General features: G+C 37.7%; 1 protein-coding gene across 1 annotated transcript; it reads left to right on the top strand.

The window, feature by feature from the left end:
• The first annotated feature begins 41,098 nt into the window (after positions 1-41,098).
• Positions 41,099-61,402, top strand: atp6v0b.S (ATPase, H+ transporting, lysosomal 21kDa, V0 subunit b S homeolog). Its single transcript, XM_018260859.2, has 8 exons — positions 41,099-41,386; positions 45,721-45,769; positions 51,813-51,896; positions 52,414-52,491; positions 56,048-56,117; positions 57,005-57,056; positions 58,641-58,831; positions 60,550-61,402. The coding sequence occupies exons 1-8, from the start codon at positions 41,320-41,322 to the stop codon at positions 60,574-60,576; spliced, it is 618 nt and encodes a 205-aa protein (XP_018116348.1). The 5' UTR covers positions 41,099-41,319; the 3' UTR covers positions 60,577-61,402.
• The last annotated feature ends 10,687 nt before the right edge of the window (positions 61,403-72,089 follow it).

Here is a 72,089-nt window from a genome sequence, read left to right as displayed (position 1 = left end):
ATTTAATCACACATAGAGTAAGGGGCAGATTCACTAAGGGTCGAATTTCGAAGTTAAAAATACTTCGAAATTCGACCCTCGAATTGAAATCCTTCGACTTCGAATATCGAAGTCGAAGGATTTAGCGCTAATCCTGCGATCGATCGATCGAAGGATTTTTCGTTCGATCGAACGATTAAATCCTTCGAATCGAACGATTCGAACGATTTTAATCCAACGATCGAAGGAAAATCCTTCGATCAAAAAAAGGTTAGCAAGCCTATGGGGACCTTCCCCATAGGCTAACATTGACTTCGGTAGGTTTTATCTGCCGAAGTAGGGGGTCGAAGTTTTTTTTAAAGGGAAAGTACTTCGACTATCGAATGGTCGAATAGTCGAACGATTTTTACTTCGAATCGTTCGATTTCGTTCGAATTCGAACGAATTTAACCAATTCGATGGTCGAAGTACCAAAAAAATACTTCGAAATTCGAATTTTTTTCATTCGAATCCTTCACTCGAAGTTAGTGAATCTGCCCCTTAGTGTCTCCTCAGGCAGCTTGTACCATTATGGTGCTTTACTACCATTAAAGAAATCTAATTAACTCAACATTGAGTTTTCATCTGTAAATAAAGAGCAGCCCAATAAATAAATAAAGAATGAGACCAACATGTTTAATGCTGTAATTGTCATATTGTGTGCTAATCTTGTATTAGGTTAGAGAACACAAGAGTCCACATTCAGGAGAAATTAGCTACTGCGTAATTGTCTGGCTAATTGCCTGGCTATAAACTCCCTGCTTTGTCTGATTAGTGACACTGGGGTTTGGCCAAATATCAACATAGATATCTGACTCATGGAGTCAACAAGTCAGATGTCCACAACATTGGCCCTTGTATACCCATATTTATGTGAAGTATGACTTTTATGAGTGAGTTTTTCAGCATAGATTTATATATGCTTTATTAGGCTTTAGACAATGTTTACATGGTAATCAACTATAGAGCCAGAGCGGAAGGGTCCCTGGCAACGCAGCAGTGCTGTTCCACCATCTCAGAGGGAAACAGAAAATTAGAAATGTCAATCCTTAAGACCCTACAGCTCTTGTTGAACTACCTCTGCTAACTGGAATTTGACTACTGAGGGCTGCAATGAACTTAGCTGATATATATACTTAAAATATATAAAAATTGTATGCAATATAATATGTAATGTGTACCTATTTAACTGTTCCCCAGTAAGGGGACCCTCTGATGCCAGGGCCAAGGCAAATCATATTTACATTGGACTCAGCACAGACACACTACAGTGTATTGCAAGCTTATTTAAAATGTTTTCTGTTCTGTTCTCATTTTATTTTTACATTCAACCAAAGGCCCCAGATGGTGGTCTCTGAATAAATCATTATCTGCCACCAGTCTCTGGATAAATGACTCCCCACCCCTTGCCAATGCACACGTACTTGCTTACTAGCACAAGAAAAGATAACCTTTACCAAGCTAAGTGGGAAAGGCCAAGGCCACTGACACAACTGAATACCTTTACATGGGCTTTTCAAAGCAGATATTCTCTGACGGAGAAGAACGAAATGAATGAAATGTGCAATAAATGGTGTAAGGGCATAATCTGAATTATTTTTGATACAAAGCACAATGTGCAAGTTACCAAATACACAGCCTTATGGAACAGTTAGGAGAGATGCTGCCTTAGGCAACACATGCATGTAGGACAAAGATCAAGGGCTGGACTCGCAGGCATGCTGGAAAATGATATTCACTTTGCAGGCACATTTGTGAATACAGAGTGAACACAGCTGTATGACAGTTAGGGTCAGATTTATCAAAATGTGACATTAGAGCTCACGACACAAAAACTCACATACCTTCTTTTCATTCCTATGGGATTTTTCGAATTGTATTTTACATTTTTGATAAATATTCCCCCACAATATCTGACAAAGTACTAAATGCAGCCTGAAGTTATTAAATTAAATAGAATAATTTTCTTTGACAAAAAGGTTCAAAAAAGCTTTTTAATGTTTCAGAGCTATATTTTGTTGACTATTAAAAGGGTATTTTTATCCTTAGTGGGGAAAAAAGTATTATTGCTAAAATAAAGCAGCTTTCTCAGTTAAAATAGATATAATAATACTGCATACCAGGATTTGTGGACTACATATTAGATTTGAACAAAAACAGCATCTAATTGTTTAATGGGTTAAGGTGATACCACAACGCTGTGAATCTGGCAGGATAATGGCAGCTTCTGGCAAAGTAATAATGTGAGTTCAAGTGTGCATGCTATACTCCCCGTAGAGGGACTCAAGTTTCCCTATGCTACTCCTACTGTGGGACTGGAAAGCTATAAATATTGTCAAGTGTAGCCAACAGCACATGGGTAAGATAAACAAGTGTAGTGTTGCGTTCACGTTCCAGTCATGCAAGTAATAATTCCCTAGTGACCTGTAATTCATGATACTCAGGAAAAAAAGTCACTCAGCCAAGTTTCTGATCTCCAACAGAAAACAGATGAACCTCAGGATGTTCTTGACTTCTCCCAGTGCTTTCTGTATTTAGCACGTGTTACTGGGACAATACTGTCTTCCTGATTTTGCCGTGAGTTAAATTATTTTTCTCCTTTATCTATAAAGAGCCAATATGAGATTGTTCATCTTTCACATAAATCCATTGATGCACACTGGGACCAATTTCATCAGTAGCCAATAAACTTGCATGTATGTTTGTGGAGAGTGGGAAACTCACAAATACAGTACATGAAGTCCCAATGTAACTTATATATATTCCAAAACATTCTATTTTAAGTTAAAAAATCAATCTTTATTTAACATAGATTATCTAATATTCAAATATTTAAAGGGATCGCAGCCAATTACTGATGTAGGTCTATTCCTGATAGTTCCTAGGTGTACTTCTTGTCTGTTCTACTGTTCCTTGACCCTTTCCTGTTCTTGACCACCACTGTATCACTGCCTGAACTACCCTTTGCCTGTTATTGACCACTATTCCGGATCCTGATTCTGTACTGTGCTGTCTGTTTGGTTTTGACACCAGCCTGTTTCTCCTGACTAATCTCCTGGTTCCTGATCTTGTACTGCTCTGAACGATTGGTTTTGACCTGGCATGTTTCACAACTACCCTTACTCTTGTACCCCTGTTCCACCAGCCACAAGTTCCAGTTCCCTTGCCTGCCCAGAATGCTCACCTTGATTATCTTACTTTAAGTCCTGGTGGCATCTGAGTAGCAAAGGGCTCCTCCCGATGTGAAAGGTGGCTGTTATAGGAGAAAACATGAGCCGTGATCAGGACTTTGGTTCTGGGTTTTGGGATACCGGTAGTGACAGTAACATGTTTGGGGCCCCAGAGACTATACTACTCACATTTCCTCATTAAGACCCCAACTCACATATGGGACAACACCTTCATAGTGCAGAGAGGGAATATGCCAGGGTCTGACAAATTCAGTAATGACCAAATTGGGGACCTATATGCCATTGTATTTGCTTCACCTTTTTGTAATTCTAATGTTGCTATCATTCATACAAGAATGCCATCAGCAGTGAGTGGTGCCTCAGATCTTACAGGTGTGAAGATTATATGAAGAAAATAGAATGTTTCCATAAATGCTCTCCACTGGCCAGTCACTGGATACACCCTAACTATTCAGAAGCAATCCAACATTTGCCTGTGTGCCAGTTTTTCTGTTACAACTGGTAAGTAGAACATCAATCTTCTAATTCCCAAATATTCCTACTGCTTCTGTAATGTTTTGAAAGCTTCACCTTTAAGTTAAAGTGATACTGACATTAAAAATGTAATATACATGAAAAGTTACCTGTAGGTCATGTTGATCGTTTTTCGCTGATAGTTCTGCTTTTGTAAGTAACTGTTACTTAAAATTCCTAAATCGGACTGTTTTATCAACCTTGTCTCTTCTTAACCTGTCAGAGTTTCTAATGCTAACGGACTACTGCTGCACAAATATGGCAGCCCCCTCAAAGGAAAAAAGGGGGTAAGAAAGGTAATGTAAAAGCATCAGGCAGATACTTTTATGGCAAAATTATAAATAGCATTCAAAGATAATGTTATGATAGATATTAAAAAAGTTTATTTTTTAGTGTCAGTATCTCTTTAACTTTTAGCATGTTATTTTTAGTAACTTTTCAACTGTTTTTTATTATTTCGTTTGTATTTTTTTAATTATTTGCCTTGCTTTTCTTCCTTTTCAGACAGCAGCAAATAACTATTGCTCTTGAGATTTAAAGGACTAGTAACATCAACATGTTTAAAAATTCGTTAGTGCACAATGAAAAATAAACACAAGACAAATAAAACTTTTAAATAGCAAAGCCTTTATTAAGAAATAACTTACAGAAAGTCCACTTCCTGTCCTCTTCAGAAACGTTGAAAAGGCGAATATCCATCCTGCAGCGATCGTTTCCTCTTCCCTGGCTATTCACTGACAGGCATCGCTTTCATCCTCCTCCCGGTCTCCCGACGCACACTTGTTCCTACTACTGTTGTGGGGAAGTGAGTTCGGCCGGAAGGGCCTCCAGTTGGTGGGAAGTTGGAGCCAGCTGGATCGATGTGCAAAGTCCAGGGGCCGGTGCAGCTCTCCATCCAGGATCTCTGCAGGGCTCCCTGCACTCCCCTCTGGGGGGATATGGTACGGACTACAGGGCAGCCGGCAGGGCAGCGACACCGACAGTGAACACAGTCCCTCCACCAGCACTACCGCCGCCTCCAGTTCTCAGACTGGCCCCGGTGGGACCCAACCTCTCGGCTTCATGGCAGTTGGGGCTGTCACAGGTGGCTCTGCCCGAGTAGCGCCGAGCTGAGGAGCGCAGGGACTCCCCCCAAGGGCCCGGTAGGTGCCAACATGGAGCCTGCAGATAAAGGGGAGGAGGATGGGTCAGGGAACGAACAAGGTCCAATGACAGGTTTAAATCCGTCCATCAGGTGCTGCCCTCCAGGGCTCAGTAAGTGACTGCCCGGGCCTCCTCCACCGCTCCCTGCCCCAGCCGCTCCCCCTCTGCTTCCTGCTCTACCGCCGCCACCAGTACTGAATTGTCCCAGGCCGCTCCTACTTACCGCTGTGCAAGCAGAGTGGGAGCATGCAGGCAAGCAGACAGGCTTAGGTTTAGTAGTAGTGGGGATCCTTTGAGCCCCTCTGATGATATTTTTGTGGGGGAGGTAGTTATGCTACTGGTCTGGACATACATGTGAACTCCCATGCCCTTCCACTGTATACAATCAACTTATACAACATCAAGCAACTTCTACAGTATAGATCAGGGGTGTCCAAACTTTTTGCAACAAGGTCCAAATATGGTGAGGTGAAAATGTGTGGGGTCCGACCATTCAGCCTGACATTCTTTGAACCATTAACATCATTTAACTAATTTAAACAAGGAATCGCATAGCAGTAGCAGTAATATTTGGGCACATTAGTGAAATGATCTGGTACTTGGTCTATACTGCTGCCTGTGGGCTGAAGGTGTTAGTAATGGACACTACTGGCACGTAATGTCGCGTCACTGTCAAATACTTTTTTAGTTTATCGTACTGGCACTTTAGTACGTCTATTGCACCTTCAGACCTAAAGAAATATGTGAGAGCGGTGAATCACTACGTGCCAGTACGTATAGCTCTTTATGCACGTAATTTTTACTCCAGTAAATGAGTGGATGAGTACAAGAACATCACGTGTTTACATGTGGGCTGCTTTGATTTTTTTGCCCAGGCCCTGCCAACTGTGATCAATTGGTTTGTAGGTTAAAATCTTGTGATGTTGGAATTTATGCTTGCAATTTGGGATTATAATGAGCATATTGTATCTGTAAGCACTAGTAATGTTGATGGTACAATCCAAAGAGACAACTACACACACACATAAATAGCCTTGTGCATAGAGAGTAATTCTAGTAGAGTTCTCTGATAAGTCCTGCTGTGTGCGACTCACCAGGAAAAGAACACATACTATTCCCCCCCAAACTTTGTTGGTCTGTTTCTGTTTTATTTTCCAGCAACTGTGTGATTCACCCACTAGGGACTGACCATAGCTACTAGTTGTGGGTAAAAATTCTTGCTAATATACATTGCAAATCCAAATTAAACAAGTAGTGACAAGTGACATTTCTCCGCCTATGTGAATGATATCACAAGACTGTGAGGATTATGTGGCTTTCTATTCAGGTCAGCAGTAAGATGATTCAATTAAATGCTAGGTTTATCATACATGGACTCTGATGACTTATGGATGATAACCAGTGTAAGATTTCCTTTAATCCTCCACTTTTGTTACTTTACGTCAAGGCCATTCCCACAGTGCATTATATTAATAAGCTCAGAACAGGCTGAAATGACTAACAACATTGTTGTGGATTATTCAAGTGCCAGTGCTTACATTTCTTTCCCTTGTGTCAGTACTTTCCCCTGCTCCACACCCACAATGATTTGACATTCCTAATTTGCTGGGTCTCAGAAAACTTGTATTTCCTCTCAGATTATTTTATTCCCTGACCCTATTGCCATAAGGCTATTAAGTATTACAGATATAAATGGCTTATTTATTGCAGTCCAAAAATAAATGCATCATTGCAAGTACACTTGATAAAGGGGAAAACCCCAAAACGTGTAGTGTGAATACATTTAAATGTAAGCCTAGCTTTAGGGATAGGGCACATAGAATAGCTTCTTTGGTGTTTACATCATGGAAGTCCAGACTGCAGCCGTCAAGCAGTGGTTGAATTAAAACACTAGGGGGCCCATTTACTAACAATCAAATTGCATTTTTTTCCACAAATCTCGAAAAAATTTGTGGTTTTCCTATATTTCTTAAAGGAAAACTATACCCCCAAAATGAACACTTAAGCAACAGATAGTTCATATCATATTAAGTGGCATATTAAAGAATCTTACCAAACTGGAATATATATTTAAGTAAATCTTGCCCTTTTACATCTCTCACCTTGAGCCACCATTTCGTGATGGTTTCTGTGCTGTCTCAGAGATCACCTGACCAGAAATACTTCAACTCTAACTGTAACAGGAAGAAGTGTGGAAGCAAAAGACACAACTCTGTCTGTTAATTGGCTCATGTGACCTAACATGTATGGTTTGTTGGTATGTTTGTGAGTACAGTGAATCCTACGATCCCAGGGGGCGGCCCTTATTTTTTAAAATGGCAATTTTCTATTTATGATTACCCAATGGCACATACTACTAGAAAAGTATATTATTATGAAAATGGTTTATTTACATGAAGCAGGATTTTACATATGAGCTGTTTTATGCAATATCTTTTTATAGAGACCTACATTGTTTGGGGGGTATAGTTTTCCTTTAAAAGCTCTAAAAAAAAAAGTAAAAAAAACACAAAAACCTTTAATGGAAAACTTTGCCAAGTAAATTTTGTCAAGAAGCTAGAGGACTTCGTATTTTTAGTGCATTGCTCTGTGCTTTTGTTTGTTCACACTTTTTATATTCGGATCTTTTAATAAATTGCATTTGTGGTTATAGAATTTGTGAGTTTAGTTGTGGTTTCAAAAACCCTCTAAAACCACTAAAATTTGACCTTTAAAAATAAAGCCTCCCAGCATTTGACATGAGGATGGAATGCTGGAGGTTGTACTTCAGAAAGAGATGCAAAGCTGGAGATGGTACTTCAGACCTCACTTTAATTACCGTGGGGACTTCTAAATGCTGATAATAAAGGTATAAATTTACAAAGTAGTATAAAGCTAAAGATTAAAAACATACACATAAAATAGGCCAAGGCACGCATGCCTTTTGAATTCAAAACCAGCCAATACTGACAAGTTCAAATCCAAAAAGGAAAACATGTAGATGTATTTGACATTATAACAAGGTAGGATTAAGTTGTAACTGATACAGACTTTTCAGGGGCCCATTTTTCCTACTCCCAAAATGATGAGGTTTTTATTGTCCCTCAGCCGCCAGTCCAGCAACCCACCACACACCCCACAGTTTCTCAAATTTATTTGGGAAGGCTTCTGGTCATTAAAGAAGTAACATATGGTTAATGACTAATAGCAAACCAGTAAGCACTGGAGGGATGGGTTCAACCATGCCCTTGCAATGATCACTTCCCAGCATAAAATAGTAATGTATTGTACTGAGTAATGTATTAAATTTGGGACTGGTACATTGGTATTAAATTATCAATTACCCCAAGGGTACAAACCTGGGGTATTAAGATATTAGCTAGTGCAAGCTTATCAGACATTAGATTACTGTAGACCAAAATTGTCCCACTGGGGAAAGGTCAATGACAAGCTGAATGCAAGAAGTGCAGCTTTATGGCACCAAATCTGCAACTAGACTCTGAATTGTGCCTCATAGACCTCAATAGTGTGGGTGTAATATACTGTAACTGTATGTCTGATGCATTCATTTAAAGTGTTTGAATGAGTTTGAACTTCATGGAACTTATCTCATCTCAGTCAGCTCAGGTAGGACCATTTTTTATTTATTGAGTGAGTTTGATCAGGAGAGAGGGCTAGAAAACTGTTTTGAATTAGGCTGTGCTATATTGATACTATTGGAACCAAACTGGGATAAAGACCTGTCTAAGCTAAAAGTATCTAAAATAAGGGAGGGATGGTTTTTTTAATTTTAAAGAATTTATACTTGTCTGAATCATTAACATTTGCCAGTTTCTTAATTCCTTTGTGAGGCCAGTAAAAGAAGTCAGTAAATTGGAGGAAGTGTGAGAGCAAATAATTTACCCATCGGGCAAAGTTAGGTTTTAGAGGATGGCACCTTTACAATTGCTAGTCCCTTTAAAATATCTGGAAGAGACTAACATTTACTTGTCTCCAGCAGGTTTATCATGTGGGCCATGCTGTGTAATATTTATTAATTAGGAACCACGCTATTCAAGATCTTTCAGTGGACAAATTATATATTATTCCAACGTCTAAAAATATTGTTATTTTTAACAGTGAAAATGAATGATACTGCTCTCCATTTCCATTGTTGTTTTAGTTACCACTCCAAACTGACAAGTAGTTTATACATACAGTAATTGTGAATGTTTATGGGATAAATTCTGAAACTCAAACCAGACTGGCAGTATAAAAATTAATAATATGACACAGACATGGAATGAAGACGAGCAGCAAACCTTTTCAATCTGGTATTACTGATGTATTTAATGCCCTTTGCAGAAGTCCCCTGGCAATAGCACCCCAGTGGAGGTGAAAAAAGCAAATAGTTAAAAATAAGTTCCCAAATATTTGCAGAGTTTCCTTAAATTGCCAGGGTTGCAGAGGGTTGCTTTTGTGAGAGATAAACAGTACTGATTTGTTGTATCAGAAACCCCTTGCTTAGTTCACTTTATTTCAGGAATAAATTCCTGAAATAAAAAGTACATTTCACTTCAAGAAAAAATTAAGATTTATACATTTTTAATTTGCCCCTTAGAATATCCCCTCCTGTTTGTTTAATACACACAGGAATTATTTGTCAGCTAATTCTAAGCACGCAAAGCTACAGCTTGGCTGTCTCTCTTATTTTAATAATGTACAGATTTTTTGTTCTTTCACTGCTTTCACTGCGACTGATCCCAAGAAGCATAAATTGCCCCATGAATTAAGGTCTTTTGCTCTAGAAGGTGGTTTTGTGTGTTGCTAATGATAAATGAGAATAATCAGGGAAAGCTGGAGTGAGGAACTGAATTGGTTTCTTACCTGTATTAGCTCAGGTTAGCACAGTCTGTTAATTAAGAGTACAGTAATAACAGGACAATGAAAGCTGGAAATCTAGCCATTTTTATTTGACATGCTTTGGGGTGTGGTCCTTGGCTGAAAGAGTAAAAACAAAATACCATAAGGATTTTTATGCATTTAAATACAATGGACTGTTAGTGTAGTGATGTAGTGATGTGTAAGCCACCCTAAGCCCACAGGTCAAGAGGGTTCAGGTACACTGCCGCAGTTTGCAGGCCACCTAGTGGCCACCCACTTCTGCCAAACGCACTGCACCTTATAAACTCAAATACCAGCATGCCCTGTCCTGCCCCCTTCCATGACATCAAAGCTGGGCAGGAGCGGGTATATAAATAGGAGACTACACATCACTAGTAAAATGTATGTATTTGCTTTTGAATCACTAATACAGTCCCTTAATGCTGTTCACCTTATCCAGTGGTGCACCTGCTGTTCCAAATGATTGCCATTAAATTCAGTAGGGAGTGATTTTGAGAAATTTATTAAATATTCAAAAAAAATATTTAAATAGAGGTTGCAATAACAGGCCTTTAAGTATGGCATCTGTTGTGGGCAAGCTATTTGAAGGATTGTTAAGGGATAACATTTAAAATTATGCTCTGGAGAATGGCATTATAACTAGTAATCAGCTTGGGGTTTTGAAGGACAAATCTTGCCTGCCAAATTTAATAACTTTTTGTGATGAAGTAGGTAGGAACCTAGACAGTGGGGTTGCAGTAGATATGGATTTTTTTATTTTGCCAAAGCAAAGTACAGTATCATATAGATGATTACGTTAAAGGCTGTTTGTATTAGTAATGCTGCCTTTATGTGGATGGAAAACTGGTTTAAGGATTGGGTACTTGTGGACAATAAACATGGTGATGGCAAGTCAAGCAATGCCAGGTATCAGCAAAGACTATCAAGAAATTGCCCTGTATTAAGATATTTATAAATTCAATGGAGAGGATCATTCTCCCTTTTTATAATAGGGTAACCAAATCAATGGAAAAAGTAGGATATAATAAATGCATGTTGCAGGGCTGTACTGATTGCATTTAATTTAAATTTCAATCAGGGCAGCCCTAGCTGGATTTTCTAGATGTGTCCCTGAATTCTCAAATGATCTGATACGCCTAGTGGTAAGGGCAGGGCAAAGAAAGCATGTTTGGGAAAAAATGGTAAGACTCTATGGACTTTGTTTAGGAGCCCTATCTGCTCTGGAAAGTTTATTGTAGGGGTCATTTATGTCCATAATCCAAAGTACAATTTTGAGCACAATTAATATATTTACTCCCACAATGCAGACTTTTCCCACAGAATTCCAGCATCATTGAGGTTGCAAGCAGGCATTGTGCCTGTAGCAAATGTGTCTGATTCTGCAAAAATAAAACAACTGTGGATGTCTGGAAGTAGTTTTTGTATAATTCCAGTGTGACAGCTGCACCTGATTATTTAGGCACAAGTGCACTGCACCTGTTGACGCTGGGCATGAATGGAACCCTGGAGCTACCACGTGTTTGGTGGAGCGGTAGCACCATGGTTCACCTGTGTCAAAAGACCGAGTTGTGGCACCAAGCACAACTTTACGGACATGCAAAGATCACATTTTGATGCAAATCATGAATGAGGTTTAATGTGCTTACGCCGTAAATTACCCTTATTTTGTTCTTCCTTGTCCCTTGACATTTCTTTCTAGAGCAGTCTACAGTAATTACCTGACATGCAATTCTTAGTCCAAGAGCTGATATTTACATTCATCTGGGTCTCTTGGGAAAATAGAAACCATGGTTCAGACAATGGTTACTTTTATAATTTTGAAACTGCTGACATTATATTCAGCTTCTACTCCCTTTCATTAAATCTGGTTACTTAGATAACAACTTGTTAGTTATTACAATTACTGCTGCTTATATCATATTTACTTATGTAGAATTTGTTTATAATAGGTTCAATGATAGTATGTACTTGCCGCAGGGATTAGGAAATTACAAAACAAACAAAACCAAACTTTGACTCACCATATTGTACTGCAAAATCAAGTCAGGTGAGGTTGTTAACTATAAATTACATTTTAATTCTCAAGGTAATAATGTGTTCTGTCCTATGTAATCAGTGTGTAATTGGTTTGCTTTAATGTTCACTTAAAACAAATTCTTTCTCTAGGCAATTTGACCAAAGTAAAATTATTTCACAAACCGATTCATTGTACATTCTTTAGAAGGGTGGGCATGTAAAAAAACAGGTAACTGTTTTCTAGCCAAATAACACATTTCTATTATTTGCCTGCCATTCATTGGCCACCTACACAGTCCCTACCTCCCAACTTTATAGATAGGCATGCATGGCATTGGGCAAAATCGTGCTGTGTTTATTAACCATTGACATTCATCTTCATCTTGAATCTAATGTTGCAAGAATTCTACCTGTAAGCACTGCAGTTTGGGACATTCTCCATATCTAGTGGAAACTACACATAAATGCTACAACAATAATAAATAATTAAATATTGAGAAAAGCATAGTCAAAATAATAGCCAGTGGTAATTGGAGAGGTCAATGTAATTAGGCCATAGGTTGCAACAGAAACAGGGACCACAGCGACAAAGCACTGATAAAGGCATACAGCTCTCTAGCATAGTTGTTTATCAGAGCACGGCTGGAACCATAAAGAACAGACCTGTTGGTAGCCAAAGATTTGACTAAATATAGCTAGTTATACAAACTTGAAGGAGACCATTCTGGTTCAGACATCATCAGGAGAAGAAGGGCAATTTTCTGCATCACTTTTCTGTTGACTTAAAGCAGACCTGTCACCCACACATAAAAAGCTGAAAATATTTTGCAAATTAAACAAGGAACCCAAATTACTTTTTTCATTAAAACATCCATACCTGTTATAAAGGTGTTTACATATCTGAGTTGTCAATCATATATTAATTGCCTGAGGCATAGAGGTGGGGCAGGCATTTACTTTGACTTTCCATTCAGCATTTCCTAGATGTCACTGCTCTCCTCACATTCCCTCTGCCTCCTAATACTCTATATTTGTATAGGGAACTGCTCATGGGCATTAGGCCCCCATTCTGGTGCATACACTAGATTTTGTGGTGATACACAACTAACCTTAAATAAGTGTCCACAAAATAGCCCTGTCTGCTTGCTGTGATTGTGTAATTTCAAGACTGAAGGAAACAAAATTTAAATAATATTCATAGTGTAAGTAAAGTTTATTTTGCTCAACTAAGGATTTGGAATTACTTCTTAAGGTGACAGTTTTCGTTTAAGGAAGCAAATCCTGTACTATATTTAGTTTTCCATGTATACTGGAGAAAGGGGCTTAATAACCCCAAAAGCAAGTATGTGCTCCAGTTCAGTGAGCCCTAAAGCTATAATTTTATTTTATACTACAATTTGCTGTCTACTGTTGTCCTGAAAGTTATAACACAGGGCATCTCCTTTTATTATAGATGTATGCAAATGGCACTGACCTTTGTCAAAACGCCTGGGGAGTATCATTTGTAGCCAGCTCTTCTCCATGCAGATGCTTGGATTTTACTGAGACAGACACAAAGGTGATAAAATACATCTTCAAGGGAGATAACTCAGAGGAGAGTGGTGTGGAGGAGGCCTGCAAACTAAGACTACACAAGCCTGAGGACAAGAAAGCTGTAGACCCAGAAGAGCATGACTGACACCTGGTAAGTACAACAGAAATTTATTTTCATGGGATACTAGTAAGCAAATAGCCGTTCAGTGAAAATAGAAACATGGTTACATTTCCAAGGGTTTTACTTGAAAGTTTATCAGTAGAATACAAAGGTAATTTTGGAAACCATTCCCTGCCATAATCAGCATAATGAGTGCATTTGGTATCTTTACATACTTTACATAGTCTGAGATGAAAACAACACACACCCATCACATCTGATATACACCCCGGTATAATTCTCACTGTAAAATGCCTTTTCAGTGAGTTGGAACCTCTTTTCTTCTTATCTCAATGGATGCCCTTACTTATACATTATTATTGTTTTATCTTATCGCCAATCCCAAATTGACCAGACTTAACCGAGACTTTCCAACCCCTTTAATGCTTATCTTTCATTAATAACCTTTTTAAGGACCAAAACTGCAATGCATAAGAAGGAGCATTACCATTCTTTATAAAGAGGAAGGAGGAAGGCTGGCTATCATGACAATACTTTGCTGGTCGTTTCTGCTATTGACTGGCATTGCTTGATGCTGTTGAGTTTTTTATCCACAAGTATCCTCAGGTCCTTCTCCTTGCAGGCTTTGTCCAACTTTGTTGTTTTAAAGGTATAAATGTCTTGTTTTAAATCCCTTTACTATTGGTACTATTTACAAATACTTATTTTATGCAGTAACAGTACAAGCAAAGTAGTTTAGGATCTTATGTTCTGAAAAGAATCAAAAACATCTCATTTTAAATCCCGCAGGACAAAGTGGAAGCTGGTGGGTGTCTGTGTGTACAAAGCAAAGGGCAATATGTTCATTGACATCATTTTTTTTATTATAAAGGGCTGGTTAAGTTTTCTGTGAAATTAGATTAGTTAATTTAGAGAACAAGGAAATCCCTAAGTACTGAAGAGTGGCAAAATTTTAAGCACCCTACAGTGAATGGAATAGCTAGGTTTATTCCCAAACCAGTAAAAATTTGCCAGAATGCAATGAAGTCTATGGCCGTTAAATTTTCCTTTGCCGTGTGACATTTTTTTTACCCATTGGAGTCTATGGACATCATTTTTGCTGCGTAACTCTGCAAAAAAATTTTGCTCATCACTAATAGAAATGAAAGTACAAAACATTTGTTATGTTCGAACATCAGTAGTGCTAATGAAGAAATCATTGTCTATTCATACCCAAAATGGGCATCAAGGCACACAGTTCTCATTATGCTTATGCCTGTACAATCTGTTTACATGCTGTATAATATGAATTTGTATGGTAGCTTTATTAAATAGCCAGGGCATTTTCTGTTGAATAGAAACAGACATGCAGCCTCCACTTCTTTGCTCTCACTATTAATAAGCTTATTTAATGAATCAATTTGGGGTGGATTTAATATGATAATATAATATTTAATTTATACTTCCTGTATGTCTTGATTCTAACTTAAATTATATAAGACCATTACATGTTTCTATCTGCCATCCAGCAATCTGACAGGAGTATTAGAATCCATGGCCTTGTCCTTGCTTTGGATAATTTGTGAATGTAACTAAAACTGAAATTAGTAATTTTTTCCTTTTGCAGTGCTGGTACTGAAGCCAGCTCTCTTCCAGCCAAGACTCCAGTTCACACAATTCCTTGCATGCTTCTTCACAGGTCTTTTAATCAGCTAGCTTCTGCTGAATTTTAGTGTCTGAACTAGCAGTGTAGAAAATTACAAATGGTCAAATAGATACAAGGGATCATACTTTTGTCCCTGGGCACACCATTTACTGCTCACTTACAGCCTGGTAAATGTTGCACTCCTCCCCTAGCACCAGATTGAAATGAATATGAAACAGCAACTTCAGGGAGTACAGGGAATCCCTGTCCTTACTATTTTTGCACTCTGCACCCTCCACCACTCTTTAAATTGTATGTCTGAATGATGCTCAAGTTGGGGGTTAGGAAGCAGGTGGGGGTATGCCTGCATGGTTCCCTCCTCCAACACCATAAATACAGTACTGACTAATAAAGTGCATTTTGCACACTGTGTTCTCTAACATAGCAACGATTACTTTATATAGCAATTACATTAACTAACAATGCTAAAACCACAAAGTTGAAATAGATGTATGTTGGAAATTGCTTAGAATTACAGTTTCTTTATTTAAAAAAGTGTGGTGTTTTCCTTTAAGAAAAAAAAACTAAAAATGATACTCCACCCTTGTGAAGAAATACCATATGTTTTTTTGTTCAGAGACAGAAGTTGATTTTAGCCAAGGACATGTATTAGGCAAAAATACAAGTATTGTGCAATGCTGTAAAGCAACTGTTACTTTTCTGGGAATCGGAAAAACCAAATATACTGCCTTTTATACTAACAGGACTAGCTTCTTTTATATGATAAATAAACCAGCACAGAACATAGGCAAAATACTAGAGAATGCATTAAAAGTAATGATTCAAAAGCTAGGAAGTTAATATGTTGATCTAAGTGAAGAATTTGTCATCCATCTGTAAAAAGAAAAACAAGCCACAATCTGGCATTAACCTTCTAATATACAGTGTCAGAATTATAGCTTTATATGGCCTTTAAAATTTAACCTATAGACACCTCTTACCAGAAAGCAAAAGAATGGAGGCACTACTGACTCCATCTACAGTGCCAGAGACAGCAAATATAATGCACACTGGGTGCATTTAAAAGAAAAGGAAAGGTCCAATCGATGGGGGGTGCCAAATGTTATGCACCCCCCCCCCCTAGACAATGCTTTTCTTTTCTTTGTGCAGGTGCATATGCGTTAAAGAGTTAAAAGCTGACTTTTGCTCTACTGCACATTTATCAGTCATGGGACTTTGAAGAAAGAAGAAGGCAAGCACCAATGCAATCCTTGAGGGGGTACCTACGTTTGGCACCCCCCCCCCCACTGATTGAACCTTTCATTCTCCTTTAAAGGACAAGGAAAGGGAATTTAATAGGGGTGCCAATTTGTTAGGGACCCCCTAGTAAATTTGATCAGAGATGCCAACCCAGATCCGAAGTGATTCAGGTGCATTTTACCCTTTGCCTCCATCCTCCGATCATGTTGTCTGGTCCACTGCATCTAAAGATTTTGGGTTATAATTCTGTGTGTTTCAATAGTGTGGAGAAGCCAGTTTTTACATGCAGATTGCTGTCAGGTGAGGGGGCTTAATTCAGGCTGAAAGGGCTGAACAATTGTTTACTTTTTACTTTCCCTTTAAGCACTGTATTACCTTCTTAAGTGGTTTAGCTGTCCAGAACCATCCCATGTGCAATATAGTACACTTTGTTTTTTACTATACTGTGAATGGGCCTAATTTTGATTTTACTATACAGGTATGGCACCTGTTATCCAGAATGCTCGGGATCCCAGATATCGGATCTTTCCATAATTTGGATCTTCATACATCAAGGGGCCCATTTACTTAGTTCGAGTGAAGGAATAGAGGAAAAATAGTTTGAATTTCGAATGGTCGAATATGGCTACTTCGACCATAGAATGGGCTACTTTGACCTTCGACTTCGAATCGAACGATTCAAACTAAAAATCGTTCGACTATTCGATAGTCAAAGTACTGTCTCTTTAAAAATTACTTCGACCCCCTAGTTCGCCACCTAAAACCTACCGAGGCCAATGTTAGCCTATGGGGAAGGTCCCCATAGGCTTCCTAACAATTTTCTGATCGAAGGAATATCCTTCGATCAATGGATTAAAATCCTTCGAATCGTTCAATCGTAGAAACCCAATAGGCTGGTTTTGCTTCCTATAGGGATTAATGATATCTTAGTTTGGATCAAGTACAAGGTACTGTTTTATTATTACAGAGAAAAAGGAAATCATTTAAAAAATATGAATTATTTGATTATAATGGAGTCTATGGGAGATGGCCTTTCCCTAATTAGGATCTTTCTGGATAATGGGTTTCCGGATAATGGATCCCGGAAATGTATTCAGCAACCTCTACCAACACAGGTAAGAACAAGCCACATAAAAAACATTAAATACGGATCTTGTCGTAGGCCTCTGCAATAGGTGGCAGATTGACTGGGACCACGTTTTAGAGTTAAACACACCTGCTTTTGCTAGAGTGAATAAATGACAGTTAAGGTGAGAGGTCCAAAATGTACAAAGACAACCTGTATGTGCAGAACTACTAGGAAAGAGGCTTTGTAATCCTGGAATTTTAGGTAAATTGTAATTAGGTTCGGTTATCATCTACTACGAAATAAAATGTAATTATATATTGTTCACTTGGACAAACCCCTTGTAATTATGTAATATTTATATATGTTTCTCTTTCCAGATGTACTTTCTGGGCTAACCAGTATTTGATGAGAGAAGTTACTTAATTAAACTTTTGTGGAAAGTATTTTTGTCTGCAAAGACAGAAATCTGTCTGATGGGGACAAATAAAATAAGCTACAATAAAATAAGCTGTTTGAACATGTCTCTGCTTTCTCTGATAACCACAGAATAACCTAAAGATCATGCTTGATACAGTACGTCAATGTCTTGTATTTAATTATAATGGTAATTCATCTTTATAATAATGCTGACACTGGTAAATAATTACTTTGAGTACTGCGTAACTACAAACTGTAAAGATGGATAAACTAAAATGGTATTATGATATTATTGGGCATATTTATAACATAGTTAACTATAATAAAGTACAGTTCATTACAGTTTAACAAATGTAAATGCCTCAGCAATCTGTTCTCTTATAGGACTTTCATGGGGCAAATCAAATGAAGAGAGAGTTGGGAAATATCCTTTTGATAATGGATCTGAAACCTCTACTTCAGAAACAGCCATAGGGTCATATATTGAAGCTGCATTTTTAAGGCATTTTGTACAAAATACTATATGTGAGCATTGTGTTTATTTAGTAAAGTGACGGAAAATTAATCTTTAGGGTGCTTTTACCTTTCCATCACAAAGTTCTTAAACATCGACATTGTTGGGCCATCTTTCTCATCTCAATGATGAACCCTCTTGAAGATTCATATAGACAGCTGCATAAGAGCCTAAAATACAAGTGTCCTGCCAAAGTCAAATCTGGAACTGTATAAGTTACTATATTTGAATCTCCAGAAGAGACCAAGGAGCATTCTAGTTCAAGACAACAGAATGTAAATATCTGACAGCAACAAATGTGGAAGTTGCTAAATGTTTATAACAGGACACAGCAGAGAATAGTTAGAGGTTTATATTCCCTGCACAAAAGTCAAAAGAACTTGTTATGTAAATTCAGACTCCAGATGGCCATCTGGGTCATAAAACGTTGTATTTTGCCTTAAGGCTGCAAAAACAAGAGAAAGACAGACAGCGAAAAGGCCATGTACAAGTATATTTGCATAGTTGGGATGCACTGAAACAAGAATTCTATTAAGGATTCAATCCAGTTTGGATTTTTCCTCCTACAATGTATTTTCAAAAAATCAAGAAAAATCTAAATTACACTGAAAAAAAAGTGATGCGATACCATAGAAGTCAATAAGGACTATACAGTATGTTTAGCATTCAAGCAAACTAAAAACGTGTCAGGAAGTCATAGAAGTCAAAGAAAAGTATATATTCAGCATTCAATTAAGTTAAAAATGAAACCCTTTCATGTGATTTTGTACCATTAGAGATTTACTAACTTACTTAAAGTAGAACTAAAGCCTAACTAAAGAAGTAGCTAGAAATATTGTACATTATGTTTTAGGCTTCTGTACCAGCCCAAGGCAACCACAGCCCTTTAGTAGTAAAGATCTGTGTCTCTGGAGATGCCCCAGTAGCTCCCCATCTTCTCTGCTGATTCACTGCACATGCTCTGTGCTGCTGTCACTTACTGAGCTTAGGGACCGACTCACAATATACTGTATATACAGAATAGAAATGTCACAATATAAGTCTAATTATTACTTAATACAGATAATTTTCGAAAAATGTAAGATTTATTTAGTAAAAAAAAACAAGAAAGCCTCTAAAGCAAAACTTTGCGACTAAAAGTTGCTATAGAATTCAATGGGAGCTGCGCTGATCCTATTGGACCGCTTTAAATCAATTCAGACTTAGAGGTTTTCTTATTTTTTCTCCACTAGAAACTATCCAAAGAACTCAAATTTTTCAAGGTACAGCACCTGTTATCCATAATGTTCATGACCTGGGGCTTTCCGGATAATGGATCTTTCCATAGTTTGGATCTTTATACCTTAAGACTACTAAAAAATCATGTAAAAATTGAATAAATCCAATAGGCTGGTTTTGCTTTCAGTAAGGATTAATTATATCTTAGTACAAGATAATGTTTTATTTTTACAGAGAAAAATAAATCTTTTTTTTTAATTCTTAATCCATTTGTAAAAAAATTGGATTATTTCATTATAATGGCGTCTATGGGAGATATCCTTTCCATAATTCAGTTATTTTTTTCGTTCTTACTTTTTTTATTTGGATTTTTAAATAAATCTCACAACATTCGAAGGTAAAACTCCATAAGTGATTTTCATCAGATTTTGTTGGTCAGATTTTATCTGATCCTTCATACAATGCCACTAAACAGCAAAAGATCTGATCCCACTAGGCTAAAGTGTAAAGTTGGATCAGATAAAGTTGAATGGAATCTTTTCTCCATGCTTTTATATCCAATATTCAATATATTTCAATGAGCCCGATATCGCCCACCTCAATGTGGGCATATCAGGGAGAGATCCGCTCGTTTGGAGACATCGCCAAACGAGCGGATCTCCCTTTGTATGGCCACCTTTAGTCCCCAAGAAGCAGGGCCGGAACTAGGGGTAGGCAGATAGGCGGCTGCCTAGGGTGCCACCATCGAGGGGCGCACTTTTAAGAGAAAAGGTTTTTTTTTTTTAAATTTCTTGTCTTTTAACATAGCCACACCCCTCGCGTTATTCGCATACTGTGGGCGGAACCTCCCCGCAACCTCCCTCATCTCCCTCTTGCGGGTGAGTAGTTATCACCTTAGGCGCCTCTCATTAACATACTCCTGTGCGGTGGTGCGCGCGCACGGCGATGACGTCACTGACACTACTGAGCGGCAGAGAGCTGTAGAGAGCTGGCGTGCTGGTGTGGCTCGCTGCTCACACTGAACACATTCGAACAAAAATAAAGAAAAACCCACCTGGGCTTGTATTCTGACATTTCCTGCTGGCACAGGTACATTGATACTTGGGGGCAATATAATCTGATTTTTGATCAGGTAAAGATTGGCAATATTATGGCTGCTGGCACAGGTACAGGGGGAATTGTGGCTGCTGGCACAGGGGGTAGTATGGATGCTGGCACAGGTAGAGGGGGAAGTATGATGGCTGCTGGCACAGGTACAGGGGGTAGTATGGCTGCTGGTACAGGGGGTAGTATGGCTGCTGGCACAGAGGGTAGTATGGCTGCTGGCACAAGTACAGGGGTAGTATGATGGCTGCTGGCACAGGTACAGGGGGTAGTATGGCTGCTGGTACAGGGGCTAGTATGGCTGCTGGCACAGGCACAGGGGTCAGTGTGATGGATGTCTGCTGGCACAGGTACAGGGGGGCAATATGATGGCTTCTGACATAAGTACATTGGGGCAATATGATGACTGCTGGTACAGGTACGGTGTGGCAATGTGATAAAATGATCCTACTGAAAAACCTAACCGTAATGGTAAGGTGGGAAATGGTAAGGCTTAACGGGTTGGGGGGGCGCTGATTGAAGCCCTTGCCTAGGGTGCCAAAATACCTTGGCCCGGCCCTGCCAAGAAGCAATACATGTTGCGCAACATTTTATCACATTTGTTCCTGGCAACCATCCTGCATATTGATGTGTCAAAAAGTTTGTAATTATGTCCAACTAAGCACCTACAAAAGTCAGTTGCCAGAGCAGATAACACCCTTCGGATTATAGCCACCTCCTCCTAATGGCGGCCAGGGATTCCACAACTCTTTTACCATACCCTTTAGAACATGTTATCGCTAGTAGTGGGATTGAGTAACTCCATTCAATAGCTTTCCTCAGGATAATTGAAACAAAGGTACAACTGTCAGTCTGGATTTTATCTTTCAGTGCAACTCTTAAGGTGGCCACAGACGCACAGATATCGTATGAAACTAATTTTCATATGATATTCCGTGCGTGTATGGTGGTTCAAGAGGCAAGATCAGCCCCTTGTTCAGCAAGTAGGTAAGGGATCTTTTATACATAAACCTGTTTTAGGAAAGCTCAGAATTAAGGAAAGGCCATTTCCCATAGACTTCATTTTATCCATATAATCCAAATTTTAAAAAACAATTTCCTTTTCCTCTGTAATAATAAAACAGTAGCTTGTACTTGATCCCAACTAAGATATAATTAATCCTTATTGGAAGCAAAACCGGCTCATTGGGTTTATTTAATGTTTACATGATTTTCTAGTAGACTTAAGGTATGAAGATCCAAATTGTGGAAACATCCCTTATCTGGAATACCCCAGGTCCCAGGCATTCTGAATAACAGGTCCCATACATGTACTTGATACAGTTGGGCAGTCCACTGCAGTCTTTTGGCCGATTTAGCCACTGTCAGATTTACCCTATTGAATTTAGATATGCTGGCTAAAGCAGCACTAACTAGTAGAAGAGGTGCTGCCGCTAAAAGCCTATTATCCTGTGACTACGCCAAATGTAAAAGTTCACTTATCTGCAGATTTTTCTCTTCACAGCAATAAAAAAGAATTTTCAAATTCCCACAGGGAGAGCAATTTCCTATGGCGACAAAACCCATCATGTGCAATCACCCTTACACATTTTGTCTTCACTGTGATTCACTGCCTGCATTAAGATTATTTGGGAAGATTTCTTCTGTGGATTTAAATTCAACTGGAATAAAAGCAAAGTACATACCAGGTTATGGCAATACTACTATCTTGGTGTTAGCTTAGAAATTTGTGGAGTATGTACGTATATAAAACTTGATGGTTTTAGCAAGGGTTGTAGTGAGGAGCTCCTGCAAGAGATGGTCAGGTGCCGTTTACAAGGTACAAGGTCAGCTAAATAATCTGCTGAATTAGGCTGATTAACATTCAATATAAATTAAAATGTAAAATTAAATTGACAAAATTCTGGGTTGATTAATAAAGAACTGCTACTTCTCCACCACTTCAATTGTGTATAGTCTCTTTATTGATGTATGTGCTTGAGTGTGAATGTGGGCTACTACTCCCTTATGCCTTTTGTTACTTCTGGGAGAAGAAAGAATGTTAAGAGATATGAGGTAAATAGTGTATTTGAGGTTTTACAGCTGGGAGTGCAGCAAAGAATAGGTCTGTTGAGAGGAAAATCTGTATGTGTGCGTCAGCACAGGCATTTAGCAGAGTGTATAGAATGTAACATATGAGTGTATGGAAATTTGGCAAGGCTGCAGGACAGCATGGAATAAATACTTTTGATTAGTACTTTTGTGTCAGGCCTAGTAGAAAGGTTAATTGTAGAAATGTTTGTGTGAAGAAGATTCTTTAAAAAGGGAAACTGAAGAAAACTCAACACAGTATAAAATATTGAAAAAAAGCAAGACACATAGTGATCAAACAACATATGCAGGTATGGGATCCATTATCTAGAAACCTGTTATCCAGAAAGCTCTGAATTATGGAACGGCCATCTCCCATAGACTCCATTTTATCCAAATCTAAATTAAAAAAAAAATCCTTTTTCTCTGTAATAATAAAACAGTACCATGTACTTGATCCAAACTAAGATATAATTAATCCTTATTGGAAGCAAAACCGGCCAATTGGGTTTATTTAATGTTTACATGATTTTCTAGTAGAATTAAGGTGTGAAGATCAAAATAACAGAACTGTCTGTTATCTGGAAAACCCGAGGTCCCAAGCATTCTGGATAACAGGTCCCATACCTGTATATAGTGTAAGTCTCTGTTATTTGTTTTATCTTGAGATCTAGTACTAGGATATAGTTACAGTATTCAGGCTTCATGAGCAGCTAAAAGACTACGGGGCAAATTTACTTAAGGTCAAATATCTTGGGTTAATTAACCCTCGATATTCGACTGTCTAAGCTAAATCCTTTGACTTCGAATATCGAAGTCGAAGGATTTAGCGCTATTCATTCGATCGAACGATTTTTGTTCGACCAAAAAAAGCTTCGAAAGCCTATGGGGACCTTCCCCATAGGCTAACATTGACTTCGGTAGCTTTTAGGTGGCGAACTAGGGGGTCCAAGTTTTTTCTTAAAGAGACAGTACTTCGACTATCGAATGGTCGAATAGTCAAACGATTTTTAGTTCGAATTGTTCGATTCAAAGTCGTAGTCGAAGGTCGAAGTAGCCCAGAAGAAGAAGTTTTTTTTCCTCTATTCCTTCACTCAAGCTAATTAAATGGGCCCCTACATGTTAATTATTTATGTTGATATGCCAGGAAGCATATTTTTGTTAGAAGTTATGTGGTCTGTTTTTATTTTTGGGGACAACTTTGCCACAATTACTCTGATGTACATGTGCAAGTCTAAGGGGCATATTTAAAATGCTGTGTAAAATGTGATTTGCAGAAAAAACAATGTAAAAGGTTGTGGAAAATATTGCATGGTGCATGTAATTTTATGCTATGTGAATGGCAAATTTGCAGCCTTTATTTTACATTGCTTCTGGTGGAAGTCACTAAAAAAAGACAGGTAAAGAAACTTTTTACACATTTTTTTTTACATGGCAAAGCCTCTACCAGTGGGACAACTAGGAGTGTAAGGTAAGATGGTGGCACAGCAAAATAAACGTTTAAAGGAACAGTAACATAAAAAAATGAAATTGTTTTAAAGTAATACAAATATAATGCAGTGTTGCCCTGCACTTGTAAAACTGGTGTGTTTGCTTCAGAAACACTACTATTGTTTATATAAATAAGCTGCTGTGTAGCCAAGGAGGCAGCCATTCAAAGGAGAAAAGTATCAGGTTACACAGCAGATAACAGATAAGCTCTGTAAAACATAATGGTGTTATCTGTTATCCACTATTTAACCTGTGCCATATAGCCTTTTTTCAGTGTCTGCCATTTCTATTCAGCAGCTTATTTATATAAACAATAGTAGTGTTTCTGAAGCAAACACATCAGTTTTACCAGTGCAGGGCAACAGTACATGATATTTTCATTACTTTAAAACACTTACATTTTTTGGTGTTACTGTTTCTTTAAAGGAGCACCAGCCCAGGGAACAAACTTAGTGACTGAATTCACTGCTAAGAAGATCACTTTGTTACAAAGGAAACAGGCTAATACTAAAGTTAGATCTAACTCAATGTTATAAAGAGTTAGATTGATGTATGTTACACACAGTATAATGTAGTGTTTCCCTGCGCTGGTACATCTGGTATATTTGCTTCAGAAACACTACTATAGTTTATATAAACAAGCTGCTGTGTACTGTAGCCATGGGGGCAGCCATTCAAGCACAGGATACACAATAGATAACAGGTAAGTTATGAAGAGTCCCATTGTATACTACAGAACGTATCTGTTATCTGCTGTGTAACCTGTGCCTTTTCTCATTTTTCAGCTTTGAATGGCTGCCCCATGGCTACACAGCAGCTTGTTAATATAAACTATAGTAGAGTTTCTGAAACCTGTTTTACCAGTGAAGGACAACAGTACATTATATTTTAATTCCTTCAAAACACTTTCATTTTTTGGCATTACTGAACTAAACCCTAAAAAATCAATATGGCTAAAACTGCCATATTTTATATACCGAACTTATTGCACTAGCCTAAAGTTTCACCCTTTCAGTAGCAGTAATGATCCAGGCCTTCAAACTTGTCACAGGGGGTCACCACATGCTCAGTGGGCTCTGAGAAGCTGTTGAGAAGCTAAGATTAGGGGTCGTCGTAAATTACTGAACTAAACCCTAAAAAATCAATATGGTGACCCCCTGTGACAAGTTTGAAGTCCTGGATCATTGCTGCTATTGTAAAGCTGACTTTAGGCTGGTGCAATAAATTAAGAATATAAAACATGGCATTTTTAGCCCTATTCATTTTTAGGGTTTAGTTCTCCTTTAAAATGTACAATAAGTATAGATCTTGGTATAGATAATTTATAGGTCTGTATAAATATAGGAATATTTTTACTTTTTCATAATAATATATAACTTTTTTAGATATATTTTTATTAAAGTCTACTATAAAAACAATTTAGCTGCATTACTTCCATCCTGTCAAAAGGGATGCAGTCTGATTGGTTCTCTGGCTGCTGGGGGGCCCTTCATAGTTTGTCAAGTATAGAAGTATTAGTATAGTGTCATGTATAGAACAAGTATTCCTATGGATATGTGTGCATTTTAAACATTGGGCCAAATCTCTGTGACTTGTTTTTAGGATGACTGGAGAGTGACTGAATGACACCATCTAGTGGTCACTAAAAGTCACAATTTGCTCTTAAAGGGCCTGCACCACATGTAAAATGTATGGGGCTGCTATTTACCCCTTTCTGTTTTCTGTACTAGCTCTTAAAACAATGTATATAATTCATTTTTTTTCATTATGCAAAAAAACAAAACAAAAAGTAAATGGTTTCTAGGTAAATATCCCCATTAAAGTTCACTATTAGTACAGTTATGCTGAGTTCACTAATACTATGATTTTTCTGTTGTTTCCCCAACATAACAGGGACAAATTTTCACTTTGTGTACTTAAAGGGAAAAAGGTATAATATATTAATATATTTTTCTGGTAACCCACAATATAAGGCAGGCTCTCATTAAGCAAAGTGTTAGCTCTTGCTCATGGGGAAGAGGCTGTATTTATTTGAACTGCAAGTCTCTGATTTGTTAAAGGGATCCTGTCATCAGAAAACATGTTTTTTTTTCAAAACGCATCCGTTAATAGTGCTACTCCAGCAGACTTCTGCACTGAAATCCATTTCTCAAAAGAGCAAACAGATTTTTTTATATTCAATTTTGAAATCGGACATGGAGCTAGACATATTGTCAATTTCCCAGCTGCCCCAAGTCATGTGACTTGTGCTCTGATAAACTTCAACCACTCTTTACTGCTGTACTGCAAGTTGGAGTGATATCACCCCCTCCCTTCCCCCCCCCCCCAGCAGCCAAACAAAAGAACAATGGGAAGGTAACCAGATAGCAGCTCCCTAACACAAGATAACAGCTGCCTGGTAGATCTAAGAACAGCACTCAATAGTAAAAACCCATGTCCCACTGAGACACATTCAGTTACATTGAGAAGGAAAAACAGCAGCCTGCCAGAAAGCATTTTTCTCCTAAAGTGCAGGCACAAGTCACGTGACCAGGGGCAGCTGGGAAATTGACAATATGTCTAGCCCCATGTCAGATTTCAAAATTGAATATAAAAAAATCTGTTTGCTCTTTTGAGAAATGAATTTCAGTGCAGAATTCTGCTGGAGTAGCACTAGTAACTGATTCGTTTTGAAACATGTTTTCTGATGACAGAAAATAAAAATTTTTATGTTTCAGTTGGTGTAGGGTTTTTCTGAATACTATCTAAAAGTGTTACCTTTTACTGAAAAAAGGTGATCTCAAACAGAGAACAAGAAAATACACTGAGCTTCTAGTTGCACTGGGTTGCCAAATCATGTAAAACATAGCTTCAAGGGTTGTATTGATATCTATGCAATCCTGGTATAATTTTACAAGCTCTGGCATGCATCAATACATGTTTTTTTTATCAAGATCAGAGATGAAACTGGTTACAAATTTTATTTCTGTTCTGCACAGATAATGCACTAGCACCATCTAATGTATGATGGACCAATTGCACAGACACTTTGGCAGATAGTTTTGCTTTGTGCGAGTACAAAACCGGAACAGCTTTTTGCATGGGGCATTTTTAGATCTTGCAGATATATTTCTGACTCGTATATTGTGGCAAAATTATAACATAGGATTGTACATTTCTTTCTCAAATTTTAGACAGGTAAGTGTTATTTTCATTTCAAGAACAGACTGCTGTTTATAAGTCAGCACTGCGGCATTACAAATTGTGCATATTTATACTTAACTCAGTGAAGACAGGGCATTACACCTTATCCAGGGAACCAGCATTTTTTTTTTTACTTTAGTCAAGATGCTGCACACTTTTATGGAGGCCCCCATGTTGCTCTGGATTAAAAGTAAACATATCAAAAGTCATCATTTTGAGATTTAGGGGGCAGATTTATCATAATGTAAGATTAGAGCTCACCACAGAAAACTTTCTATTCATTCCTATGAAATTCATTAGAAGTGTATTTATTTATCAATAGGTGAACCTTAACTTTCACCCACTGAATGCCATAGGAATAATTAAAAAGTGGGTACATTTTTCTATGTTGAGCTCTAATGCTCTTTGCCTTAATAGAAAGAGAAATCTTAAAGGGATCCTGTCATTGGAAAACATGTTTTTTTTCAAAACGCATCCGTTAATAGTGCTACTCCAGCAGAATTCTGCACTGAAATCCATTTCTCAAAAGAGCAAACAGATTTTTTTATATTCAATTTTGAAATCTGACATGGGGCTAGACATTTTGTCAATTTCCCAGCTGCCCCTGGTCATGTGCCTGCACTTTAGCTGATGTTTTTCCTTCTCAATGTAACTGAATGTTTTTCAGTGAGACATGGGTTTTTACTATTGAGTGTTGTTCTTAGATCTACCAGGCAGCTGTTATCTTGTGTTAGGGAGCTGTTATCTGTTTACCTTCCCATTGTTCTTTTGTTTGGCTGCTGGGGGGGAATAGGGAGGGGGTGATATCACTCCAACTTGCAGTACAGCAGTAAAGAGTGATTGAAGTTTATCAGAGCCCCATGTCAGATTTCAAAATTGAATATAAAAAAATCTGTTTGCTCTTTTGAGAAATGGATTTCAGTGCAGAATTCTGCTGGAGCAGCACTATTAACTGATTCATTTTGAATTTTTTTTTCCCATGACAGTATCCCTTTAAAGGAAAACTATACCCACAAAATGAATACTTAAGCAACAGATTTCGAGGGAATTTTTGAATTTACTTAGATTCGAAGTAAAAATCGCTCAAATATTCGACCATTAGATAATCGAAGTACTGTCTCTTTAAAAAAACTTTGACTTCAATACTTCGCCAAATTAAACCTGCCGAAGTGCTATGTTAGCCTGTTCTATTCTACAACCTTTTTCTAAGTCTTTAGAGGTCGAAGGAAAATCCTTCAAACGATTTTTATTTGACCGCAGGATTGCCAAATTTGTTGAAAAAACTTTGAATTCGAAGTTTTTTAATTCGATGGTCGAATTTTGAAGTTTTTTGTACTTTGAAATTCGACCCTTGATAAATCTGCTCTTAACTGTAACAGGAAGAAGTGTTGAAGCAAAAGACACACACAACTCTGTCTGTTAATTGGCTCATGTGACCTAACAAGTATAGTTTGTTTGGTATGTTAGTGTGCACAGTGAATCGTACAATCCCAGGGGGCGGCCCTTATTTTTTAAAATGGCAATTTTCTATTTATGATTACCCAATGACACATACTACTAGAAAAGTATATTATTATGAAAATGGTTTGTTCACATGAAGCAGGGTTTTACATATGAGCTGTTTTATGCAATATCTTTTTATAGAGACCTACATTGTTTAGGGGATATAGTTTTCCTTTAAGGAAAAATCATGTTTCTCCCACAGATTGAGATTTATGTAAGATCTTTTCTCACAATTTCTCTCTTGCTTTTTATTCAATTTAAATTTGTAAACTCAAAAGTGCAAATATCCATTCAAACCAATGGATACATCAGTATGTTTAAATGGAAAAGTTTTAGAATATTTCGAGCAGCCAAGCAAAAGTTACATACACATATGGTTTGAGAATCCACCAATATGGCAGGAGGGTTAATCCCTTTTCCAAAGTGAAAAAGCGGTCAACCAGGATAACTTTAAGCATGTAATTCCCTGTGTTTGGTACAGTTTTTATCTTTACAAAATAAAGTTAAATTGCACATAACAAATGCAACAAGTTAATGGAAGTTCATTTCTCTGAAATCAGATTTTGGTTTTACTGGTAGTCTGCATATAAGGACAATGATGCATTGCATTAAGTTGACTGCATTTTATCGCAGCTACGAAACGCCAGAAAATATCTTGCCATAGAAGATACTGAGAATTGCCTCTGCTTAAATTAATAATTAAATATTTATTCTGTGATTTGAGTGTTATAGCAGAGGTGATTATCAGTATTCTGCACTGAAATCCATTTCTAAAAAGAGCAAACAGATTTTTTTTATATTCAATTTTGAAATCTGAAATGGGGCTAGATATTTTGTCAATTTCCCAGCTGCCCCTAGTCATGTGACTTGTGCCTGCACTTTAGAAGAGAAATGCTTTCTGGCAAGCTGCTGTTTTTCCTTCTCAATGTAACTGAATGTGTCTCAGTGGGACATGGGATTATACTATTGAGTGTTGTTCTTAGATCTACCAGGCAGCTGTTATCTTGTGTTAGGGAGCTGCTATCTGGTTACCTTCCCATTGTTCTTTTGTTTGGCTGCTGGGATGAAAAAGGGAGGGGGGGTGATATCACTCTAACTTGCAGTACAGCAGTAAAGAGTGATTGAAGTTTATCAGAGCACAAGTCACATGACTTGGGGCAGCTGAGAAATTGACAATATGTCTAGACCCATGTCAGATTTCAAAATTGAATATAAAAAAATCTGTTTGCTCCTTTGAGAAATGGATTTCAGTGCAGAATTCTGCTGGCAGCATTATTAACTGGTTCATTTTGAAACATTTTTTTTTCCCATGACAGTATCCCTTTAATGTTTTAAATGGATACCAGTAAAGTTGTTTGCTTTTTTTAAGATATGGATCTATTCTTTTTCATCTGCCTGGCTGACGTGTGCCCTGAAAAAATTCTTTGCCACAAGCAGAGTAAAAGTGTGGATCACCAATAGCCTTATGGGACTGAACTCTTTCCTCCATGCTGATGTAGTGTTCGACTTATTTTATAAATATGTCTTTCTAGTCTAACACTAATCTCATTTGTGTACCTAGATGTTGCTGGGCCCTCCTGGCCCCCCTGTAGCTGCAGTGTCTGCTTTCTTTGTAGTTACTCCCCTGACTAATCTATTTGATCTCCTATACTAGCCACCTGCAAAAATGCTTAAATGCAGCAGTTAGCTTTCATTGCAGTTACAATAATGAAACATCTTTCATTACATCACCTTTGCAAAACATTTAATTTCTACAGGAGGTGCTTTCAAAAGGTCACATAGGGGCCCAAACCGCAGACCCCAAAAGGGGTTGGGCTGACTATGAATTGAGAGAGTTTTGGGGGGGCCATTATTATACCATTTAAATTGCAACACCTAAAGAATATATGGTTATGGTGGAAATGTAACAAATAGGTGACAGGTTGATTCCTGACTTTGAAAAAAATTGCCAAATATAAATATATATTTATGTGTGTTTGTGTGATCTGGAAAACAGTTTATACTCCCATATTTACAGCAGTCCCGAGTGAGTTAATCCAGCTAGCTGCTCTGAGAGAGGGGAGATTGAGCTACATGCTGATAAAACTGAGACCTGGGATATCATTTAAACAGCTTGGAGTGCTGCTGTTTGTTTTTCCAAAGGAAAAGGACTCTGTGACGGTACTGTGACTCTGTGGAATTGTACTTTTGTGTTTTGGCCAGGAACTCCAGTAGTGGACCAGTAATAGAGAGGGAAAATACCCTGTGTATTAGTTAGAGCCCACGTGTGGCAATGGTTTTGTTTTGTTTTATTTGTGCACCTCTTTGTTCACAGAGTCTGGTAATGTGAATAATAAACAAACTTTAACCTGCTGTTCATCTGATCCTGCTCATAATTAGTGGAAGATACAGGCCTACGTTTCACTTAAAAATAGAGAAATAGACAAAAATGTAAAGGGACCAACAGTTTAAAGATGAAGTATTTCAACAGATATTAAAATGTAGGAGATATTAAAGGTGATACTGAAAATCCAGCAGCAAAATGATCTTAATCAGCAGCAAGCTAATGCAAACCACCAGGAAGCGTCAGCAAGCCCATCATGAAGCTTTAAGAGCCCAGCAACAAATTCATCAGGCATCTTTTTTTTTATAAAACATGTTTTAATTTGTAGTTATAACATATTATTAAGATCTGTTTCTATTGTACATTTCTTGTTCAAGAAAAACAATGTATAGAATCGTTGCATCAACATTATAACATTTCTAACTTTCAGCTCTTTAAATACCGGGTATATGACCCTATGAGAAGTCTTGTAAGTGGGAAGCCAATAATCTGTTGGTTTGATGACTCTTGGGGGTGCATATTCTAACTGTTCCTGTTCTTGCTGCGAGTTTATAAGATATTGGGATGATTCCATGACAAGTGGGTGTTCTTTCAGGGTTTCAATGTCATACCATGTTGTGTGTCTGAATGTATAGATAGTGAGATGTCTGATTTGTTGTGTGGGGGGGTAATATGTATCATATCCATGTGTTGAAGAATTTTGTTGTGTTATGTTCTTTTCTGGTTACTGCTTCCAGCCAGTCTATGTGGAAGATGTGGTGGAGTTTTTTTTTTGGGTCAGGAGTTAGCCATTGTTGTAATATTGTCTTTCAGGCTGCTGTTGCCAACCTTCTGATCAGATTTTTTCAGTTTTCGATAATTGGGTGCATGATGTGGTGTTACCACATAATGCCCATTTTAATTGCATTTGGAGGGGGAGATTATCCATTTTGTATCTTCTGCTTGTGGTAAGGTATGAGTTATGGAAGATTTGGAGGGCGATCTCTTGATATCTACTTGCTGGGAGTAGCTTCATGATGTTTGTATGTTGTTTTAGAATTTCTTGTTTTGTGCTATTCTCTCCATTTTCCATCTTTATTAGAGCTCTAATAGTCTGGTATATTTATGAGATTGTTTGTTTCATGTCTTTGTTTTTTCCATATTTGTCGCAGAACTATTTACACACAGTGAGAATGCTGGAAAGGTAGGAGTGACACCTGATGTTTCATCACCCCTAGAAGTGTTAGCTGACATTGAAGAGGAGGTAGAGGAGGGGGACATGGTATCTGACTTGTAAGTCTCCAGAGAAAATGTTGGGTCTGAACAAATGAGGGACCCTACTCTGAGTGAAAACATATACAATTAATAAATGGAGAACCCTAATCTTCAGGGGCAGAAAATGTGTTACTAATCATGGCCCTAAATCAGGATCTGCTATATCACGTGAACAAAATAAGGTTTGAAATTATAGAATAGTTGGTGCTATTAGATATGGCACATAGACATGTACTTGGGGGACACCTTGGAGTCAATAAAACTACAGAAATCCAACAAATGTTTCTTTGGCCTAGGGAGGTTGGAGATGTAAAGCAATATTGTAACTCATGCCCTGATTGTTAGTTAACAGCACCCAGGACATATTATAGGTGAGGTCTATTGGTTCCATTCCCATCACTAAAGCTCTATGAGAGAATTGTGATGAATTTGGAAGGCCCACTTCCAAAGTCTGCTAGAGGGCACTAACACATACTAATAATAATGGTTAATGCAACCAGATATCCTGAAGCAATCCCTTTTAATAGTACTTGTACAAAATGTATTGCCATATGTTTTCAAGGGTAGGAATACCAAACTAAATCCTAAGAGATCAAGGTGCCCCATTTATGTCCATGGGTTACCAAACAGCTGTGTCCCCTCCTAGGTATTAAACAATCACGCACTTCAGTTTACCACTCTCAAACTGATGTCTTGGTAGAAAGATTTAACAAAACCCTGAAAGCCATGTTGACAAAAATGGTAGTTAAGGATGGGAAATATTGGGACTGTTTACTGTCATTTCTGTTGTTCCCAATTAGGGAGGTATCACAAGTATCAACTGGGTTCTCACCATTTGAGTTATAGTACGGTAGACATCTGAGGGATCTGCTAGAAATAGCTAATGAAACTTGGGAACAGGAAGCTACCTCCTATAAGACAGTGGTAGAACACATTGCTCAAATGCAGGAGCGTATTTCAGCTGTGTAACCTATAGTAAGAGAACACATGGCCCAAGCCCAGGAGGCCCAAAGCAGGATTTATAATAGGTCTGCAACTGTAAGGACCTTTAAAAGAGAACTAAACCCTAAAGTTAATATGGTTAAAAATGCCATATTTTACATACTGAGACTATTTTATCAACCTACAGTTTTTGCATACCCAATGATCCAGGACTTCAAAATTGTCACAGGGGGTCACCATCTTGGAAAGTGTCTGCAAAACTCACATGCTCAGTGTGTCCTGAACAGCTGTTGAGAAGCTAAGCTTGGGGGTTGCCGCAAATTTACAAGCAGAAAGCAGTAGTAGAACATAGATCTGGAGCATTGCAAGGCAATGCAGATGTCTTCTCAACGATTCATTGTGAAGTGGCTCATTGTGCTCAGCCCTACAGACTGAAGCATATGTGATCTGAGAGAGGGGGCACAGCATGAGATTGAGCTATGTGATGATAGGACTGAGACCTGGAATCTGAGTGAAACAGCTTGGATTGCCGCTGTTTGTTTTCCCAAAGGAAAAGGACTCTGTGCAGGTACTGTTACTGTGGAATTGTAATTTTGTGTTTTGGCCGGGGATTCCAAGTAGGAGACCAGTATTAGTTAGAGCCCAAGTGTGGCAAGGGTTTTTATTTTTGCACCTGTTTGCTCACAGAGTCTGCTAATAATAAACCGACTTTGACCTGCTAAAAACATCTGATGTTGCTCAATAAATAAATAAATAAATATATATATATATATATATAGTGAATAAAGTACCCCCTCTTGTAAAATATAAGGATATTATAAGTTACCGAGGAGTTTCATGACCATATAAAAACACGAGGCCGAAGGCCGAGTGTTTTTATACAGGTCATGGAACTCCGAGGTAACTTATAATATCCTCATATTTTACAACTGGGGGTACTTTATTAATTATAATACACAAATTTTAGTGAGTCATGTGACAGAAATTACATCACTACTCACCGTTTATAACTGATGACATCACTACTCACCGTTTATAAGGATATAATTTACAGGATATTCATGGCTTTTGTGTATTATATATATATATATATATATATATATATATATATATATATATATATATATATAGGAAAAACTTAATTTCTATTAATCATAAAGTAAAACAAACTAGAATAACCATCACAAATTTGTTGGTCTATCCTTCCTGCAAAAAGCATCTTCCAATTCCCATATGTATGGTAGATCCACACTTTCAAGTGAAATACCATTGGCAGTGGACTGAATAAATGTCCCCTTCTGTCCTTGAATACACTGTGGGGGTTCTGTGAAAACTCTGAGGCTAAGCAAACGTAAAGTACTATGGAAGTGTTATCCCCTTTAACGTTTTCTATGTTTTTATATGAATGTGGCCTGCAATAACATATCTGCATGTAGCAAAATAAGTGAATCTTGCATGTAGCAAAATAAGTGAATCCTTAGGACTATCATATAATTTGAAGGTGAAATCAGGTGTTTGCAGTCAATGGGTTGACAATCAGGTGTGAGTGAGAGACCCTGTTTTATTTACAGAACTGGGATCCAACAAAGCCTGATTACAAATACAACACATTTGTGGATGTATCATGGCTCGAACATAGGAGGTGTCTGAGGACCTTAGAAAAAGAGCTGTTGGTGCCCATAAAACTGGAAAAGGTTGCAAAACTATCTCTAAAGAGTTCAGACTCCAACAATCAACAGTGAAACAAATTGTGTACAAATGGATGAAACTCAAGACCATTGTTACCCTACCCAGAAGTGGTCGACCAACAAAGATAACTAAGACGTCTAATATTTCGAGAGGTTACAAAGGAACTCAGGGCAACTTCTAAGTGTAAGGACTCACCCTGGTGGTCTAGTCGGCCGGTGGGGACGTCCGCCGCGGTGATCTGCTCCCCTCTGACCTTGCTTGAACTCTGCCTGTACCAACTCCGGCCTGCCTGACCACGCTATATTGTCTACTCGTGAAGTGGGTGTTGCCTTCCATCCTAAACTTGCATTACGAACGTGCCCCTTTGCTTGTCCAGAATGCTTTGCTTTGTTCCTCTCATATTAAAGGAAAGCTATACCCCCAAAATGAACACTTAAGCAACAGATAGTTTACATCATATTAAGTGTCATATTAAAGAATCTTACAAAACTGGTCTATATTTTTAAGTAAATCTTGCCCTTTTACATCTCTTGCCTTGAACCACCATTTTGTGATGCTCGGTGTGCTGCCTCAGAGATCACCTGACTCTAACTGTAACAAGAAGAAGTATTGAAGCAAAAGACAGAACTCGGTTTCTTAATTGGCACATGTGACCTAACAAGTATGGTTTGTTGGTATGTTTGAGTGCACAGTGAATCGTATGATTACCCAATGGCACATACTACTAGAAAATTATATTATTATAAAAAAAGGTTTATTTACACGAAGCAGGGTTTTACATATGAGCTGTTTTATGAAATATCTTTTTGTAGAGACCTAAATTGTTAGGTGGGTAAAGTTTTCCTTTAAGACCAGGCAGCATCTGAGTAGCTGAGGGCTCCTCCTGAGGCCAAAGGTGACTGCTACAGGCTGAAGACTAAGCCGTGATCGGGAGCCTAGCTCTAGTTCTGGATTCAGGGTGCTGATCGTGACACTAAGCAACTGAAGGCCTATGTCACATTGGCAAATGTTGATGTTCATGAGTCCACCATCAGGAGAAAACTGAACAGCAATGGTGTGTATGGCAGGGTAGCAAGTAGAATGCCACTGCTCCCCCCTAGAAATATTGCTGACAGTCTACAGTTTGTTAAAGATCATGTGGACAAAACAGAATGATACTAGAAGAGTGTTTTGTGGACGGATGAAGCCACAAATAGAAGTTTTTGGCTTAAAGGGACTGTTCACTTTTGAGTTAACGTTTAGTATGATACAGAGAGTGATATTCTGAGACAATTTGAAATTGGTTTTCATTTTTTATTATTTGTGGTTTTTAAATGATTTCACTTTTTATTCAGCAATTTCAACAATCTGATTGCTAGGGTCCAAATAACCCTAGCAACCATGCACTGATTTTAACAAGTGACTGGAATATGAATAGAGAGAACTGGAATAGAAAGATGAGTAAATAAAAGTTGCAATAACAATACATGTGTAGCCTTACAGTGCATTTGTTTTTAGATGGGGTCAGTGGACCCCATTTGAAAGCTGGAAAGAGTCAGAAGAAAAAGACAAATAATTAAAATATAAAAATAAATAATGGAGACCAAATGTAAATTGCTTAGAATTACCCATTCTCAACTATACTATAGAATTCTAAAAGAAAATGTCAAGATAGCTGTCTTTGAACTGAATCTCAAGAGATAGTGGGTCATGCAGCAAGACAACGATCCTAAGCACACAAGTTGCTCTACCAAAGAATTGTTAAAGAAGAATAAAGTGAATGTTCTGGAATGGACAAGTCAGAGTCCTGACCTTAATCCAATTGAAATGTTGTGAAAAGACCTAAAGTGAGCAGTTCATGTGAAGAAACCCACCAACATCCAATAGCTGAAGCTGTTCTGTATGGAGGAATGGGCTAAAATGTATATGAGTTAATGTGCAGGAGTCAGTGTCGGACTGGCCCACCGGGATACCAGGAAAACTCCCGGTGGGCCCAGGTGTCTTGCTTCTAACCATTTAGCCTATTTCATGGTCATTCCCTATTTCTTTATGGGGAAAAATGCTTAATAATGGAAGAATATAGTGTAGAAATAGAAGTAAGTAATACCAGACTAAGAGAATAAAGAGTTTGAGAGAGGAGAGGAGGAATAATGGTTTGAAAAGTGGTCCCACAGTCTACAGTTTTCCAGTGGGCCCAAGATCTAAGGTTTTCTGGTGGGCCCCTGGCATCCCAGTCCAACACTGGCAGGAGTTGCAGTTATTGTTGTACAAGGGGGTCGCACCAGATACTTAATGAAAGTAAGTGAATATTGATTCAAGTCAATTGATTCGGTGCATCCCTAGTTAATACACTGAAAGCAGTGTTCCCTAAGGTGTGCACTCAACAAACTGTGGTGCGCACAAATGATTCTGTGTGAAAAAACATTTTAGCAATTCTAACCTAAGCACACAGTTTTTAAAGACTGCGCACACAAGTTTAAAATTTACATTTTTTGCACACATAGCCGAGAAGGAATTAGAAGGAACATTGACTGAAAGGCAGTGGGCCCAAATACATTAAATACTAGAGGCAATTATTTTTGACACCCCAAACCCAATTACCCTTCCAAAAACCAGGTTTCCTGAAGGATGGAGAAGATTTGAGCATTGCAGAGATCATATAAAAATTATTGCAGCATTCAGAGACTTGACAACAAACCCAAATACAAACAAAAGTACAGCAGGGAAAATAAGTACAGAACATGTCAATGTTTTTTCTCAGTAAATATATGTCTAATCAGATGTTGATAACAACCCAAGTAACCCACACATACAAAGAACTCAAAACAAATAAGTCCATAAATGAAGTTATGTGTAATAAAGTGTAATGACACAGGGAAAAAGGATTGAGCAAATGAAAAATAGGAGGTGCAAAAAGGCATGGAAAGCCAAGAAACCTGTTGAAATCTGTCGGTATTTAGAAAGCAATCCTGCCCCCTATCAGAACAAATTAATATCAGCTGGTTTAGTTCTAATTGATGGCATAAAAAAAGGTTTCTGATTACCAACAATCACACCTTTTACCCATCATGATGGTTATCTATGTCTAGCACTTATTTACAACACTGTTAGGAATACCTTGTAGGTTTAGGTGACAGGATTGCACACAATGACTGCAAAGTTTAGGTGCCAAGAGAGTCTTTCAATTATTTGTTTCTGTGTTGGAGTGGTGACTGCTGTAACTTCCTCTTGGCAAGCTCTTTGTAAGGAACTTACCCTGGTGGTCTAGCGGCAGCAGGGTCCACGCCGCGTCCTCGGCATGGACGCCCGTCGCGTTGCTCCCTGATCCATGCCGGTTCCTGTCCTCTAGGGTGCGCATGCATTATTTAAAGGCGCAGTCGCGCTGGCGTCATCACGCCAGCGCGCAATTGGCGCGAAATTCAAACAGTTTAAAAGGGGAATTGGGTTTTCAGCAAATTGCCCGTTGTTAGGTTCAATTAGCTTGTTCCTGGGTGTTTGTTCTGTGTGATTCCTGTTTGATCTACTGTGTTTGACCCTTGCCTGCCTGCTTACTACTCTGACCTCTCCAATCCTGACCTTGCCTGCCTGAAACTACGTTATTCTCTCCAATCCTGACCTTGCCTGTTCTCTGACTATTCTATGATCTCTAATCCTGATTCTGGCCTGTCTGCTATTCTAACTGCTTTTGCTGGCCCGGACTGCATGTTCCTGGTGGCTTCCTATCTTCCAGCATCCTTGTAAACAGTTGTGCCCCATTGCCTGCCAGAACTTACGCCTTGCACCTCTCATTAAGTCCAGGTGGCATCTGAGTAAGCCAAGGACTCCTCCCGAGGCCAAAGGCGGTCACTTAACTGGTGAAGTACGAGCCGAGACCAGGGTGCTTGGCATCTGTTCTGGTGTTGGGTGCCGACCGTGACACTCTTATTGACTGTGACAGTATTGCCTAGGGGCAGGTGAGACTGTTGCAATAGCATTAAAATGTGCATCTGCGTGGAAACAAAAGTCTACTCCGCAAAATGTTTTATCCATAGTATAAAACTCATTTTCAACCATGCATGATTAAACTAATAAGTGGCACCCACTCGGATTTCTCAAAGGTATATGCAGCTCTGTTTGGCTCAATAATGGCCGCATTATGGCAACTAACAGAGACCTGCTTCTGAGGAAAAACATGGATCTCAATCCGACCTTAGCTACCCTAAAGGTGGCCTGTATGTCAGGAGACGAGACGACTGATATTGGCAGAAGGCTTGGATATCGGTCGATATTGCCGTTTTTTCCTATTAATAACATTGGCATCAAGCATAATTTATACCGGCCAGGTGGCAACCGTATACATGCTACAATTATGATCTTTCCAGGAAAGATAGTTAGCTTCAATACACACGTGTAGACAGTGTTGGACTGACCCACCAGCAGTGTCGGACTGGGACACCAGGGGCCCACCAAAAGACCTTAGATCAGGGGCCCACTCTACTATTATAATTCCTCGCATCACACAACCTCTATTCTGCTAGTTTCTTTTCTTTACCTGCTATAATCTATTATTCAATCTATTTAGTCTCTTTGTTCTCATACAAATAGGGAATGACCATGAAATATGCCAAATGTTTTGAAGCAGGAGGGCCCACTGACACCTGGGCCCACCGGGAGTTTTCCTGGGCCCAGGTGTCAGTGGGCCCTTGTGCTGCTAAACATTTGGCCTGTTTTATGGCCATCCCCTATTTCTTGGAGAATAGAGAATAGATGGAATAATAGAGAATAGGGAATAGATGGAATAATATATTATAGTATGTAAAGAATAGAGACTAGGAGAATAGAGGTTGAGAGAGTAGAAGAAGAATAATAGTACTGAGAGTAGGCACCAGGTCTGGACCGAGAATTAAAATAGGCCCTGGCATTTTAGGTACACAGAGGCCCAATCAGCCCACATAGAGGCCCAAACAGCCCCCTAAATGCTGACTTTCTATGGGACCTTATAGCAGCCCCTCTGGCATTTACCAGAACCCACAGGTTGCCAGTCAGGCCTGGTGAGCCTCTGGTTAGGGATGCCACCTTTTGTAAGTCATTTTACCGGCCGGTAGGGGGGCGAGAACAAAAAGGGGTGAGCTGTGACATAAAGGAGGCGGAGTCACGCACACTGATGCAAAAGGAAGTTGGAGCAAAACGTGCGATGGACAGAACCTGAAAAAAACATAAGTACTAAGCAAATTGGGGGCGGCCAAGGGCTTTTTCTTAAGGGTTTTACAAATTACCGGCAACTACATTTGCCTGTAAATTTGTAATACCGGCCCCGGCAGGTGTTTTACCGGCTAGGCCAGTAAAATAGCAACCAGGTGGCAACCCTACCCCTGGTCTATGGCTCTTTGGTGGGCCCCTGGTCTAAGGTTTTTGGGTGGGGCCCCTTGTGTACCAGTCCAACACTGCGCGTAGAGCTCAATCGTCAGAAACAACAGAATTCTCCCTGTACATAAGAATCAGCACTTAACAGAGGCTGTTAGTTGCCTTCAAAGGCACCCAATCAAAATTGTACAATCAGCCCAATCAACAAGCCAAGCCAGGCCCGGACTGGCAAACTGTGGGCTCTGGCAAATGCCAGAGGGGCTGCTATAAGGTGCCATAGAAAGTCAGTATTTAGGGGGCTGTTTGGGCCTCTGAGTGGGCTGATTGGGCCTCTGTGTACCTATTTAATATTAATATTTAATAGGGCCTATTTTAATTCTCAATCCGGACCTGAGCCAAGCCAATAATTCTTGTTGCGCGTATGGTCCCCTTCACTAGATGACACAGCCAATAATGTGCTTCATCGGGAAACATCAGTCATTCCGATTGTTCGCGTCTATATTTCAAATAGATAGTCAATTTCTTTCCCACAAAATGTAACAGTCACAATTTTCTCGCAGAATTTCCCATTATCTACCACTCTATAAGAACACTATACCCCAAATAAATATGGCGGCGTTTGTTCAAACGTCTTTCGCGAGCTCCCGATCTGCGTTCGGACTAGATACTGTGACGTCGCAATCTAGGTCACGAATGGACTGCACCAAGACGGGAGGGGGTGATCCCTCAGTGTAGATCACGTGCACATCCGTCAGGTGGTTGGTGGGAGGCTGTCAGCTGACTCGTTGAGGCCGGTGTTTGAGGCAGTCTACCCTCGGTTCTCCTGTCAAATAGGAAGTCCTACACTGGGCGGCCGCAGGGGCTGTTTAAGCGACTGACTCCGTAAGAATAGCCTTTGAGTCTCGTTTGACTGAAACGGGTCACGAACCGAGCTCAACATGAACGGGCATCTTATGCTTTACTCTGGGGTTACCGTGGCCTTCTGGGCCACACTTATCATCGTCGGTAAGTGACAGCGGAGGGCAATGCAGGGGGATTGTGGGTTTTATTTGTCGTTTTGTGTATTCGCACAATTGCATTTTGTATCAGACTTCTGCTTTTGCTCACATTGTCTCAGCTCTTGCAGACATTTCCAATTTATGCCACGCACGGTCCCATGATGCTACAGCCCTTTTTACATTCTCACTTTACGCCACTGTCGCATTCCAGCAGTGGAACCTTTCTCCATCCTTGTCACCTCTTATCCCTGGGCTGGTTGGTGGGCTTGTCACGCTAAATCTCTCTGCGGCCCTCTAATCCTCTACTCAGTCATTTCAACAGACCTCAACTTTCCTTTTTGTAAATCCATTATAAAATCAGTTTCATAAACTGAAATAATCTACTTTTATAGGACCAGTTACCTCTCTCCCCTGTATAAAGGCAACTTTATTCAAATATATAATGCCAAATAGGGTAGATATCGCCCCATAGAATGTGTTTTATTTCTGGGAAAAAAGACTTGTGTTTTATTTCTCTTAAGGGTTTGTAATGCTTGGGACTGTAGGACCCAGAAAAACCTGTCACTGGTAAGGTTGCCATCTGATCAGTTTTTTACCGGCCTGGCCTGTAGAAAAGGAGCTTGATGCCAATGTTATTTATAGGGAAAAACCATAAAAATATAGGAAGGCCGGTATTTTTTTTTTTCAGAAAAGGTGGCAACCCTAATCACTAGATGCACCTTATTGCCTTGACTACTATGCACCCATACGTTTAGAAGTTTATCAGTGGACCACTAAAGCCAAAGTGATCCTTTCCTGTACTTTTTGAAAGCTTTAGACTTTTTTTTTTTTACAGGGTTGCTTTGCTTGTCTCTTTATATATAGTATCAGAGGAAGTACTCCATACTAACCACATGCATAAATATACAATTTTTTAGTATCATTTTGGTGTAGCCAGACTCTTAAGCATTTTCCTAAAAAGACTAATGATGTCGGTAAAAGGACTTTGTAACTGTTTACAAATTACTTGGATTAGAATGACTAAATGGACAAGAATGACTGAACCCAATTAAAATACCAGTTATCTTGTGCTGAGATTTTAAAGGTTGGGGCAGACAGGGAGATTCGAGGAGTTGCCCGAAGTTGCCTCACGGGGAAACTTCGGAAATCAAAGTGCCACGAGTGCATTAGCGCAGCCGATTCTTCATTCAAGCAGACGGAAGGCAGTTCGGGGAGATTGTCGCTACGCAGAAGAGGCGATTAGTCGCCAGGCGACTAAATCTCCCTGAATCTGCTCGTCTGCCCCAACCAATGCGCTGCACACTATCTCATGAGAAAATCTTTATTGGTGCATCAACAAAGGTTGCATACTGGCATTGCCTAGGGCTCATTCAAATAAAAGACTAGAGATGCAGTTACATTTTTTTTCCCTTTCCTCTGCTTTTTTGTTTTGCATTTTCTACTCATTTGTTGTAAAAACCAGGAATATAAATTGTTAGTTGCAGAAACATTACTCATGCATGTCATCCCTTTTTTTATTGAAACCTATTATCTAGAGAACTCCAAATAAGGGGATGGCCAGCTCCCATATAGTCAACTTTAAACTAATATTTTTTTTAAAAAAATACTTATTTCCTTTATCTCAAAAATACTACATCCGCAGCTTGAACATTATTGTAACTAATCTGCCAAATCCATATTGGTAGCAAAACCCGTTGGGTTTTTTTTATATTTAAAGTTTTTTTTTTAGTATATGTAAAGATCTCTAATCCATAAAATTTCAGCTCCCAAGCATTCAGGATAATAGATCCCCTATGTCAGTGATTCCCAACCAGTGGCTTGTGAGCAAGATGTTGCTCACCAACCCCTTGGATGTCGGTACCTAAAAGCAGGTGCTTATTATTGATTACCAGGCATGGAGGCAAGTTTTGGTTGCATAAAAACCAGGTGTACTGCTAACTACTGCTAAGCCTCCTGTAGGCTGCCAGTCCACAAAGGGACTTCCCATTAGCCAATCACAACCCTTATTTAGTATTCCTGGGGACTTTTTCATGCGTGTGTTGCTATTCGACTCTTTTTACATTTGAAAGTGTTTCATGGGTAAAAAAAAGGTTGGGGACCCACCATGTGTGTACACCAGATTTGCTGTGTTGTATATGGAATCCTTTCAGTTTTTGTCTAAGGTAGCAGTCCTGATGAGCTTCTGTGCGTGTATGTATTTTCAGTCCCACTACTGTGTACTTAGCTAAACAGTACAGGGTACAAAATAAATAATATTTCTCCATTATGTGTATGAGTACAGAGCCATTTTTGAACATAAATCTGATGTTTTTTTCTGTAGGTACATACCTCACAGGGCAGGCAGAAATCCACATTAATTTTGCAGTGTTTTGGGATATGTGAAAATCACAGCAATTAAAATGTGTGTAGAGCAAACTTGTCTGAACGCTTATGAGCCAGTTTAACAGTTTTGAAACCTCAGAGTATAGAAGCTATATTTATTTTTTCTCTCATTTTTACATACAGCAGCTTGTGGTAACCTACATTCTAAATGTACTTTCTATCAGAAGTATCTGGATTCTTAACAATGCAGCTTTAAATCAATCAAAGACGAAATATGTTTGTTTTTTTTTTTAATCTAGCAATTAAAAAAAAAAAAAAGTGTGGCACAATCTGTTTTAAAATTAAAATCTGTATTGTGCAAGTAGTTCTTTAAAGCCTTTATTGTACTAGGTATCTAAACATCCATAAATAATGTGTTTTATCTAAAGGAAATTCTGCTTATCTTCTAATGAACTCTTACTATAGAAATTTAATTGGGTTTTATAATACAATTGGAAATAAATGACAAGTTAATGCAGCGACTCATCAGAAAACAAAACGGCACATTGCAAACTGCTCTGGATTTATAAAGGAATACTGTCCTAAAGAAAAAAACCTTTTTACCTTGTCTTAAATGCTCTAGGCAAATATGATTTACTTCTGAAAATGTTAGTCACCATACTTGAATAGGGAAGTGTATTTTCTGCTACTCATGTGACTGCTTACATTCTGGCAAATAAATCGGGCCTGTCTTTTATGGCAGGGACCTGGATATGAATTTAGTTAAAGCAAGTATTTCACAAGACAGTAGCAGGATGTTTTTTAAAGTCCAACAAAATGGGGGGGTAGAAATGCTAGCCTTTGGAAAACAGTACAACAACTGTGTGTCTTGAAACGATGCAACGTGTATTACCTTGGGCTATATTTGTCTTTATCTATCCTCCTCGCTACTGAATCTCTCTTCACCTTGGCTGATGTCACTGCATTTCCTCTGCTTGGTCACATCCCCTGCCCTGGGCAAGTGCAAGCACATCAAACAAACTATATGAAACCCCTGCTCCATGACCCATTGTCCTCTCTAGAACAAAATGACCCTTTTTTGCCGGGCACATTGCCTGGTTCCACTTTGATCCCTACATGACAGCTGACGAGAAATTTTCTTATGGAAGCTGGCAGAGCTGTGTGCTGTATTTGCTGTGCACAATCCTATCCGCTTCTCTTAACTCTTAAGCTGGCCATAAATATTCAGGTTTAATTTAGTTTGATATCAAACGTTCATTTCAATGCAACAGTCTAAAATGAGCCATTTAGATGTATATTGTGGGATTAAAATAGGAAATCAGATGATGTTCTGGCCATTTTTTTGACTAAATGACCCAATTGCTATGGTATGAAAATTTGGCTCACACACTGTCTGATAATCATACAAATCAAGTTTTCTACAATGATATCTGTGCATCTATGGCCAGTTTTATTTTAGAATGTTATAGGAGGCAATTATTTATTTTCCTCAACAAGACACAAATTTGCCTGGCATTTGGCTTTTTTTTTTCTGAGAACAACATTTGCATCATTTTGCCTACAATTCTCCTTCCAAACTATGCTGGTTTAAGTAGCAACGTCACACCCAACATTACATATATCTGTTTTCTCCTGGAGTTGCCTCCATATCATGCTCAATAAAGGTAAAAAAAAAACATTTATATGATGTTTATAAAGAGTCTTTTGTCTGTATGTTTTACTTTTATTGCATTTATTCCTTTGGGCAGAAAGCTAAATGAATAAATGATAAAACAGCATTTAAGGCAAATGTTAGGATGTGGCACTTTTTAGCATGACTTGTTCTCATAGATTCCTGCAGTTCTCAATTATTTAAATGGCAAAGGCCCTGAAGCACAAGGATGTACTTAAAAAAAAATATTTCCCATTAATCTTATTGGGGTGTTTTATCAGCCCTCTGAAATAGAATGGGCTGAACAGTACCACATCTTTAAGAAGTGTTCTTTTTTTTGGTAATATTTTTTGTGTTTTTCATTTCAGGTACCTGTTATACAATATTTGATCTGGGTTTCCGATTTGATGTGGCATGGTAAGTAAGGGGCTTTTATAATGTTTGTTCTAAACAAGTCTTTTTCACACCTACCAACTGTCCCTTTTTCTGTGGGACAGTTCCGATTTTTACAGCTCAGCCCGTAGTCCCGGGTTTTTATTAAAGCGGACCTGTCACCCAGACATAAAAAGCTGTATAGTAAAAGTCCTTTCCATTATTAGATCTAAAACCCAAATTCTTTTTTCCATTAAAACATCCATACTTGTTATAAATGCATTTAAAGATTTCAGCTGTTAATCATATATTGCCTGCCCCTCCTCTATGGCTTAGGCCTAGAGACGGGACAAGCAATTACTTTCAATTTCCATTCTGCATTTCCTACATGTTGTTGCACTCCCCACATTCCCCCTCCCTGTTCACAGTCTATAATTGTGTAGCCAATGCAAAGGCATGGGTATCAGGTCCCCCATTCTGGTGCATAAATAAGATTTTGAGGTGTTACAAAGCTTGTCTTAAAGGAGAAGGAAACCCTGTAGCAAAAACCCCATACCCACACCCCATGTAGACCCCCCCCCCCCCCGGAGAAATGTCCCATACTTTATACTCACCCCTCGTCGCAGATTCTGGAAGTGGACTTCATGGCATCCATCTTCTGGGTCCTCGGTAAGCTGACTGGGAGATCGGTATGTCGGCGCATGTGCAGTTGGAGCAATTTGGCGGTTTGCAACAACTGCGCATGCACTGAAATTGATGGAGATTGCCAATCTCCCAGTCAGCTTACCGAAGACCCGGAAGATGGATGCTGTGAAGTCCACTGTCAGAATCTGCGACGAGGGGTAAGTATAAAGTATGGGGCATTTCCCCTGGGGGGTGGGGCAGTTAGCCTGGGGGGAGGAAGGAGGGGGGTCTACGTTGGGTGGGGGTTACGGGTTTTTTTTCTACAGGGGTTCCTTCTCCTTTAATAACATTGTCCACAAAATGGCTTCCGCCTGCTTGCTGTGGTGGTGAATTTCAAGGCTGTCTGCAACCAAGATTTAAATAATTTATATAGAGTAAGTAAAGTTTACTTTGCTTAACAAGCAAATAGATAAGAATTTGGAATTATTTCTAAGGGTGACAGGTCTCCATTAAAAGGTCTGACACGGTAATTAGTGGGTGTGGCCATAAAATGGGAGTGGTCAAAACTATTTGCTGTGATACTCGCGACAAATCTTTGTCCCCCTTTTCATTTTTCAAATGTTGGGAGGTATGTATTTTTCTTTGAAGCATTAAGAGAAGCCAGTCAACTTATCAGAAATAACTTGTACTTATCTGCTTTATGTGGACCTAAAGCCTCTTGCCCAGGGGCGATCCTGCCCCCTCTGCCGCCTCTCCCCCCCCCCTCCCCTGGAAATTCGCTTTTAAAGTACCAGGAGCAGAATTTTTGCTGCCCCCTGGTACCCAGTGGGGCGCTGCCACCTGAGGCGACAGCCTCAACTCGCCTCATTGGCGAAGCACCCCTGCTCTTGCCTCAGGAGCTGCATACTCATGGCCTGCTTTTTTTGTGTCCTCTTTGTAGTCCTTGAAATACTGTGTATGCTTATATAAATGTGGTTTAGATTTCTTTTCTTGTTTACATGAACACAGAGAGAGGCTCTGACAACACCACACTGGTTCAACTTGTACCCTTGATGAAGGAAGATTTTCATGTAGAAAGCTTTCTATTATTTGCAAAAACTCAACCAGGTCACACAATAGTCTTAATTGTGAGACATGCAGAGGGCAATGAAAAAGAGTCACAACCAGTTATCTTTTGTTATTTGGTTTTATCATAATGTCTCTTGCACTTGAACGATACAAAATTATAAAATCCTTTCATTGCAGTTGCTTTGTGTAACTTATTTTGTATATCGCACCCCTCCACATTTCTTTGTACAGTCTAAAATATTTCCCCTATGCCAGTAAGAAAAATAGAGGTATTGAGCATCTAAAATATAAAACTTTTTTGTTTTTAATGTTAAACACATTTTGAGAAATAATAGGCTTTTTCAGGATGCTGTTTAGCAAAGAATATTTGGTTATCATTAATGCTAACTAAAGCATAAAATAGACATTTTACGAAATAGAGTGGTTAAAATGTATATTATATCAATCTATATATGGGACTAATATAATAGAGCATACATAACTGTAAAATATAGTTATATTGATGGAGGTCACTGACCCATAGATCTTACAGTATAAGTGCCATTGGCAGTACCTTTCAGAACCTTAACAAGCCTTAAAATAATTTGCCCACCACAAATGTCAACCAAATTTACTGGCCTATAATTGCCAGGCTGAGATTGTAATCCTTTTTTAATTCTAGGAATTACATCAGCTTTCCTCTGATCCATAGGTTTCATACCAGATGAAAGAAAGTATTTAATTTGGTTTTTGTAATTTACACAATATACTTGAGATCTGAAGGTGCAAATATTTTTATAGTGATGAAAAAGTTAATTAAAAATAGGCAATTTTTTGTTGCATAAGTATTCAACAAAAATCTACTTTTGCCTGCTATTACAGCTATAATCTTTGGGTGGGTCTTTTGCCATATTTTACCTGTATTTTACACCATTTAATGAGATGCCTAGACCTTGCTGATGAAAAATATTTTGCACCTTCAGTGTGTTGAGTATCTTGTAAAAAATCAAATGTAAATTTCAATTTAATCCATTTTGAGATCTAAGTTGCAACATGGAAAATTCAAGGGGAGGGTATGAATATTTTGCATGGTGTTGTATAAAGTAATGATTGCACTTGTGTTATGTTTACTGTATCTGCTTCAATTTGGTTATGTTACAAATTTATGATGGTCTTTGGGGGGTATATCTGTTAAAAAGAAATTGAAAAGATTCTCCATATACATGTTTTGTAATAAAGCTAGCTCCAGCACATTCTGCAGCACTATTCGGAGAGAATGATTCATCATTCACATGGCCACTGTACCTTAAGCTTTTATTTTCCACAAGCAAACAAACACATGAATTTCAGCACAAGTAAGTTAGTCTACCAGCATGCAGTAGGAAACTGGAACTCCTAAGGAAAACCCCTGCAACGTTGGCAAAACATACAAACTCCAAGCAGATCCTGCCCTGTTTGGAATTAAAATAAAGCCCCCAGAGCAGTCAGACCACTGATATGCCTAACATTTTTGTGCTTCTAGCTACAAGGATTGCTTTCCATGTTAAAATACTCTGAACCACGAACGCTGTTGGAAGTTATATCTGAAACCACTTACTGTTTCTTAGTGGGTTTTGTGTTTTGGCTACAATGATAGCTGATAGCCTTGTTTACTAAACAGACTGGAATCTCCTCTCTGTCTACAGTTTATATATGACCTTGCATCCTTTGTTTATAGTTAAAACTAAAGAGTGCTCCTTTCTAGTTTAGTCTTGTTATTGTTGTGCATGGTTGATTATGCAGGTTCTTTTTAACCAGTAGTGACTGGCCTGATTTAAGTATTGTCTCCATAATCTGAATATTAAGTATTAAAGGGGTTGGTCACCTTCCAACACCTTTTGTAGTTCACTTGGTTTCAGATTGTTCACCAGAAATAGACTTTTTCCAATTACTCTCTATTTTCTATGTGTGACTGACTGTTTTTCTAATATTGAAGTGTAAACTGTCATTTTTCACCTTCTAAAGCAGCTCTGGGATGGGGGCCACCGACCCTGTAAACTGTTCTAAATTGATACATTTAGTTGATACATTTGTTATTTTGTCTCTGCCCTGAGCAGAATCTCTGAGTTTCATTACAGGCAGTTGTTAGAATTGAAACAATAAATGCTAATACTCCTGAGATGCTGCTGAGAAATGTATCAACTAAAATTGTAACAGCGCAGAATCTACACCTGAATTACTGAACTGCCAGACTGAAACACCAGAGACCGGGACACTACATTTTAAACTGAGTTTTTGGGTAAATGATAAAAAATGGAAAGTATTTGAAAAAAGTCTTTATTTGTTGTGAACAATCTGAAAACAACTTAACTGAAAAAGTGTTTGGAAGGTGAACAACCCCTTTAAGTTCCAATGTACAGTATTTCTCTCGCATCTACAAATGGAACAATCCATTTTACAATCCAGGTCCGCTTCTTCCGGGGCCTCCCTTTCTCCTACAGGATCACACACATACACATCCTTTGTACTGGAGCACTAAGCACCTAGTGCTTAGTACTACTGAATCAAGCAAATTACCTGTGGCTGGGTGGCATGGCCCCCTAGGCCTGGGCCTTCGTGGCCTCGCCGCATAGCAGGACCTGTAGACACCCAGTTTATTTAATTAGAAATGCTGCCTTAAATAGTTTTAAATAGTTTTTAAGGTGAAATAACATGTAAAAAAGAAAATGGTTAGAAATCCTGTATTATATATTATATGCTGTACAGCAGTGATCTCCAAGTGGCACGTTGCTCACCAACCCCTTGGATGTTGCTCCCGGGTGCTTATTTTTGAATTCCAGGCTTGAAGGCAAGTTTTGGTTGCATAAAACTAGTTGTACTGTCAAGTAGTAGGCTGCCAGTCAGGGGGCTACCAAATAGCTAATCACAGCCCTTATTTGGCATCCCCAGGAACTTTTTCATGCTTGCATTGCTCCCCAACTCTTTTTACAGTTCATTGTGACTCCCTTGTAAAAATGGTTGGGGACCCCTGCTGTACAGACATGGGACCATACTGGTATGGGACCTGTTATCTAGAATGCCTGGAAAACCCTGGGCAAATTCCCCAAACTTTCTACTTACCCCTCCTTGCAGGTCCTGTCCAGCGGAGTTCACAGCAGCCATCTTGTCTCTTTCGGTCTTCTTCCTGTAGTGATCGGCATTTTCGGGCGCATGCACAGTTGGAGGAATCTTCCGTTGCTGGGCTACTGCACATCGCCAAAAGTCACGATATTTCTGCGCATGCTCAGTAGCTCCACAACAGAAGAATCCTCCAACTGCGCATGTGCCCGAAAATGCCGATCACTACAGGAAGAAGACTGAAGGAGACAAGATGGCTGCTGTGAAATACATGTAAGGAGGGGTAAGTAGAAAGTTAGAGGCATTTGCCCAGGGTGCCAGGTAGGCCAGGGGGGAGGAGGGAGGGGGCCTATTAAGAGTAGGGGGGAAAGGGGATGCAAATAAGGAGTTTGAATTCTCCTTCAGGACTGAAAGCTGTCTTTCTGCTCTTCACACAAATGGCATGCATTTTATTTTAGTGTGATTGTAGTAATTTCACCAGCAATTCATTCATATATACATAGGCTTCTACAGGCAGAGGCATTGTGCTGCTGATGAATGCACCCTCCATTCAAACAGGATAATGTGACTTTTAGAGGCACATTTATTAAAGGTCGTATTTCAAATTCATGCAAGTTTCTTTTTGAAACTCTATTAAATTCGAATATACTCGAAATTCGACTGGGGGGTTATTTATAAAAAAAAAATTGAATATCTAAAACTCGGACGAATTTAACTGACTCAAAAACTCTAATTAAATTAGACTAAACTCGAATGTTAGGCTACTAAAGTCCGAACTGGTCCCTGGACCTCTCCCATTGACTTTATACATGAACTTGGCAGTTTTTAGGTGGGGGATAGTCGAATTCGAGTTCTTAAAGTGTGATAAATATTGTAATTCTAATTAAAACTATCGAGTTTGGATAATTCACAATTCGAATTTGAGAGTTTTTACCATAAAAAAATGTGATAATTAGAATTATCAATTCGACCCTTAATAAATCTGCCCCTTAAAGTACATTAGATGCTCAGACTCGTGGTTGGATGATTTCTAGATGTTTGTGCTTTTATGTGATTTCTACTGTATGGCAATTTCAAGCTGACTTGCCTGAAAATTAAAAAACTGTTTTTAAAAGGATATGGTCTAACTGATGCTTTCTTATTATGTTATGTTAAAACATTGCATGTATAGGATTAGTCAAGATTTATTTATTCTTTTAGTTTGAATTGATAAAATGACACTTTCTATCCAGTGTACAAAAACATATACACACGAGTGTACATACTGTATACTCTCCTTTTTTTTTTCTGTTTTAATTTTTTAATTTTATTTTTTTAATAGGTTCTTAACTGAAACGTCCCCATATATGTGGGCAAATCTTGGCATTGGATTATCCATTTCTCTATCTGTTGTAGGAGCTGCATGGTAAGTCAATATTTCAGCTTAATCATATCAAACAACTGTCATGTGCCAAGATGTGAAGGTCAGCCTGTACCAGTAAAGATGTGACTTTTAAAACAACAGTGCAGGAACTCATATGTTGCAGGGAAATTAAAAATTGTTTGTGTTTGATTACTTTATAAGGTAGGTATTATGAGTTAGAACTTGAATCCCCCTCATAGCGCAGAGCTCCCAGTGATCCTCATAGCACATACTACCTCCAGTGTAATTTCTCTATAGTGCTTAGCAGTTGCCTATTTACATAAATTGCAATATATTCTTGACCATACCTGTATTTTTATATCCTTAAATAGACTCCGATGCATATGAGATTAGGATTGTTTCGTCTGGATTATGTTGTTAAAGTTCAATTGCATTACTCGTTCAGTGGTAAATACATATGGACATTCTGTAACTAAAATCTTTTACAATTAACAGTCTACATAATAAGTCTTTATACTAAATCTTACTTATTTATACCATCTTTTGCATTGTCTTGCAGGGGTATTTATATTACAGGTTCCAGCATTTTAGGAGGTGGTGTAAAAGCTCCCCGCATTAAAACCAAAAACTTAGTGAGGTATGTCCTTCTGTGATCTCATGTCAATTCTTGCATAACATTTTGTCATAGAGGAATAATACATTGTGTATGTTATTTCTGGGTATAGTATATAGAGAAATATTTATGGCTAGCTTTGCTAGATATTGTGTTGCAAATTGTTAGACATATCCTGATAATTTCTCCAGAAATGCCATCTGTCTTTTTGGGTCCACTGCCAGATCCATTCCTGTTGGTGAATGCTGTAGCTGGTGTTCACTGTGCAAAAAGCTAAAACTACAGGTATTGTGAGCTTTTAAACCTGTTAGATGGAAGTACAAGGTACTGTGTTATTATCAAAGATATGATAATGACATATCCTGTTGGAACCATTTCTTGTATCAAGAGCTTGCTAAATATTTTATATTTTCATGTAATATAGTACAGGTATGGGATCAGTTATCCAGAAAGCTCCGAATTACGGAAAGGCCGTCTCCCATAGACTCTTTTTTTTTTATCTAGAACTCTTTTTCTATGTAATCCTAAAACCGTACCTTGTACTTGATCCCAACTAAGATATAATTCTTATTGGAAGCAAAACCAGCCTATTGGGTCTATTTAACGTTTACGTGATTTTTTTTAAGGTATAGAGATCAAAATTACGGAAAGATCCCGAGCATTCTGGATAACAGGTCCCATACCTGTATTTTGAAATTGTGGACAGCTATCCTTGTGAGGTGCTTGCCAATCTGGGGAGTTGACAATTTAAAATTACTTGTGTCTTTCCGCAGTCGCAATCTTTAAGGAAACTGTCTGAATCACACAGGATTTCATGCTGAAAGACTTTAAAAGCGGCCCAATTTTTCTTTGTTCAAAAAGCCTGTTCTGGTAAAATGACAAAGATTGGCAAGTTTTTTTTTTTACATGAAACAGTTTACTGTGTGATTAGTAAACTCAAATGTGGTTCCTTAATGACTGCTCATGCCAAAATGCACAAGCAATCTTAAAATCCTGTACATGCCTTATTAATATATATATGTATTTATATATGTATATATGTATATGTATATATATATATATATATATATATATATATATATATATATATATATATATATATATATATATATATATAATTCCTATATATATATATATATATATATATATATATATATATATATATATATATATATATATATATATATTTAATTCCTATATATATATATATATATATATATATATATATATATATATATAACTTTTCAAAATGGACCAGCACTCCAGTTTGTTCAATCAAACGTGAATATTTATTTGAATAGTCACTCTCGTGTCCAACGTTTCGGCCCACATCTGGGCCTTTATCAAGGATGTGTGAGAGTGGTAGTGAAGACATTTAAATACTTAAAATGTGGGCGTGTATATAATAATATATGGGCGTGTAATATATATATATATTTATATATATATATATATTTATATATATATATTTATATATATATATATATATATATATATATATATATATACAAAAATGTCCCACAGTGCCTGCACTCACTGACGTTTCAATGCCACATGGGGACCTTTTTCAAGGATATGGTGCACAATAGTGTTACAACTTAAATACCCACCCCCACTGGTGAATTATATTGCCAAACTGACATCATCAGTCCATATACAGTTCATAGGTTCAAATGTCTTTTTCCTTTGCCAATTAAATAAATGTGTAATATTTCTTCACACCAGCAGGTGTCAGTGTACCATACTTGGTAAGTGTATGTGTCCATTTAAAAAAAAAAAAAAGGAAGGAAGATACTTTGTCTTTACGTTGAAACAATAAAGCAATGTAACTTGTTAGTTATTCACATCACATGTAGAAAGATACTCTGTATATGTTCCGGTAGGATGAAGAGATATGAAACAAACTATTTTCAAATCAACTATATATGGACTGGTGAAGTCAGTTTGGTGATATAATTCACCAGTGGGGGTGGGTATTTAAGTTGTAACACTATTGTGCACCATATCCTTGAAAAAGGTCCCCATGTGGCACTGAAACATCAGATAGAATGCTGTACTATGTGAAATAAAAGGACACATCTTCACTACTAACAGAGTGGGCTAATAAATAAACTTGGGGTTTTCCAGATAAGGGGTCTTTTCATACATTTTTTTTTTTTTTTTTTTTTTTTTTTTTTTGATATAGAGGTTTTCTCATTATTTTTTTTGTAAGCAATTGTCTTTTTTTTCGGATCGTTCAGAGCTTTTTTTCATTTCTGCTTTTTAAACTTAGATCGTTTGATACATTTTCTGACATTCATGGTTTTAGAGAAAGTGATTTTAGGGTTGGTTTCAAAAACCTCTAGAACCACTAAAATGAGACTATTGATGAATAGGCCTCCATGTCTACTAGAAAACCATTTAAAGGAACAGTTCAGTGTAAAAATAAAAACTGGCTAAATAGGCTGTGCAAAATAAAACATGTTTCTAATATAATTAGTTAGCAAAAACTGTAATGTATAAAGTCTGGAGTAACTGGATGTCGAACACGACAGAACCCAACTTCCTGCTTTTCAGCTCTCTAACTGATTGGTTACTGCCTGGTAACCAGTGGAAACCAAAAGAGCTGAAAAGCAGGAAGTAGTGTTCTAGCCATTATGTTAGATATCCAGTCACTCCAGCCTTTATATACTACATTTTTGGCTAAACATTTTTTATTTTGCACTGGCTTATTTTGCACTCTTATTTACCCGGTTTTTATTTTTATACTGACAATTCCTTTAAACATTAAAAAAAATCCCAATAGTATTGACTTGCCCCCAATAGGAATTAATTATATCATAGTAAGGATCACATACAAGGTATTTTATTACTACAGAGAATAAGGATTTTTTTTAAATTAAAATTGACTCTATGGAAGATGGCTTTTCCATAATACAGAGCTTTCTGGAAACAAGGTTTCCAGATAATGGATCCCATAACTGTGTGGATAGATTATATATTGTATATCTCCAAATTACAAAAAAGGCCATCTCCCATAGACTCCATTTTATCCAAATAATCCAAAACAAAAACACTATTTTCTTTTTTTCTGTAATAATAAAACCGTATCTTGTACTTGATCCAAACTAAGATTTAATTCTTATTGGAAGCAAAACCAGCCTATTAGGTTTATTTAATGTTTAAATGATTTTCGAGTAGACTTAAGGCATGAAGATGCAGATTATAGAAAGATCTGTTTTCCGGAAATCCCATGTTCCAAGCATTCTGGATAACAGGTCCCATACCTGTATTAATTTGACTTTTCACTTGTGCAAGATATTCCTAAGGAAATTTATTTTAGCTTTTTCTTGATGGTTTTAAAGTATTGTAACATCCCTCTTATAGATGTTACTTATTTTATAGTACCTGTTTTTCATTGTTATCAAGTTCTGCCACCCATTGTGGAGCCCATTGTACATAGTGTTATGTATGGAATCTATATTGTTATTTCCAGAGATAATACCTCTGTAGAATTCCAGAATATCTGAAATTAAAGTATACACAATAACTGAATTGTATTTGAATTGATGCTAATGTATGATATATATTTTTTTTTAAGTATCATTTTCTGTGAAGCTGTGGCAATTTATGGCATCATTATGGCTATAGTAATTAGCAACATGGCAGAGGTAAGGTTTTCTAATGTAATTTTTATGCAATACTAATATATAAAGTTTGCTTAAAATATATTAATGTTATAAAGTAGTGTAGGGAAATAATTTCTACACTGACTCTTTAACCTTGCATTTATTAGTTTGACAAGCTTGTAAGGGTAGTTCTGCAAAATAGTTTATTTTATATTAGGACCATACAAATTTATTTTTGCTCCAAACCTTTTCCGAATCAAAGACTGTCTTGGCATTGATTAAAATATATCTATGGTTTGTATGCAAAAAAAATTGACCTTAATTGCACCCCCACCCAGGCATACACTTTTTTTACTTTTTAAAACAATGTTAAATAAGAATAAAAAGCATTATAGGGATATGGGTATATGTGGTGGTCCTATAGTTACATTATGTATAGCACATTAAGGGGGTTATTTATTAAAGCCAGTTTTTTTTTTTTGTTTTTTTTTATTGGTGGGACTTTTAAACAACTTTTTTTTCATCACAAAACAAAATGGAATTTTTCAAGATTTATTAAATCCTGATGGTGTTAAACATCTGAATAAAAAAAGTACTCCATCTCAGACCTGCCAAGTTCAAGTAGAGATCAATGGCAGATATCCTGATAAGCGCTAGGTTTCATTCAATAATATGAAACTGTCATGGTTTTGGGTCGTCTAATCTGAAAAAGTCAGTTTTCTCTGACAAATCCGAAAAAATCGTATGATTCAGATTTTTTCACAATTTTATCAAGTCTTTTTTCCCGCTCAAGAAATTTTTGTGAAAAAGGGGGAGAAATCTGTGGATTTTATAAGTATAAATGTGATAGTCTATATACAAGAGAGATATACAATATCTTGTCAGATAGAACTGAGTAATTAATTAATATTCTTGGTTTTGTTTTTCAGCAATTTAAAGGAACAACACCAGAAGCTATTGGAAATCGCAACTATCATGCAGGTAGGTAATGCACCAAAGAGTAATAGAATTGTGTTCTGTGATTTTTTTTCATTTTTTACTAAGCAAAAAAAGATGATTTTTTTTTGTAAGAGACATAAAAATGATCCATTACAGGTATGGAACCTGTTATCCAGAATGCTTGGAACCTGGGATTTTCTGAATAACTGATCCTTTCTGTAATTTGGATCTTCATACCTTAAAGGAATTGTTCAGTGTAAAAATGTAAACTAGGTAAATTTAAAAGGCAGTGCAGTGCATTCTTTTGTACAATTTTTTTTGTCAATCAAAATAATGTCATTGGGTTTAGGAAGATATCCATGTTTTAGGTGAGAAAGTATAACCGTCACATAGACCATCTACAGTATTACAGAATTTAAAGGGATTCTGTCATGATTTTTATGATGTAGTTTTTTATTTGTAAATTACACTGTTTACACTGCAAATAATTCACTCCAATATAACATTTAATTCACGAACCACCAAGTGTATTTTTCTTAGTTGTAATATTGGTGTGCAGGCGCCATCTCCGGTCATTTTGCCTGGTCATGTGCTTTCAGAAAGAGCCAGCACTTTAGGATGGAACTGCTTTCTGGCAGGCTGTTGTTTCTCAGACTCGGTGTAACTGAATGTGTCTCGGTGGGACCTGGATTTTACTATTGAGTGCTGTTCTTAGATCTACCAGGCAGCTGTTATCTTGTGTTAGGGAGTTGCTATCTGGTCACCTTCCCATTGTTCTGTTGTTGGGCTGCTGGGGGGAAAGGGAGAGTGGTGATATCACTCCAACTTGCAGTACATCAGTAAAGAGTGACTGAAGTTTATCAGAGCACAAGTCACATGCCTGGGGCAGCTGGAAAACTGACAATATGTCTAGCCCCATGTCAGATTTCAAAATTAAATATATAAAAAATCTGTTTGCTCTTTTGAGAAATGGATTTCAGTTCAGAATTAACTGATGTGTTTTTAAAAAAACATTTTTTCCCACAACAGTATCCCTTTAATCAAAGAAAGAAGGTTTGGGATAATAAAAGATTAACCATTTCTTGTTTAACTACAAGGTCCCACTTGGAGTTCCCCCAAGCAACAAAGCACATCAAACCTCTCCATTTTCCTTGGCCTTTAAAGCAGCCACATTTATAAAACTGCAAATGTACAGCTTCGCACAGTTTGCCAGGAAGAAATTTTAGTTCATGTGAGTGTTTCTGAGATATAAGGAATTTATAATAAATTACACTGGTGGGAAATGCTCTGCAAAGTTGAGCCCTAACCCTGACGCATACGTTTTGAGCGATTGGTTTCAGAAGTATATTGAGAGCTAATCAGATCATTAGGCAGGCAGTATTTTATGAACAAATGAGTTATCAGTATGCTGATGATGATGATTAAATAATACCTTTCCAATGACAGGAGTTGGTTAAAATAATCAGTATTTATTATCTTATACTAAAAGTAAAAGTGTAAGAGTTAAGTTGAGGTTAATGGTAAGCTGAATTGTCTGTTTTTTAAGTGTTTTTTTTTTGGGGAGGGGGCTATTTTTTAAATGTATTTTTTAACCTCTAATATTTTTCTCCTCTTGATCCTCTGTAGGTTTCTCCATGTTTGGGGCAGGCCTCACTGTAGGATTTTCTAACCTGTTCTGTGGAATTTGTGTGGGCATTGTTGGCAGTGGGGCTGCACTTGCTGATGCCCAAAACCCCAGTTTGTTTGTCAAGATCCTGATTGTAGAAATCTTCGGCAGTGCCATCGGCTTGTTCGGCGTAATTGTTGCTATTTTGCAGGTATGTGCCAACATACAGTACACTTCTGTTTCAAATTTAGTGGTGTGAAATTACATTTCAAAATTTACGAATAGATAAAAGTAGGCTTATCAATTATTTAGCATGCATCTACTGAAAATACTGTACACTAACAAATCCATTAAATAGCATTACATGCAATCTAAACATAAAACATAAAAAATTTCCTGTTAGAAGACAATATTGTTATTTTTGTGTTTTTTTTGATTGTACTGATCAAGTGTTCTTTATATTAGTCCCTTAAATGAATTTATGTATTCTTAACATAAACCATAACATTAAAATATTTAATGCTTGAAAGGTAATGCCAGAAAAAATCCTCCTAATGGAAAAGAAGTCGCTGCAAAGGTTGCAAACTTCATCCAAATCATTTGCATTCTTGTCGATCCTGTACTGTGATTTCTTCAAGCAGATAACCTCTATAGATTTAAGTTTAGAACCTGACCTGAAGGAGTTTATGGTAGGAGAATTTCCATGAAAGGTCTAGCTGCTGTTTACAGACAATCTACAGCTTGTATATGTGTGTATTTATATATTTTTAAATAACTGTGCTTGCATACACAACATAATTTTTATTTATTTTACATACATTAGTAGTATCTAAAGTGTCACTAAAACACCTATGTAAATAAGTATACCTGGTTACAAAGGTGAAATGCTGCTAGTTTATGTTAAATAAAGGATTCAACTTAAAACAATTTTATATTTCAATATAAAGTATTTATTTATTTAATGTTCCTTTGAAGGTAAATACAGGGTTTTAATCAGGGACATTCTTGCATTCTACCTCTCCCCCTCCCCAAATGCATCACTCCTAAAATGTATCCCTGTCACCCCTCTACTGGAGCTCCAAATACAGAGCTGGATTGATGACCTACATGTTTAAATGTATCACATAAATCTAAGGCTCCTTGGCTTTAATGTCTGAGCAAGGGCACAGGCACTGAAAGACAGAACCAGATTTAGTTTTGTGGTTCAAGAAGCTCAGAGGTGTGGGTTGTTCCACCTTCATCACACCAACATGTGTATAAACTAGGAGATATATGACCTTATTAAAGAAGAAGGCCTTAGGTCTTAGTGGACGCAAAACCTAGCCTGCCTCGGGTCCAGGCAGACTTGACTGATTGGTACCAACGTACCCCCTCTTACCTCTGCTTTTTTTCTAGAGCTGGTTTGTCTAAAAGGTAGATCGGGATCTACCAGTAGATCTTTAGCCAGTGATCAGTAGATCTCAAAACAATGTCAACAAACAGCTTGAGTAAATCACCCTCCTGTTTCCTGCTTTTCATTCAGATATTTATTATGTCATGGTTAATTAGTTAAATATAACTATACATTTTCTCATAAATCAATATTTCAGTAATATTTTCCATGGAGTATAATGCTAACAATGCTTTTATGGATGTAAATCTTAATCGGAAAACATCACTAAAATTAGACCTTGCATTAGCAAAGTATGGGCACTCCTGCTGTAGAGCTAGGGGGTGTGGAAGAGAGATGCATTCTCAGGCATTGCAAAGCCAAAAATAAATAGTTTGTTACTGGTACTCAGTGGGAGTATTTACAACTTTATCTGCTAGATTGTTCTTCATATTTATTTTCAGGGCCCAGAACTGCTTGACTTACAATATTTTCCATTAAGTTACATATCTGTTATATTCTTTATAACTGACTTAAAAATGTTCCTTTTTTTATTTCAGACATCTAAAGTAAAAATGGGAGACTGAAGTACAACAAGGAGTATTAAACTTGAAGCTTGCAGTGTGCAGGCTGTTGGTTCCTCCATGTCGGAGATCAAAAAGGAAACAGACTACTATTTATTCCATGTGTTCCATTCTGACTTGGTCATTTTTTTATTTTACCCCTTCTGAAATGTGCTGTAAAGATGGTGTATATAGTTTTATTCATCAGCTGTTGCCTTGTTTTAGGACTGTGTGAGATTCAAAAAAATATATATATACATGTTTGTGAACATCTGTTGAAAGAAGTTTCTTTTTAATCCGCAGCATATTTTCATTCCTTTCACTGTTGTGATAATGTTGGGAATCTGGTCATACATAAAATGATATTTTGGTTATGTAGAATTGCCTTGAGAAATTTAAAATTCAGGTTGTTTTGTATTCCTCCCGCACCAGTTAGTCTGATTTGAGAACTTTATTTGTGTTATACTTCTGCTGAGGGAGTGAACCATTTACTTAATATATACGTATTTTTTTTTTTCTTGTATGCCATGAAAATCAGTTTTGGCAAATTATGAAGTTATTCACCAGTGTTTCATACTGTTTACATACTGTACATGGAAGTTCATGTATGTGGGAATTAATCACTGGAGGGATCCCTCAATTAGCCTGTCAGTGAATGCAATTTTGTTGCTTTATTCACCACAAAGTAGAGCAGTGAGTACATTCTTGTTACTATCTGATTAGTGTTCTGCCTGTTTCATTCAACTGTCAATCAAATCAAATTCATTTCTTGCATGAAAGTAAAACCATAGCCTATTGTTTTCCTGTAATGTTTAAATGGCATTAAATATCATGATTTATGTATATTGCATTTTTCCTCTACATTTGCTCATTTCTTATATATTTTGGGGCTGCTGTGTTTTGTTGTACATGAGACAGGTATTACCCGATCAGAATTAAATGATGAGATGCCATAAGATGTTAACGTCTCTTGAGAATGTTTGGTTGGAGTATAACAGTATGGCAGCAACAAAATATACTATACACACACATATGTATATATGTATATATATATGTATATATGTATATATATATATACACACACCCCTGCAGAAGAGGAATGTTCTACACATACTATATGTTCAGCTTTCATTTTAGGCATGATGAGAGTGCCCCTTAACTCGTATACCAGCATTTAGAAGAAAACCGAGAAAGATGCTTCTATAAACATTCCAGTGATTGATATTTATATTTTTTCAATCTTATGGGCATGGAGAGAGTAACCAAGTCTTATTTATTGAAGACATTTATAAATGTCTTTTTTTTTTTGTAGGTTAAGACATGTTCATGTTTTAAAATGTGTTCAAACATAACACAGTGAAATCCTTCCTACACACTTAATTGTTACACACCTGCAACCTTTAAGTATGATTTGTATGCAACTAACATTTTGAAATGTACATTTCAAGGTGAAAAATCCCAGTTGTTTAATCTTGCATACTCATTGATAGCTGTTACAGTATTTTTCCTTTAATGCTGCAGGTCAGAGAATTTTTATGAATGAGCTCCAGATCCCAAGCATTTCTAGGAGGGGCTGTTTGGAACTGTAGTTGAGTTGAACCCCACCCCCGGGAATATCCCAATATAGTTCCTGTGGTTGTGTACAAGTGCTAGATCATGGAAGCATGGTTATTCTGATTTATTAACAGCATTTAAGATTAATGGTAACTAAATGTAATAATATCTTTTATAACTCTAAAGTAATAAAAGGTTGTAAATGTATTTTTGTTCTGTTCCAAGCATCTCACTTTACACCGAATAAGTCTGCTGTCTTTCATACACATACAAGTAGCACAAAAGTGGTTTGGGGGCTTCAGGTTGACCCATAAATGCTTCTAATCCAGCAAAGGATGTTACTGTTAATGTATTTGCTTATGAAAGCTGTTTTAGTCTGTTCCCTCCTCTTCTTTGCCTGACTACTCATAACACTGTAACATCATTAGTCTGCTCTCTTCCAGTCGATACTCCATTTCCTCACAACACTTTGCATACTGTGCAATTAACAGACCTAAGAAGGACAATAACAGAAGTGTTAATAGAAGTAATTTTTAGGAATTAATACTTGATACATTTTTTTTTTTTTAAATTATACTTTCGTTTACAAACACATTTAAATTAATTGAAAACACCTAAATATTAAGTGGAAAGCAGTTTGGTTTTGTTTTACAAAGAAAAGTATATATTTTTGGGTGGATATTCCTTTCACACGATTTACAGGACTAATGATAGATTAGTTTAGCTGCATGGCTGCTATGAATCAAGTTACGTCTGCAAGATGTGGTGCAGGGTGTGCATTTGATTTATGTGATTTTAAAGGTTTACGGTCAGAACCATAGCTGCAGGTTGACCAGTCCATTACAGATAATCCTCCATGATTATTTGTTAATTTAGGGGCAGATTTATCAAAGGACGAGGTGAAAAGAAATCAAATTTCGAGCTATTTTTTGTGTACTTCGACTAGGGAATAGTCCAAATTAGAAAACCCGAATATCGGATAAGTTTTTTTGGGGGGGGAAACATCAAATCGAATTTGATCGAATGCGCTATCACTTGGATTTGTACGATTCGAAAACGGACCTATTCGGCTGAAAAAAAACTTTGACTTAATTTCGGTTGGTCTTTTTGAATTCGAATTTCAAAGTTTTTCAAAATTCGACCCTTCATAAATATGCCCCTTTATATACTTTGTGTAATATACCAATGGAGCATAAGATGCAAGGGACAAAGTACAATACTAACAGGTGCCAGGGAGTCCTGCAGGCTCAAGAGCAACTTGCACCCCTATATGCTCATTCCTTGACATGTCAGTACTTTGCACCATGCATCACCCTCTGTGATAAATGATCCCTGTTATCTTTCATTACTGTGCTCCCCCATGCTAATATTTTTGGTTTAACCTACTAATTTAGCTTCCAACAAACAAATCACAGTTCACCTCTTGTTGTGTAGGTCTAGTTATGCAAGTATTTTCTATTCATGGCAAGGATTATAGAAAGAATAAATTAAAGACATAGACAGATAGAGATTATTATGCCCTACAAAGCACTTCTTTCAGAGGTTGTAAAATATAATTTGCTTCAGACCTAAGCTTGAAAACAAAGTCTCTGCCAGGAAATGTTTTTTTGCCAATCTGTCCCATAATTAGATGAACACACAAAAGGATTCCTATTCTGGAACTTCACAGGATACTTCAGGCTTCCCTAGGTCTCTGGTTGTCTTTTATTCCCACTGAGTGCATGCAGTGAAAGCATTGCCAGAAGAGAACCTTTTTTTCATGAGACCTTTTTGTTACAATGAAGAAATAAGCAGCCACTATTTGGTTTGATTTCCCAGACTGCAACAAGATTGCACTCAAAGATCCCATGTGTCTTTATCCACTTTTTTTCATCTAGCTGCACATTGCATAGAACAGTTTTGTTGCTTTAGCCTCATTACTTTAGAGGGCCCTGTAATTGGATGGGTTGACAGAAAGTTCTTTTTTAAAACACCCAACCAGCTTTTGTTTAGCCTATGGCAGGGGCCAAAGGAAGTGAGAAACCCTGACAAACTTATAACCCCGAACCTAGGATTCACACAGTGGCTTGGATCAATAGATTTGTGCCCAATGAATCGGACACAAAATCTGTTTTGAACATTTGCTCTAGAATGACATTCTGGATACAACTTGAACTCGATTTGTCAACACACAGGCACAATTGCATCTGTTTTGTGCATTTGCATTGGATTTTAATCAGAGCATGGTAGCAAAATTGCTCTTTGCACACTGGTTTTCTATTAAACCACAGACCCAACATAATGCTTACTTAAGGATATATATTTTGTGCTACTGAAGATGCAGGGGCGATTCAGGCCCCTAAGCCACCCTGAGGTGGGTCCTGTGATGCAGCCCCCCCCCACCGCTCTTCTGCCCATCTTCTGTCAGAGCGGGTCCAGGGGGGATACATCGCTAGTGCAGAGATCGCAATTAAGATCTTGTGCACCAGAAGAGCCAAATTTTCAGTTTAAAACCACAAAAATTCAACTCATGGTGGGTTATTTATTAAAGTCCGAATGCTTAAAACTCGAAAAACGAGTTTTTAATAACTATAAAATTTTTAGTGGGAAGATAACTCAAATATTATGAGATCTAGTATACCCTGAGGCTGCAAAAAGTCAGAATCCAAAAATCTGTCATCTCAGACCTGCCGAGGTTGTATATAAGTGAATGGGATGTCCCTATCCTAATTGGAAGTTATTGTGGTCTGTGCTGGGTTTAGCCCGAAAATCCTATCATTTTCGGCTTTTCAGACAAAATCCCCCAAAAAATCGTACAATTCTGGGAAAAAGCCTGTCCAATTTTTTGGGGGTTTTCCCCAAACCGATTAATTTGTGCTTTTTAAATAATAAATAAGGTCAAATCGGGGATTCTAGTTTGGTCAACTTTTTTTATTTAAAAAATCAGAAAATTTGGAATTTGATAAATAACCCCCATAAAGTTACCAGGTCCAGGAGTGTCTTTTTGCCACCCCTGGTAACTAGCATGTAAATCCCGCATGGGGCAAGGTTTTCACCTTCACCTAAATGGCTGAACAAACGTATACAGTAAATCTCTTAATCCAGTGCAAAATATATCAATTTATAATACTATAAATCCAGTAAACAATAATAAAAGACAATTTATATTTTAAAGTAGGAAGGATGGCCATTAAACCTAACTAAGCCTACAGTCATATAATTGACAAACATGTTGCATTGCTATTCATTACTAGTGACATTCAATATTGGGTTGACTTTTGATTTTGTTAAAATAATAGCCTTACACTGAGAAAAGATTCCTATTAAATTGCTGTGATCAGTCTTGGTCCATGTCTGAATATACTAAGGTCTGAGATTGTACAAATTTACATAATATACACTAAGCCCAGGCAATAAGCACCCAGCAGTTACAGCCTATAACACATCATTACTCAGACAAAACTTGTTCCACATTGCTTATTAAGTAGTCAGTATCTTACTCCCACACATACTGCAGGGGATAAAGCGATGCCCAGAGCTATGCATTACACTGCTTCAGTATGGGCAAGATATATTATAAAGTATATTTTCTATCACGTGCATTAATGCTTAAAGGGGAACTATTGCGAAAATGTAATATAAGCTTCAGCATACTGAAACTTTCTAAATACAATCAATTAAATATTCTGTACTGTTTCTGAAATTATCACTGTTTCTCAGCACTTGTTTATCTTCATTCTCTCTTCATGCAGGATGTTGGGTGTCAGATATTCATTGACAGTTAGATCCAATATATCTTATAGGGGGGCTTCTTTTGCCTAGAAGATGTATTAGAACTCATTCAATTAAAATCACCAGACATCATGTCTCTCTACATGCAGGATTTGTGCAAAAGGCAGTTATTTTGTTAGATTTTGAATTCAGTTATTTGAGTGAGCTGTAATTCATCTGCTAGGAAATTAAGGGAGCGCCCCTATAATGTATATTGGATCATACTGCCAATGAATATCTGACACCCAAGACAGAATGAAGAGAAACAGATGCTGGGAGAGGAATAGTGAAGATAAACTTGATCATTTCAGAAATGGTACAGAATGTTGAATTGATTGTATATAGAAAGTTTCTTATTTCAGTATGAGGAAGATAATATTAAATTTTTGTGAAAGTTCCCCTTTAAATTGTTAAGCCTACAGGGTGGCTGATTTGTGATAATTTTTGTGAGAAGGGCAAATCAGTGGCAGAACTACCGGGGGAGCAGGGGGTGCAATTGGGCCAGGGCCCGCCCCCCTCTAGTTACATTACTGCGGCAAATAAAAGATGTTCTGCATTTACCTATATCGATATAGTGTTGGAATGTTAGACAACATGTTTCAAAATAAGTTGTTGTGGCTTTATTACAGAAGTGCAGCCGGGGCATCTCCAGCCCAGTGGTACTTTCTGCCTCTGCCTTGACATGGCTGAAGTGCTTGCAAGTGGAATCTGTTTTGCTGTTCTCAGGGCAGTATGATCCTTCCTTGGGCACCTTGGGGGTACTTTTGGAGAAAAAAAGCGTGACCAGTCTTACAATCACCTTTATTTGATTCATTCAGAATTCCACTCTTTTGACAGAAATTTTGAATAAATCATGTATAGGAGCAGATAGACCAGGGTCTGCAGCAGATGAATTGAAATTTATTGCAGTTTTATGTGCAATATATTAATGTTGCACACCCAGCCTCCCACTGATTGCCCTGGAGTGCTGCGTGATGGATAGCTCCAATGAATATACTCATTAGTGCCATTTTATTCCACATCATTTTACAGCCTTTACATAAATTATTCACATGAGTCCTTGTTACAGTGGAGCTACAATCGAAGGCGCTAGGGTCAACTTTATCACTGACATTTTTAGAGTGTGAGATGAACCCTAGGCAGAAATGATATCTATTGAACCACAGTGTTGTACTTAAAGTGGACTGAAAATCAATCAGTTGTATTCCATATGCTTTGCTGGCAAGGAACCAATCGTCTGTTAATCATAATGAAAATTGGTTGCAATTATGCATAGACATTGCATACTAGACATTCTTTCATAAATGTTCCCCAGTGAAAGATGAACGGTATTTGCTTATTGTTACTATAGGTTACTGTACTGGTATTTACCACCTATGTTTGAAAACAAGCCCCCTGACCCTTTCCCCTAAATGTGTCAGTATCTAATTCTGATGATAGATACCTCATGGCTTTATAAACTTTGGAAAGAATGTGATTTGTAAACCAGGGAAATTCCTAATAAGAACGTGAAAATGGAAAAGAGAATTTCTTATAAAAGTGATAGTTACACAGTAAGGGGCAGATTTACTAAGGGTAAATCTGCCTAAATTCAACTTTGTTTCGAAGTAAAAAAAGTTTGACTTCGAAAATCGAATTACTCTCTTTAAAAAAGTTCGACTTCGACACTTCGCCACCTTAAACCTGCCGAATTGCTATGTTAGCCTATGGGGAGCTTCTAGAAGTATAGTCGAAGTAAAATCGTTAGTTCGATCACTAAAATCGTTTGATTCCAAGGATTTAATCGAACGATTTTACTTTGACCAAAAATGGCCAAATTCGATATAAAAAACCTTTGACTGCGAATATCGAAGTATGCAATTCGATGGTCGAATTTCGAACTTTTTTCCACCTCGAAATTCAACCCTTGATAAATCTGCCCCAGGTGTGTAACTGTATAGTAATAAATAGAAAATGTGTCAGTACAAGGCAGAGCAGCAGCCATAGTGACATGAAGCCAATGGGTCATTTCTAGAGTATGTTTCCTTCTCTGCTTGCCCTGAATTACTGACCTCTGTTTTCCTATCTATTTGTCTCAATAGAAGGGCAATTTATAGATGTGCCTCTTGATTATTATCAGCCACACATCCATTGGGGTCAGTAATAACTGACAAGTAAAAATAGGCTGCAAAAAAAAAAATATATATATATATATAAAATTTTTTTATACTTAGCTGTCAAAATGCAACTAAAATTACCTGGAATTGTAAAAATGGATCATTATTGAATCAAGAATAATGTGCAGAAACAGCTGCAAATTGTCATTTTTCTACCCACAATGCAGTTTTCACAATACCAGCCTAATTGTGGCAACCAGCTTCATAGAGGACAAATTAACCAAATTCATTAGAGCAGGCTGAATGGATGCATCACCATTCTCTGCAAGATGCTTACAGCATGTATAAGTGAACTCACATTTGTGAGTAACAAATAACAAACAATTTGCATCTATTTTCGTGCTTGCTATTGGGATTATAAAGGAGTCCTTCCATGCAGTTATTAGGAAAATTAGGAAATGAAAAAGCCAGAGGCCCTATACTATTTTATCTCTCCAAGAAAGTTGTGAGTGGCTGTATTTCATTACCACTCTAATACTGAGATAATGTAACCTCTCTGTCAAAGGGGTTGTTCATCTTCCAACACTTTTTTTTTCAGTTCAGTTAGTTTTAGTTTTAGTTCACCAGAAAAAAAAGACTTTTTTCCCAACTTCTTTCTATTTTATAACTGCTTTTTCTGTTTCAAGCAGCTCGGGGGGGGGGGGTAAACTACATGGAAATTTTTCCATCCAACAAGCCACGACTGTCCTACAAATCTCATGCTGTTGTGCCCTCATTGTGTGGTGTTGCATGTTGTTGCAAAATCTCCCATGTAGTTTTACCCTTACAGTTTTGAGGGCCTGATAATCATAACTCTCCACCACCTTCCCTGGTGAAGAAGACAACTAATTTCCAGCTATGTTTAACATACAAACATGATTTTATTTTAGCTCTTTTTGTTCAACATGTGGACATGTTTGCATTTGTCACCATTTATAGCTTTTAACAGATTCAATATTATCCCACCCAAAGTAAAACAGGGCAGCTTTACGACTCTGGTTGACATGGTAAGATGCTTGTGTAGTTTCTTTGCAGGCAGAAATATTACCAGGACATACCAATTCCAATAAAAAAGCACATTGATCTGAACTGTAAGCAATGGGAGTGGGCATATTACTATAACTGATTAATGGCAAGTAGTAGCTATCCTTACAGTAATTCTTAAAGGGATACTGTCATGTGAAAAAACAAATTTTCAAAATGAATCAGTTAATAGTGCTGCTCCAGCAGAATTCTGCACTGAAATCCATTTCTCTAAAGAGCAAACAGATTTTTTTATATTCAATTTTGAAATCTGACATGGGGCTGGACATATTGTCAATTTCCCAGCTGCCCCAAGTCATGTGACTTGTGCTCTGATAAACTTAAGTCACTCTTTCTGCTGTACTGCAAGTTGGAGTGATATCACCCCCCCCCCCAGCAGCCAAACAAAAGAACAATGGGAAGTTAACCAGATAGAAGCTCCCTAACACAAGATAACAGCTGCCTGGTAGATCTAAGAACAATACTCAATAGTAAAAACCCATGTCCCACTGAGACACATTCAGTTACATTGAGAAGGAAAAACAGCAGCCTGCCAGAAAGCATTTCTCTCCTAAAGTGCAGGCACAAGTCACATGACCAGGGGCAGCTGGGAAATTGACAATATGTCTAGCCCCATGTCAGATTTCAAAATTGAATATAAAAAAATCTGTTTGCTCTTTTGAGAAATGGATTTCAGTTCAGAATTCTGCTGAAGTAGCACTATTAACTGATGCATTTTGAAAAAAAACATGTTTTCGGATGACAGGATCCCTTTAAGTCAATGTGAAGAAGCATAATTGCAAGCAAGTTGATATAAAAATAAATCATTCTGTTACTGATGTGTAGGGAGAGGTTTGTTCTGCAACTGCAACTTTCTCAAACTCTAGTGACTTTTCACAAATTTGGGGCCTAGGATACATATTGTATGTGAGGCCTGAGTGAAAACTAAAACAGAGAATCGCTGGTATAGACATTCATTTTTTTTCTTCGTTCTGTTGTTTCTTTTTATCCTCTGCTTATTCTTCTTTTCTTTTCTGCCTTTGCTCAGTTGTTGTTCCTAAGCAGAAGTTTCTGGCTCCCAATGTTTATTGCCCAACTTCACAAATCCTTCCATCTGTACACAAGGAAATCTGTCAGTCTAAGCTCTTTGTAAAACTAGTAGCCAACCAAAGACGCATAAGAAACAATTCTCTACGTCAGCTACGTTCTGTATACATTCATCATAATAAGAAATGCCTTATAATTACCTAGAATGTCCTCTTGCTTTGATTGGCTAATGAGCCACATAAACACAGACTATGTTTTTCATTTCCTTCTGAAATCAAAACACATCCTAATTGTTTTTGTTTGTGGTAACTCTTTATTAAATATTAATAGCAAAAGCAATGTTCCAGTGCCCGGTTTCTTCCCTTCATTGTAGATCCAATGAACGTCACTAAGTGATAGTTAGCCTGGAAGAGGTTCTGCAAGAACTGTCCTGGTTTGACCTCGGACCAGATATGCTGCACAAACAGGCTTGAGATGTTTCGAGGCTCCCAATAATAATACAGAAGCCATGTGTACCCAGTTAGGATTATGCTGAAACAGCAGCAAGTAAAACATTCGTTTCTGATCTATTATAAAAATAAATACTTGTCTATCGCAAGCCTGGATTCTGAAACTGACTGCTTGTTACAGTTCTGCAGAGGTTATGGAAAAAGCTCAATTAACATATTGCTAGACAGGAAAAAATGGCCACTGTACACCACACAAATTATGGATTTTTATGAAATTGTTCTTTTGTGCAGCATGGAAGTTCATTAGGGAAACTGAACAGCAAAGGAGAACAAATACTGTAGCAAGGAGTTACAAGGTGATTTTATGCTTTACAAAGGCAGGTTCAGTACTGGGTTGTGATTGTGAATGGTATAAAAAGCTATTACTAATGATCCTTGTTCTAACATTTGGCGTTGAAATTCTTTATAAACATCAAGTTTCACTTAACCTTTTAAATATCACAGGATATTAATATACTAATGCAAGGACAGGCACCATTCAGTACTTAAGATTTTGGGGATGTTTAACTCATAGCAGTGAAATAATTAGGACTAAAGATATTTTTGTGTTTCCTATTGCCCAAACAAAAAAATACAGGATATATTTCTGATGTTATACCACTGAACCTGTGCACCCCAGAGCTCTTACAAACCACTGGGTCTGCTGCCTCTATTATTACATTCCCTATGTTACAGTTCCAAAACAGTTTATAGGCGACCTGAGCTAAGGCCTTTCTTTATTTCCATGTGATAAAAAGTTATAAAAGCAAGTTCTCAACTAAGGGCTCATACAGATTAGAGGTTTTGCCTGAGCTCCCCTGCTTTCGGTCTCAATGCTTTCCACTGCAGAGGAGCACAGGAAAAAACACAGTCAATTATTTTAAACTGGGCTCAGTGGCGTAACTAGATATTACTGGGCCCCACAGCAAATTATTTTTCAGGCCCCCAAAATGTTTAGAGGTTGACTTGTTTCTCCAATATTTATTGAAATTGTATATGAATTAGGGCCTCATGGGGCCCCTATACCTCCTGGCCCCCCCTGCAGCCGCAGGGTCTGCTTCCTCTATAGTTACGCCCCTGACTGGGCTGTACTCACATGGACAAATGTATGTGCTGAACGCAGGTTTCTCCTCTTACATGCTCCTGTATGAGTACAGGTCCTTTTAAATAAATAAGTTGCATTCCCAGCATCTGAAAGCTTTACAACTGAGTGCAGGGGAGCGCAGGTAAAACCACTTGTCTGTATGAGCCCTTATACTAAGAGTTTGTGCCACATGTACTCAGATTTTCCATTTAGTTACATACATAGAGTACTCTGCAACAGAGCAGGGACAAATGAATGTTGTGTCATAGAGGGCCATCAGACCTTTTATCAATGTAATTTCCTAAATCAATGCAATAATAACTGAGGTGAGGATTATGACATCTTCACCTCTCCACCATGGATTTTGGGTTGAAACAGACCCCTTACTTCTGTCACTAGGTATATCTAAATCCCATTTCCAGCATCCTACATATGCACATTGCATTTCTATTTCTG

The sequence above is a fragment of the Xenopus laevis genome, chromosome 4S (assembly GCF_017654675.1).
Source record: "Xenopus laevis strain J_2021 chromosome 4S, Xenopus_laevis_v10.1, whole genome shotgun sequence".
In the NCBI taxonomy this organism is placed as follows: domain Eukaryota; kingdom Metazoa; phylum Chordata; class Amphibia; order Anura; family Pipidae; genus Xenopus; species Xenopus laevis.
The sequence above is the reverse complement of the archived record's forward strand: the minus strand, read 5'-3'. Positions and strand labels throughout refer to the sequence as shown.

What these genes read in the sequence shown, in the direction of transcription:
- atp6v0b.S (XM_018260859.2), top strand. Translation starts at nt 41,320, where the DNA reads ATGAACGGGCATCTTATGCTTTACTCTGGGGTTACCGTGGCCTTCTGG. An exon ending in AAAACCAAAAACTTAGTGAG is followed by an intron (nt 52,492 to 56,047) that starts GTATGTCCTTCT and finishes TTTTTTTTTAAG; the next exon opens with TATCATTTTCTGTGAAGCTG. An exon ending in TAATTAGCAACATGGCAGAG is followed by an intron (nt 56,118 to 57,004) that starts GTAAGGTTTTCT and finishes TTTGTTTTTCAG; the next exon opens with CAATTTAAAGGAACAACACC.